Source organism: Erigeron canadensis, chromosome 7 (assembly GCF_010389155.1).
Source record: "Erigeron canadensis isolate Cc75 chromosome 7, C_canadensis_v1, whole genome shotgun sequence".
Taxonomy (NCBI): Eukaryota; Viridiplantae; Streptophyta; class Magnoliopsida; order Asterales; family Asteraceae; genus Erigeron; species Erigeron canadensis.
The window spans coordinates 36,335,509-36,399,804 of record NC_057767.1 but is presented as its reverse complement, the minus strand read 5'-3'; the positions used below and the strand labels follow the sequence as shown (position 1 = coordinate 36,399,804).

The 64,296-nt window shown below is 37.1% G+C and overlaps 3 protein-coding genes and 2 long non-coding RNA genes across 5 annotated transcripts; 4 read left to right on the top strand and 1 right to left on the bottom strand.

Moving 5' to 3' along the window:
* The first annotated feature begins 918 nt into the window (after positions 1 to 918).
* On the top strand, positions 919 to 5,326 carry LOC122607582. Its single transcript, XM_043780589.1, has 3 exons — positions 919 to 1,219; positions 4,621 to 4,721; positions 4,933 to 5,326. Exons 1-3 carry the CDS (start codon positions 1,023 to 1,025, stop codon positions 4,989 to 4,991), a joined length of 357 nt encoding a protein of 118 aa, XP_043636524.1. The 5' UTR covers positions 919 to 1,022; the 3' UTR covers positions 4,992 to 5,326.
* A 39,349-nt stretch (positions 5,327 to 44,675) lies between these two features.
* On the top strand, positions 44,676 to 47,162 carry LOC122606615. Its single transcript, XR_006324962.1, has 4 exons — positions 44,676 to 44,773; positions 44,852 to 44,939; positions 45,176 to 45,403; positions 47,011 to 47,162. It is a non-coding gene; the product is annotated as an uncharacterized LOC122606615 (long non-coding RNA).
* A 6,776-nt stretch (positions 47,163 to 53,938) lies between these two features.
* Positions 53,939 to 54,801, top strand: LOC122609441 (putative F-box protein At1g32420). The gene is made up of 2 exons (XM_043782484.1): positions 53,939 to 54,411; positions 54,531 to 54,801. Exons 1-2 carry the CDS (start codon positions 53,939 to 53,941, stop codon positions 54,799 to 54,801), a joined length of 744 nt encoding a protein of 247 aa, XP_043638419.1.
* Positions 54,802 to 55,457: 656 nt separating this feature from the next.
* Positions 55,458 to 56,549, top strand: LOC122609440 (F-box/kelch-repeat protein At3g06240-like). Its single transcript, XM_043782483.1, has one exon. It carries the CDS (start codon positions 55,458 to 55,460, stop codon positions 56,547 to 56,549), a length of 1,092 nt encoding a protein of 363 aa, XP_043638418.1.
* Positions 56,550 to 60,281: 3,732 nt separating this feature from the next.
* LOC122608685 lies at positions 60,282 to 61,579 on the bottom strand. Its single transcript, XR_006325286.1, has 2 exons — positions 61,308 to 61,579; positions 60,282 to 60,850 (listed from the first exon to the last, which is right to left on the bottom strand). It is a non-coding gene; the product is annotated as an uncharacterized LOC122608685 (long non-coding RNA).
* Positions 61,580 to 64,296: the final 2,717 nt, after the last annotated feature.

Below are 64,296 nucleotides of genomic sequence, written 5' to 3'. Positions count from 1 at the left end.
ATTCGGCTTTGAAATTTAGATTATTCAAGTCATTTTGAATCACCGCTTCTGCATAGGTTTCGTTTTGTATACAGTATAAAGTAAATCTTTGATTCGTTTTGTATACAGTATAAAGTAAATCCTTGATTTTACAATTAAATTAATGAAGAAAATAAGTTTTTGTTTTTCACTTTTGTTATTAAAAACTTGAAAATCAATTTAAGCCATCTATTTTCTAAATTTTTATCGACACATAAATTTCACCAATATTATATTTTCACTCATATCTAAAGCTCTTTTCTAATAGTATGGTTTATACTAAACCTTTTTTTTTTATCTATAATTATATTATAAAAAAATAACATTTTTTAAAGTGTTAAAAAATATGTAATATTTTTACTTAATATCTTCAACAAAAAATTTTCAACACTACCCTTTTAACTATCAATTATTTATCTTTTAAAATATCTTTATTAACCATTTACATCAATTATCTTTACATTAACTATTTACATCACTCGACGCCTTATCTACCCCCAACAGTCGCATCCACCAACAAATTATCGTTGCCAGGACTAACGCCGCATTATGCGGATAACTTGCAAGTAATACATAAAGCGATTAAATGAAAAGTAGTATCATCACCATCATCAATCGGATTTTATTACATATGTAGTAATTTACTAGTAATTTTTACTCGTATTAAGAAGGATTTCTATATTTATAAAACCACGACATTACAAGAATATATGTTTTTCCTACGTTTTCTAAAACATAGTAATAAGGAAACACTTCCTTTTCCTACGTTTTCTAAAACATAGTATTAAGGTAATTCGTAGGCTTAGAATATTATTATTATACTAGGATACGGATATGGGCCCTCCTCTATAGATAAAGGGGAGGCCGATCAATACACACACATCAAAAAAATCGAGTCACTTGGAATAAAACTGTGTTATACTTTTGGGGGTTTCTTCATTTTTATTTATTTTTCTCCGATTTCATCAATTGATTGGATTTTGGAGTTTTGATATTCCAACACGATGAGTAACGGAATTCGACGATCTAATAAAAGACTACCACACAAACATGGTAATATTCATGGTGACGGTGATGGTTTTCAGCAGCAGGTTCGACGATGTAATTATAATAATAATAATTTATTACTACGACTCCCGGAGGAGCTTTTTGCGGATGAGATACTCGTCCGGTTACCGGCCAAACAGCTTGCTCAAATGAGGTGTGTTTCTAAACCCTTGTATGCTCTTTTATCTCAACCTAGTTTTATTAAATCTCATCTTGGTCGTAATTTAGTTCGCAACAACAACAAAGATAATGAAATCCTTTTGGTTGTAAACCCGGGTAGTGTGGTCACAGAACCAGTTCAGGTAACAGCACACCCCTCGCGATCTCCCGATATCCCACTCAACGATTTCATTAAGTTGCCCCCCGATTTCCCAATATCCTCCTCGGTATCCGAATGGGGGGTTATAGGTTCCGTTCACGGCTTAATATGTTTTAAATGCGGATTTAATCATCAATGGTTCGATATTTACCTTTGGAACCCTTCTCTATCGGCTGTAATGTGTCTCCCCAAATTTACTATCCCTTCTAGACCTCATGAGGATCTCAGTATTGATATCAAGTTTGGTTTTGATCCCAAATCTGATGATTACAAAGTTGTTAAGCTTATGACTCGTTGTGAACCCGACATGCAAGTTGAGGTGTACAGCATGAGGAAAGGTACATGGCAGTTCATATCCGAAAGCTTTCCCTCGAAATTTCATCGGATTGCTAGTGGAAGCCAAGCCATAGCTGGTGGTCATGATGGACATGTTTATTGGTTGTGTCGTACCAAAAACCGTGACAACTCCGTAATTGCATTTGATTTGGGTAATGAGACATTTTATGAGATATCTCTTCCCGAGTCTATTTGCAGATCCAAAGGCTGGGATAAGATTTTGTGCTTCTTTGATGGAAAACTTTGTGTAACTTCATATCGACGGGGTATATCTTTTGAATTTGAGATGTGGGTGATGAATGAACCTGAATCTTGGGTGAAACACTCTGTGTTATCACGTTTTACTTGTAATATAGCCCCTATGGGATTCACACTTAATAATGAGTTTCTTTTTAGTGCTAGTCATCATGATCCTTTAGCCTTGTACGATCCGGATACAACCAAGGTTAAATACTTTGAGGGTTGTTATTTTTATTCCGAAACCAATATAGTTCAGTATGTCGATAGTTTGGTTTGGATAACGCCTGCTAAGAAGCATGGTAACTCCTCTTGTGTTGCATCTGGCCGGCCTCGGGTGAGATCTTGAAAAGAGGCATTCGAGGGATGGCAAATACGAATAAAGGTCTTCAAGGGTTAAGGTATTTAACTCTTCACGAAATCAGGATGGTCAATGCCCATAAAGGTTTACAAGTGTCAAAGGCATGCAGTGGTTGTATCTTTTGGTACAACAAAGTACTAGCTATGCTTCTTAGTTAGGCTACTTAGGTAAAGTATTAGTTTTGATGTCATATTTTCAGTTTCTGATACACTCGTGTACTTGACATGCTGCTATATTGTTTTGCGTAATTTTATTTGCAGAAAAACTTTACTTTCAACTTTGGAAATTTGGGTATGTATTTAAATTTAGTCAGTTCAATAGTTTTCATGGTTATCGAATCTATATATGAGAACAACGAATAATCCCAGCATCAAAGCTATAGAGCTTGCGCTGTGTCTTGAAGTTCAGTTGTAAGTTTTCTTAGTTACTAATAATTTTTTAGAATTCAATTGTTCCAGTAGAGTCCAAGTATGCACTTTTCTGCTGCACATATTGTTTCACATATTCCTTATGATAGTATATATTTATTTCTTTTTAAGTAAAAAACCATAATGACGGTTACCCAGTATGAAGTACTGAATCCAGCAAATTGAAGCCTTTGTCTCTTTTTTTCTGGAGTGAACTAAGAATCCAATCATAAAATTTAACCATAACTCCAAGAAAGAAAAAAAAGGAAAACTTTATATTAACCAAGCTACCCGATTAATATGTTGTAATCATTGGGGATAAACTTACCTTTGAAATCCAATCATAACTAACCATCTAGTTGAGCCTTTGGATCTTTTTGAAGTGAACTTAAAAGTCCAATCATAACTTAACCATAACTTCATAAAAGTTAAAAAAATCTTTATATCAACCTACCGATTAATACTGTGTAATCATTGAGGTAAACTTTTCTGGTTAAACTATAAATGTACTTGGATAATAAAAATCCATTAAAAACATCACAAACAGCAGAAGCTGGAAAAAAAACATGATTACATGAGTAAGTCAAGCTCACAAATCCATTTTTTATTGCCTTCATCGATCAATTACTTAATATGCATAAGATTTAACTTCACCCAATCACATTAGTTTACAAGAATACTTGTGTAAAAGGCTCGTGCGTTGCACAGCGGTGAAAATTTTCCGATTGTTTGCTCGCAGTAGTCGAATTTAACCAATATGGGCTACTACATAGTTTCATTAGAGAATACTCTTTTTTATGTACAATTGTGAAAATGATAAGAGTGTGATAATAAAATGAGATTGCAAAAGGATTGTTTGTTGTTTGCGAAACCGTTGTGAAAAGAAGCTGTCCGCCAATTTTACGTTTCAAAAGGATTGTTTGTTGTCGTATATTTGTTGTTGGAAGTGAAGTAAACGCTTTAATTTTAAATCATGCATATAGGCTGTTATATATAGTACCATCCATAGTTTACTACTGATGTATACACCATCAGAATTATATGAGGCAAAATGGGTGGGTCTGGTACATTTATGGAACAGGCTGTGCTGGCCGTCCAAAAACTGTTTTTGTTTAGGTTTTACTATGGATAATGAGTGTGTCGAGCATGGCTAGGGTATTATATTATTGTAATAATAATAGTGTGTATTTTTGAAATTAAATGATTTAGAATGTTTTTTTATTACACATTTGACACGTCGCTGCTTCAGTTATTCTGTTAATTTTCACACTTCGGATACGAATCTTATTGTATGTTATGTTACATATGGCCATCTGCCTTTTAATGTAACTTGATTTTATGTGAACTCAAATGACAGTGGTCTGCACAGCCACGATTGCTAACTTTGTTAAAAGTGCAATAGCAGTGAATGTGGAAAAAAGCTTGAACCACGAACTCTGAACCATCATTGCAATCCTATAATGCTGATTAATACCACCAACGTGGCAGGAAATGTGAATGTGGAAAAAAGCTTGAACCACGAACTCTGAACCATCACTGCAATCCTATAATGCTGATTAATACCACCAATGTGGCAGGAAATGTATCTTTAGCAAATAAAACCTTGTATATCATTATAGTACAGCTCAAGGACTCAGATCCTGGTATACTGTAAATTAAAAGTAGCTTTTAAAATCAGAGGACTGAACACTAATAACTTATATGGTTTTGCAAATTTTACGACTTAATTGGTTAGTCACACCTTCCATGCTATAGCTAACTCGCAATTGCTGACCACTGCTAACAAACCGGACTAATGGCAACAATATATGAAGGTATAAATGACAGTCACATATAGACACCTTTTATTAGTGAGGTTGAATTCCACTGTTCCTACCTGATTTTTTTTTTTGCAGGTTTCCAAACCATCGTCACATAGCCGATGACATCTGCATAGCCAACTTTTTCGAAATCAGAGAACAGACATTCAACCTATATATGCATAGCTTCATTGCAGGTAATTTTCGACCAACACGAATACACACAATACCTACGTTATTTACATGCATCTACTGTCTATTACCTACATTATTTACATGCATCTACTGTCTATTACCTACATTATTTATATGCATCTACTGTCTATATTATGCCGAAATTTAAATACCAAGAAACATGATTTTTTAACACCAACAACCATCAATGATATTTATGTGAATGTATATTAGGCTCAAAGTTTGATAGAAGTGTGTTTATTATTGATGGACTGTCGAAGACATTTTTGTGACAATGGGGCAGATATGTAATTTTCCTTATACAAGTGTATCATTGGATTTGAGGCCTATCATGCTGGAGGAAGGAGTCCGAGGCTGGTACAGGTATGCTTCTTAAGCTGTAGTCTTACAAAATCGTATTTGGCGACTCATGAAACGAAGGGGTTTTATGTCTCTAACAGTCGACTTTTACCTTCTTTTACTGGAATTAGCCATGGTGTCATTCAGTTTCCATCCTATGAATATATAAAGTGTTAGTTGGTGGTGCCGTAGCTGGTTAGCTAGCAATTAATAAACCTAAAAACCTTTTTATTGCTGTGTTTTGCATGTTTCACATCTATAACTATTAACTACCTAAAATGTCTATCCACTCCTGTAATGTATGGATGTACATATATGCGTGTGTGTGTGTGTTGAGGTAATAGTGTTAGAGGTATTAGAGGTGAAAACATGAGCATGCTAGCCTGCTAGGTGGGTGAAAATGGGTTGAAAGTTGCTCAAAGTATATGTTTAACACATAAATAACCTTTACTATATACTGTATCAGTGTATCTAATATAGCCTGTTGCATCTAAGGTAGTTTTAACGAACCGTATACGAGTTACAAGCTTTAGCAGTTAAGCTTAATTTGGTGTTTGAGTAATGTGATCCTTTCATAATGTTGTTCTTTGAAAGAAAAGCGAATGCTTGCTGCTTCACTGTTCTAGAGGATTCATATTATAAGATCTAGCTATACCATTAAAAAAAAATGTTAAAGATGTAGCTCTAGGTGCCAGCAAGGTAACTTGACTGAAGTTCTCCTCTACTGATTACGTAATCTAGACAATGACACTCATTTTAATTTTTGTAGACTTTGCTTCTTTCCAAACTGGCTGCGCTGATCAATTTTTTTTTATATAACCAACAGTTTGGCTATAGACTAGATAGGAGTCATGTATAGGTACTTTGATATGGATGATTTTTTGAACATGGTGGTTAACTTACAATTAGGTGCAATCCAGAAACATTATCAAAAGATTGTTAATTGGTCAAAAGATTGTGAGAGTACATGCTATTTCAAAAGATTTCTACTTAGGGAGTTGGGGGTAAAACTACGAAGAAGCTCGATTCGTTTTATTTTCCTTTCCATTCCCGGTTGTGGACTGCGAATCTATGTGCCCAAGTGAAGATAAATCTTCGTAAATAAAGTAATGTGCTAAGGCTGAAATTTTTTATGTTTCTGAATGATGTTATTTAGTACATCAAGATTGCTGGCTTTGTTTTATAGAGCATTTTTGTGGTATGTTACTTGGGGGATTTGGGATTGATGACTTAAAACCAACTTCATATATTTGATAAATTATGTTGTTAGATGCATCTATTATCTGTTTTAGGGGTAATGGGGAACCCTAGCCCCGGTACCACAATCGGATACCCATCGACCCACCCCGTATGAGGTTATGATGCCGGTAAAATACCTCCATTCTAATCCCCACATGATCTGGGCACCCCGAAGGACCGAACCCGCGTATTTTAACTTCACATATGGGTCTAGGCTTCATTGGTAACGGGTACCTTAAAAGAATTATTTTTTGTGCCCAATGGGGATCGAACCTGAGACCTTAAGGTCACCAAGTGTGTGCCTTACCACTAGGCTAATTCCTTGTTGGTTAGTCTATTATCTGTTTTGTTAGTCATATATTAGAAAATGTTTATGGACAAGACCTGGTCGGGATCAGGTAAAATAGTGACTACTCGACATTACTTTATCTTATCATCTTTTCTTATTAAAGTTATTAAGTTTAACGGTAAGTCATATACGTAACCATGAGATTTCACAGTTAATTATTGATATAAAACCTAAAGGTCCTCGAATGCATTGCTTGTGTTTTAATTAACTAACTTGTAATGTAATTACTAAATAACAAGAATAAAGATGAGCTGTAAAGAACTTTGTTTAGTTATATGAAACTCAAACTAAACGATGAAAACATGGGTGGTTGTTTTACAACAACAATAAACAGAAAATTTATGCTAAGTTTTTGAACACACAAAAACTTAACAAATTACTTAGAGAAAGTAAAGTAAAACTGTGGAACACATCAACCAGTGTTCGTGGCTTTTTCAAGTGATTCCTTTTATAGGCAGATAAGGAATCACATGACTATCCTAGTAGATATTGACACATGAGGGTTGTCAACTATCTATTGGTGGATCATTTAGATCTGCAGAAGCCTCCTTCTTTTGTCTTGTTTGTTTCCAAAAATGGTATGAAAGAGAAACTTCACTGCAACAAAGTAGTACAAGGTCACATGTCTTCATCTTGATCTTTCAACACGTGTCCTTGGGACCATTCTTCTAATCTTCAAATTCCCGCTCATATTTGACTAACAAATACTGGGCGATGAGTCATTGAACATATCCTTTAGACTCTTGAAGATCGATTATGCTTGCAGATGGATGAGCTCGCTGACAGATCGCTGAATGAGCCACTCGCTGAGTCCCTCAGCGAATCCTTGATCCAACAATCTCCCCCTATTCGCTGAGGAGACTTGGCTGAATAGAGGGCTTGCACTAACAAACATTTGACAAGGAATTTTTGATACAATCCTGATTTTATATATGAGAAACAAGTTACAAGTATAGCAAAGTAAACAAGTTACAAGTATAAAACTACTCCCACACAGATTCTTGTTTTGCTTCTATGAACGCCTTGTCTTTTTGTCTCTCGGACTTCATCAGCTCTTCATCAATCAGCTGAATGAATCTTGGATTGTTTGAAGTCCTTGAGCAATATTTCCTTAATTTTACAAGAAATCCAGAGGGAGCAGCAGAGAGTTCACTGGTCCTAAAGAAGAGCTCATGACCATGAACATTTGTGAAGCAAAATCCTCCCAAATCTTCACTGTACAACCCTTCCACAAAAAGAAGTCTTGAAGGCATGCGAAGGTTGAGTGAAGATTCCTCCCCAATGTCAGATTTTGACAAAGTTCTAAGCATGGTGGGGAGTGAGGATGTAACCTGCCCAGAAGCTGTCCTCTTGACACCGCTTATGGGTTGCTGAGAGGGAGGAGAGTATGGATGTCTGGCAGCACTGAGCAAGGAGTCTTCAACTTTGTATTTCTTTTCCATCCTCCTTGTCTGCTTGATTTGATCACCAGCCATCTTTATGAGTGGATCAAAGACCGGTGTTTTGTTGTCTTTGATGAGCTTATAGATCTCGATCCACTTAGTGGGCCCAAGGGTGTCAGATTTGACATTTTTAAGAGTGAATACCCTGGGCACACCTTTCCTCTGAACTTGAAGATTCATTCCTTGTTGAGTAAGAGTGGGCTTGACCCATATGATTTCTTCTTTTCTTTGCCTTACCTCTCTTGAAGTAAGATAGGCTCGGCGTGCTTCTTCACGCTTCTTCTCCTTACTCGCAAAGAATTCAAGCTCTTTCCTCTTGAGAGCTTCCAAACCACTAGACTGCTCAGCTAACCTTTTGGTTTCATCGTCAACACCTTCAAGTTCTTCATTTACAATCAGCTCACTTATCAGTTTCTGAGTTAGTTCTTCTTGAATTCTCTTTTTCTTCAGCTCTTCTTGAACGACTATCTCAGTGGGAGTGAGTTCAGCAGATGTTTCAGAAGAAGACTTGGGAAGAGCTCCAGACATGAGCTTATCTTTTTGTGCAGTTGCTGAGATGGGAACCTTAAGTGGTTTGCCTTGAGTTACTGCTGCTGCTTTTCCCTTTTCAGCATACTTTTTTACAAGGGCAGCATGAAACTCATCTGTTGGTTTGAAAGCTGACACATTTATTGGCCTCGCTGTCGCAACTTCAGCAGGCTTTGCACTCCCTTCTTCAGCATGCTCCCCCTCAACACCTGCTGCCTGTTCACGATCTTTGGCAGTGAGGGGGACATTTTCAGCATTTGGGGTCTCCTCGTTAATTGCAGTTTTCTCCCCCTTGGAAGTAGCTGGAGTGCTTGCTACTTCCACTTTATTCTTGAGGAGACCCATCATTTCTTTCATCATCTGTTTAAGGTCAGAGACCTCTTTTTCAAGTTTGCGCTGGCTGCTGATGGATTCCTCTATCCTGAGTTTATCAGCAGCCGATGAGGAGAAATTTAAGGAAGATTTGAGAGAGGCAATTTCAGAGGTGAGAGTTGACAGGAAATTTTGTTGATTGCGAGAGAAGGAGTTGATGGAGTTTTGAAGATGATTGAGGTGAGCTGTAAAAAGAATGTTCGATTGGGAGAGTTGTTGAAGAGAAGAGAGGAGGGTAGTGTTTTCGGTTGCCGTCGCTGACTTAGCAATTTGTTCTTTAAGTTTATTCAGCGAGGCAGAGATAGAGGAGTTTGAGACACTAACCCGATTCATACTTGCATTGAGAAGGGTTTGATTCTGCTTGAAGAGCCTTTCATTTGATGCAGTATGCTGCTGCTGAGCCTTAATCATTCGAATAATTACATCTTTCTGCTCAGCCAGCCCATCATTAAGATTATCACTGCTCTGCACCAAGTATTGAAAATTTGTATGTGCTTCTAAATGTACTTAGGCAACCTGATCAACCAACCACGCATACAAGTACCCATGCCTATTCCCTTGACTTTGGCACACCTGAATTCTTCTCAGCAGCTCTTGCAATTGATACGTTTCAACATAGTCAAGTCCAGGCAAGTCCACTGCGGTGTATATTCTTTCATCGTCAAGCTCTGGCATCCTTAGAGATCTTAGAGAGACTGGGTACTTGGAGCAAGGAGTGCCAAAGAAATCTGGATGATGCATAAGAAGTACTTCCATTATAACTTCATCATCCAGTTCTTCAACTTCGACATACACTCCTGGTCTAATGCGTTGATTCTTGCACAGCTCTTTTCTTCTTTGCAATTCTTCACTATTTAGCACAGTCTCAAACTCTCTAAAGTGCCCCATAGATTCAAAACTTTCTGTGGGCCTTGGGGAGTAGGAAGGAGGAGGAGGCATATCAGCAAGCATCTCGGGCATCTCTTCATTACTTTGACGCTCCCCAATCATTATGAAGCCCATATCACCTTCAAACATCTCACCCACAACTTCTTTTTCACTCTCTTCGGCGGCAGCGAGTCTAACTTCAGCATGAGAATCTTGTGGATCAAACTCGCTGCCGTATTCATCTTCTATATCGAAGTCTGCAAAAATGTTAGTCTCGGTCCCTGCACAAACAGTTTCCGAGACATTGACAGTGGTTGGGGAAAGGGAACCTGGTGCCTCAACCTCAGTGTGTTGTTCCACCAAGGTATCATCGGCCGTAGAGGGTGTTGACTCTAGCATCACCTGTGACCTGGCTGCTGTCAACGACTCAGAGGGTATTTGAAGAGAAGAGGGAATAATTACTTGGGGTGGATTTGGACTTAGACCTCTAGTGGGCTGGGGTAATCCAATATCTTCACCGACCTCTCCTATAGAAATTTGAGGTGGCTGCTTGCTGCTCCCGTTTAACTCGTCAGCAGCCTGTTGGGAGGCTGCTGATGGGGTGGCTTGGGTACTATCGTCCTTGGGCGTAGAGGACTTCCTAACCTTTGGTTTGCCCTTTGAATCACTCCGCTTTCGTTTTGGGACGACAGCGGAGGGTGAACTTTGTAGATTTATAGTTGGGGACGCTGCCTTAGGAATTAATTTGGTCTTTTTGGAGGCTTTGGAGGTCGCTGGGGGGTTTATCAGCGAACCAGCCTCAGAAGGCATTCCGGCGTCCGCAGCGACCGTATCAGCCACTTCATCAGTAAGAAGTGCTACCTCCCAGTCGCTGCTTTTGAGGTATAAAGAAGAGTTTAAGGAGAAGAGTACCTCTTTTATATGTGAGGTGAGGCGAGCAACCAAGTGTTCAGCTGGTTGCTTATAGATGTTGCTGCCAACCCTTGCAACTTGTATTGTGGCAGCATTTGGCAGATCATACTCATCACCCAGCGCCTCTTTGAAGATAAGGGAGAAAATACTCACAAAGGGCACTGTGTGAGATCTGTTGTTCAGCGATATCTTGTTCATGTCGTTGAAGATCAACAGGGCAAAATCCACAAACCTTCCTTCTGCCAAGGCATGAATAATAGGCATCGAAGTAGAAGACGCCTGATTATATGACCCAGAGTTTCCACCCATGCACTGGATCACATGGGTGAATAGAACCCTCCATATCCCTGGGAGATTTTGTTTAGGAGGATTGCTAGGGATGGCCGGAGGGTTCCTCAAATTGTGATTGTACCCAATGGAAGGCAACCATGCCTTCCACTCATCATCTCCAGCCGCTTCCACAAACACATTTTCATCATCTTCTTGTGGGAAGCGTAGAGTACGGCGTAATGATGCTGGAGTGATAGAAATGGTTTTTGTTCCTTCTCGAACAGTACCCTCTATAGACTGGGTGGACTCATCATAGTTACATGTCCACCAGAATTCACGAAGAAGATGAACATATATCTTCTCCGGATCTGCCATTATACAGTAACTGGCAGGGGAAGCATGAATGAAATCGAGTATTGGCTTATATCCTTTTGTACCTTTCGGTACGTCAGACGAGCCGAGATGGTTGTTAGGTTTAACAACCAACTCAGAGGCATTGAAGGAGATCTTTGAGGATTTAATTACATTTGAAGATGGAGAGAAAGAAGAAGAATTCAGATATGACTTTTGAGTGGCGGCGGAAGCAGATGGAGTTTGAGAAGATGAAGCCATTTTAAAGATTAGAGAAAAAGAACAATGTAAAGATTCAGAGTATTAAGAAAGCAGAGATGATGATTTTGAGAAGATTAAGAGTTTTTGAGAGATTTTTAAGAGAATGAATAGTTGAAAGAAAGCATGAAAAAGGAAGAATGGGTATGAAGTAGTATATATAGGGTATGGTGAAGTAAGGTGATTGGTCAGAAACGAAAAGACAAAAGAGAGTTTTTCTCTCTCCTCATTTTCAACATCTACAGTTGATTAACAACTGTAACCCTATATATTTAAACATATAAAACATTTTGTGAGTAACGTTTTGAAAAGAAAAAAAGATATTTTTCAAAATACTCGAGTATGCGCCGTATTCGTCTGACAGATACAGACCAACAGAGGCATAGTCATGGTCTCAAGTGGACGGATGACGCACTTGAGTAAAAACAAGTGGGTAACTTTTTGTAAACGTGTATAATATGTGGCACAAACGACTGCCACGTCATTCACATAGTTACATCCAAAATAATGAGTTTCAGACCTAGTCCTATGTTTTATTTAATATGTTTTATTTTATTTAATAGAAAATGTCTCAGCGAACGTATCGAAAAGAACATATTTTAAATAAAGTATCAGCGAGTATATGACATACATATGGTCGCTGGAATACAATTTTTGGCAAATTGTCAGCCATCAACGGATTTTAGGAGTCTTTACCAATAACCGTTTGCTATTGGACTAGATGGAAACTTTTGGCTTTCCATTGCCTTTATTTTGCTTTTTCCCAAAGCAACAGGGATCAACGGATTTTATAAGTCTTTACCAATAACCGTTTGCTATTGGACTAGATGGAAACTTTTGGCTTTCCATTGCCTTTATTTTGCTTTTTCCCAAAGCAACAAGGATCAACGGATTTTATAAGTCTTTACCAATAACCGTCTGCTATTGGACTAGATGGAAACTTTTGGCTTTCCATTGCCTTTATTTTGTTTTTACGCAAGTAAGTCAAACTTAAACTTGCTGACTCCAATTAACCTTACACAAGACATGTAAGTTAGATAGATGAGTCACATTCAACATTCCAAGCCTGCTGACAAGATCTTTAAATCTCTTCTCATCGAGAGGTTTTGTGAAGATGTCAGCGAGTTGATCATCAGTGGGGATGAAATAAATTTCTACATCTCCTTTCATGACATGGTCACGTATGAAATGATACTTAATGTCTATGTGTTTGGTTTTGGAATGTTGAACAGGATTATGTGTGATAGCAATCGCACTTGTGTTGTCACACATAATTGGAATCTTAGTGTAATCTAAGTCATAGTCAGCGAGTTGGTGTTTCATCCAAAGGACTTGTGCACAGCAACTCGCTACCGACACATATTCAGCTTCAGCAGTGGAGATGGACACTGTATGCTGTTTCTTACTAGACCAACTAGTTAATCTCCCCCCCAACAGTTGACATCCTCCACTGGTACTCTTACGATCTAACATGCAACCAGCATAGTCAGAGTCAGAGTAAGCGACAAGATCAAAGTTTGATTCCCTAGGATACCAAAGACCTAAGGTCATTGTACCCTTTAGATATTTAAAGATGCGTTTGACAGCAAGAAGATGAGACTCCTGGGAGATGCTTGGTATCTTGCACACAAGCAAGTAGCAAACATGATATCAGGGCGACTCGCTGTAAGATACATTAGCGAGCCAATCATCCCACGATAATGAGTGGGGTTCACATGCTTACCATCAGGATCAGCATGGAGATTATTGGGAGGAGACATGGGGGTTGGTTTTGGAGAAATGTCAGACATACCAAACTTAGCCAACATGTCTCGGATATACTTTTCTTGGTTGATAAAAATACCATCAGTGAGCTGACGTATTTGCAACCCAAGAAAGAAGGTTAACTCTCCCATCATACTCATTTCAAAGTGAGATGACATAAGAGAGCTAAACTTTTTACAGAGTTTGGTGCTTGAGGATCCAAAGATAATGTCATCAACATAAATTTGGACATATAGTATATGAGCACCTTTTCGAAAGATGAAAAGAGTGCTATCAATGGATCCTCGCTGAAAGTTGTTAGAGAGTAGAAATTCAGAGAGAGTGTCATACCAAGCCCTGAGAGCTTGCTTAAGACCGTATAAGGCCTTGTAGAGACGATAGACATGATGTGGCTTGGCTGGATCCTCAAAACCAGGTGGCTGCTCGACATAGACTTCTTCATCGAGTTTTCCGTTTAGGAAGGCACTCTTAACGTCCATTTGATAGACCTTGAAGTCTCGATAAGCAGCATGTGCCAAAAATAAGCGTATAGCTTCTAATCTGGCCACTGGAGCAAAGGTTTCATCAAAGTCGACTCCTTCTTCTTGAAGATAACCTTGTGCAACCAGCCTAGCCTTGTTGCGTACAACAACACCGTCTTCGTCCATTTTGTTTCTATAGAACCATTTGGTGCCAATGGGTTCCTTACCATGTGGTAGAGGAACTAAAAACCAGACGTATTGTCGTTTAAATTGAGTGAGTTCTTCCTGCATGGCAGCAACCCAGGAGGGATCAGCCATTGCTTCACCAATATTTTTGGGAGTGATCATTGACAAGAAATTAACATATAGACATGTGTTTCTAGTCGCTGATCGAGTCACAATTCCCTGCTGAGGATCACCAATAATTTGGTGAGCAGGATGACTGGCTGTCCACTTAAGTGAAGGAACACTTGAAGAGCCAAGATGAGTATCAGCAGAAGATGGGGAGAAGTGAACAGAAGGAAGAGGATTATATGAAGAAAGGTCAATTGTGACAGTGGGTTCAGTATCAGGATGATCAGTTGAGTTATTTAACTGAGTTGAGTTATCATTGATGTTGGAGTTGTCAGCAAACTCCATATCCTCAGTGTTAGCTGAAGCATCATGAAACTCTTCATCAGCAGAGTCATCAACTTGCATATCATCAGCCAGTGATCTAGGTTTGGCTGATGCTGCATGGATTGACCTTAAGATAGGCTCAACTGGCTCAATCGTATAGATATGAGCAGCAACCTGCTCTAGCTCAGTGTCTGCTGAGCTATCCTCAGTGAGTTGCTGATTAAGAGGAGGCGAGCAAGAAGCATCGATATATGAGTTAGCAACCTCCATAGGAGGGTTAATGAACTCATTGAAGATCTCTTCAGTAGAAGATGGTTGGATATCTTTAAGAGCAGAAGAGCTTTCATCAAAAGTGACATGAATTGATTCATCCACCTTTTGAAGACGAGTATTGAATACTCTAAAAGCTTTGCTGATAGAAGAGTATCCAACAAAGTAACCATCATCAGCTTTAGGATCAAATTTTCCTAAATGATCCTTATTATTAAGAATAAAGACAGGACATCCAAATACGTGAAAGTATTTGATTTGAGGTTTCTTTCCTCTTAAAACCTCATAAGCAGTTTTGTCGTGTCTTTTGACAATAAGACATCTATTTTGGGTGTGACAAGCAGTGTTGATTGCTTCAGCCCAAAACCTACCGGGAAGAGAGGACTCACTGAGCATAGTGCGTGCTGCCTCTATAAGAGTTCTATTTCTCCTTTCAGCAACACCATTTTGCTCAGGAGTTCTAGTGGAAGAGAAGTTTTGTGAGATCCCTTGATCAGCACAAAAGGTTTCAAGAGTGTGGTTTCTAAACTCAGTGCCATGATCACTTCTGAGTTCTTTGACCCTTATGCTGTTGAGATTTTCCATTTTCTTAATGAATTTAATGATTTCATCAGCAGCATCACTCTTGGAATTGAGGAAAATTGTCCAAGTATATCGTGAATATTCATCCACAATAACTAAAGTGTATTTGCTACCCTTTAGACTTTGGACATTTACTGGACCAAAAAGGTCCATGTGAAGAAGGTGAAAACAACCCTTAACAGAGTTGGCTTGTTTAGTCTTGAAAGTAGCTCTATGGCATTTGCCTTTTTCACAAGCACCACAGAGTCTATCTTTTTCAAAAGAGAGAGGAGGAAGGCCACGAACAAGGTTCTTTTTGGCCAGTGAGTTTATGGTTTTGAAATTTACATGCGACATACGCTTGTGCCATAACCAATTTAGTTCAGCAGCTGACTTTGCAAAGAAACAAGTCTCACTATCAGTTTTGATAGGAGTGAAGTCAACAAGATATACATCTCGTTTTCTTGGAGCAACCAATACGACTTCCTTATTTATATTTACAACAGTTCCTTGATGTTTATCAAGAATGACTTTGTAGTCAGCGTCACAAAGTTGACTTATGCTTATGAGATTGTGTTTTAATTCATTCACATAGGCAACTTTGGAGAATTTGATTAACCTATTTGAGAGGAGACCATAACCTTCAGTTTGTCCGGTAGAGTTGTCACCAAACACTACAGTAGGGCCAGCAACCTCTACATAGTTATCCAGCAAGGTCTTTGAGCCAGTCATGTGTTTTGAACATCCACTGTCCAAATACCACACACCTTTTCTTAGTGAACCCTGCAAGGATAAAACAGAGGGTTTTAATTTGGTCCATTTTCAGACTCACTGACAGGAATGTCAGTAGAAGTAAAGGTGGGTGCATCAAAGGTAGAAGAAGACTCAGCGGAGAATGTTTCCTCAAGGGAGAAGTGGTTTCCTAAGTCAGGAAGCACATGAATTCTGTCATTTTCTTCAGTGGTCATCATGATATTCTCATTTTCTCGAAGCACCACTGAGTTACTGACAACGTTGGGAGCACTGAGCTCAACCAATATTGCAGGTCGTCCCCATGAATTTGAGATTACATTCTGAGAATGAGGAATCTCAATACGTTGAGACGCAATGTAGTCAGCAAGATTAGATTGATGAGTCCCCATAGACCTAGTGTCAATGAAGAGAGATTCATTTGATGGATTTTCACTAATCATGGGTGATGAGGCAGTGTTGATTAGAGAGTCATAGGCTGAAGTGTGAGCATTTGATTGCACAACAACTTCAGGGGAATCTCTTGAGTTACAACAATCTGTAGCAATGTGACCTCTCATGCCACATATATAGCATTTCCTGTTAGAGGAGTTGCTTTGCTGATTGCTGAGAAGAAATTCTTTGAGTTGAGAAGACAAATCATTGACCTGTTGAGCAAGTTCAACAATTTTTGGGTCAGAGGAGGTTGAAGCCTTAGTCTTTGTCTTGGGCTTAGGCTTTGATTTGTGCTTACGAGAATTCTTTGAGAGAGGAGGGGGACCCAAGAGAGATTTACCAGTGGGGTCATCTAGATGAGGAGTGGAAGAGGAGGCCATTTGTGACCCTCTTAACACACACCAAGCTTGTTTTAGATCAGATTGAGATGAGGAGGTGGTCGATCTAGAAGATTGATTAGGTGTGGAAGACCTCCCTTGCCTATGAGGGAGATATTCCACACAAGGAATAGACGACTGTGACTGATGGGAAGACAACTGTCTTTTATATGCAGTAGAGGATCTCACTTGCTGTCGTGGCACGTGTCCCCTTTGTGGAGTTATACTCCTTGATTGGTGCTGAGAAGCATTTCCTCGCTGAGGAGTAACACTTCTTAGTCGCTGCCGAGAAGTGTGTCCTCGCTGAGGAGTTGTACTCCTCATTTGCAGAGGAGGAATGTTTCCTAGATGAGGAGTGGTTGGTCTGTTGACCGACTGAGACACCTTACTTCTTAGAGGAGTTGGGTGTCTTAGAATGGATCGTGGTGGAGAAGAATGAGAGGCCCGCAGATGGACAGCTGGTTTAGCTTGAGATGAACCCTCATTATGAATTCTAATATCTCCAAACCTTACATGTCTCTCCATGAGACGTTGGTGCTGAGATACATCAGCACTTGAGATTTTACAAGGATAAGAATTTGATGAAATAGACTGAGGTTGCTGCTTAGTATGATCAGCTCGCTGAGGCGTGCTATAGTCATAAGGAGCAGCAACGTTACTTCGTTTGAAGGTCTCAGACTTATTCAAAGAAAGGGGCTGAGGAGCAATGGACTTGTAACCATCACTTGAAATATCTCCATGAAATGTTTCATTTGGAGAATATTGAATTTTGCCTTCGTGTGACATCATGCCAACTATAGGCAAGTGAGAAAATATGTTATTTGAGGATGAGGATGAGGATGAGTTAACTACTTTAGCTTCAGAAGAATTTGAAGGGTCGCTGGAGAGAGATGTGGAGGATCCAACGTCCATTTCAGTGTGGTAATCATTTCCTTTAACGAAATACCACTTTTTCATTTCCTCAGAAAAAGTAATACTAGAAGGAGGAATTGAGATTTCCGGTCTCACATCATCTTTAAACATGTCAGCGATGCAGGCAGCAGATTCAAAATCTCCACCTATCACAGCCTGAACTTGTGCAGGAACTTATTCATTTAGACATTGATGATGAAATTTAGAAGCTTTTGACCAAGAGGTCACAATCTTTTTGAGGTTGAGAACTTCAAGCTTGAGTTTTTCATTTTCAAGCTGAAGTTTTTGAGTCAGCAACTCATGTGACTGAAGTTCAACATGAACATCTGTTGAGTTTATTAGATTTTTCACTCAATTCAGAACTTACTGAAAGGAGTTTTGAGTGTGCTTCAGCACGCAGAGTTTCTACGAACTGAAGATCACAAGACAAGGACTCAAGAATTTTGGTTTTGTCCTCATCAGCAGTTGAAAGAAGAGTATGTACCTTTTTGACAGTGACGTTGACCCACTGACTTGTTGAGACTTGGTCTTTTGTCAGCGCATCACTATCAGCTAGAGCCATGAGACACATGGCGTCAACATACTCCTCATCATCAGAGTCATCTGAATCAGCCTAGTCATGCTTTTCAGCGACCAGACCTTTGCCTGGTGTTTTGGCTTCTTCAGTTTCAGCCATTTTGGCTTTGAGCTGATAATACTTGTTCCTGTATTCATCAGCAGTTTTGGATGAGTTAGTTTTTGGAGCAGCAGGAGTTGGGATAGAAACCTTGCACTCCTTTTGGTAGTGGCCTTTTCTACCACATTTCCAGCATTCCTCCTGTGATTTATCCACAGGAGGCTTATATGGAGCGACCGACCTACGGTTGTTCCATTTCCTGGAGTACTTTCCAGCGATTAAGGCAAATTCTACAAAATCACTGAACATTTCCTGTTTCTCTTCAGCATCAAGCTCTTCAACAAGAGCTTGAAAGGATGCTGGAAGAGAAGAGGTGCTGGCACTATCATTGGGGTAGATAGGCTCAGAAGAGATGAGAGCAAGAGGGTCAGATAAGGGGTTTGCAGAAGAGCTGGTAGCTGAAGAGGAGCCAGCATGCCTCCTTGATTCAGCAGAGGCTCTAATGTTTTGAGCCAAGGCCTTCTCTTCAAATTGAAGAGTGCCAAACAACTCCTCAAGATCCAGTTCTTGAATCTTTTTGGTGGTACGGAGGATTTGTCTAAGATTTCGCCATTTTAGAGGAAGAGAATCGATGAACTTATGGCATACCTCAAAATTGTCATGGGTAATGCCAACGTTTGTCATGTCATTGAGCAACCCTTTAAATCGGGTATATGTGCTCTCGAGACTTTCATCAGGAAGAGAAAAGAAATTTTCATAAGCACGTTTGAGGTCAATTTTCTTGGTTTTAATCAAATCAGCTGACCCTTCATAAGTACTTACTAGTCTTTCCCAGACTTCCTTTGAAGTGGGGAATTTAATGACTAGTTTCATCACCTCAGTAGGAAGGGTGGTGATGATCATGTTTTTCAATCTAGAGTCAAGATTGACGAGCTTACGCTCTTCTTCAGTCCACTGGACTTCAGGCTTGACTAGATCTGTTACAATTTCAGGAGCATCAGGTGTTGCACCTGGTGTTCTTTGAACATACGTAGGAATGTAAGGACCTTCATTTAGAATGGTCATAAGATATGGCTCTACACCCACTATGTGTAGTAACATTCGTTCCTTCCATGAACCAAAGTCCTTTGGCTCAAATTTTGGAGGAATCGAAACGTAACCAAAGTCACGTGTGTTAACAAGAGTGGGTACAGACGACATCTTTTAGAACAGAAAAGAAAAAAATTTAGATTTAAAAGTAAAGAAAAGAAAGAAGATAATGTAAACACAAGAGGCAAACGGATCTTGTTCCAATAATTTAGGAACAGAGGCTCTGATACCACTTAAAGGTCCTCGAATGCATTGCTTGTGTTTTAATTAACTAACTTGTAATGTAATTACTAAATAACAAGAATAAAGATGAGCTGTAAAGAACTTTGTTTAGTTATATGAAACTCAAACTAAACGATGAAAACATGGGTGGTTGTTTTACAACAACAATAAACAATAAACAGAAAATTTATGCTAAGTTTTTGAACACACAAAAACTTAACAAATTACTTAGAGAAAGTAAAGTAAAACTGTGGAACACACCAACCAGTGTTCGTGGCTTTTTCAAGTGATTCCTTTTATAGGCAGATAAGGAATCACATGACTATCCTAGTAGATGTTGACACATGAGGGTTGTCAACTATCTATTGGTGGATCATTTAGATCTGCAGAAGCCTCCTTCTTTTGTCTTGTTTGTTTCCAAAAATGGTATGAAAGAGAAACTTCACTGCAACAAAGTAGTACAAGGTCACATGTCTTCATCTTGATCTTTCAACACGTGTCCTTGGGACCATTCTTCTAATCTTCAAATTCCCGCTCATATTTGACTAACAAATACTGGACGATGAGTCATTGAACATATCCTTTAGACTCTTGAAGATCGATTATGCTTGCAGATGGATGAGCTCGCTGCCAGATCGCTGAATGAGCCACTCGCTGAGTCCCTCAGCGAATCCCTGATCCAACAAAACCATTAACATTTTCTGTTTTGGCAGCCATGTTCATGGCAGATCATTTGCATTAACGATTGATGTTGGATCCGACAATACGATGAATTAGAGAAATACATCGATGTTCCCATGTTGGTCGAGTATTGTTCACATCCCTTGCTGGCTAGCTGAATTATGATATTCAAGTTTGAAAAAACCGTGAAACACATGGCTATTTTCATATGTAAATTACTTGCTCTCTACCGTTAAATTTATTTCATTTCCATAGTCGTTGATTAAGGTATGGCAAGTTCCATTCTACATCTACGAGTTAGTACTACTACCATATAGCATTCTATGTAGACTGCCAGCTTCAACGTCTCCCGAACATACAAAAAAAGTTGCTTTTATTTTTAAGTTATTGCTTCCGCGGTGAAGCGTGGGAAATATTGTGTGATTTAGATCTTTAGGACCAAACTAAAGAATTTAAAACAAATCTTCAGGTCCAAAACGAATCTGCATCCCAATCAAATGACACCCTCCTTTTTATATATATACTACATAATATAATTTTTTTTGGCCCAAAAACAGAATCAAACTACAAATTCCCTATATATCAATTAAAACCTGTGCGTTGTTATTTGTGCACCCCCTCAATCCCTTTTATTTTACTATTTTTAATTTGTTCTTCTTATCTTTACGGCAATTCCTTCAACAGTCTTCTACATCCTCCTTTCTCTTTTCTACATCCTCCTTTCTCTTTTCTCTCAACTTTATCTTTTCTTCTTGCTCTTTTCAACATACACCAAAACAACATCAATTCAACATAACAACTTTGACACGCAACGATACTAGCACCACCAACAAACAAATAGTAATACTATATTAAACCAATTGAAAATTTCTAAAACAACTCAAACTTACCAAACACGTACACGCTCAACATTAGAACAACCAATTGAATCATTACACTTACTTACCACTACACTTCACGACACAAATGACACGTACATTTACCCTTCCACGTACTAAACAATGAGCTAGCTTCCGGTTTGTTACACTCGTTTGCTAAGGGAAGTGTTTTGTATAAGAACACTCAACATCTCAAAAGCGCAACTCTCTAAAGAAAATCATACTCACAAGTACACAACACCTAACAAACTTCAGGAATTCCAACATTGTTCAAGGTAAATTCAACTCCTCGAAATCAAAATAGCATCCACGCTCCTTCGCCTCTTTTACCAACCTTTTCCATATATTCTCTTCACTAGAAAGTGTCTCTTCATTTCCAACTATGATTAGAGAGTGGCGTGCTCTTGTGAGAGCCACATTGGTTCGTTGATGACTTGTCAGAAAACCAAGTTCGCCTTGTTGCATCTAACCGTCGAAATGATTATTATATCCGCTTCTCCCCCTTGGAAAGCGTCCACGGAGTTCACTTCTATCTTCAAAGACTTCTCAAACTTCTTGATTATATCTTCCAATTGCCTTTTCAATAAAGTCACTTGCTCCTTATATGGTGCTATCACTCCTACTGAAACTTTTTTGTCACTTTCATCCCGTCCTATACATGTAATTATATATATATATATATATTAGTAGTGAGTAGTAGTTATAATTTAACAAACGGAAGAAAACACACTATTTAAATAAAAGTTACAAACCTCTTAAACAAAGCTTTTCGACTATTCTCACAATCACGCGGGCCTCCGCCGTATTCTTATAGCTTTTGGTATTGTCTCCTGCTTCTTCTCCGATGTCACTATCAACATTGATGAATGAAAAGGTTCCAATCTTGCTTCCTTCAAAATATGTTTTATGATATGTGTCTGCTCTTACAAGTTCTCCATCACTAATGCGATTATCATAAAAGCGTTTATTTGGGAATTGGCTAATTTCCGGATCCATTCTATATTGTGTAGATAGGAGGTGTTTAGAATACACTTTGAAATGATCCAATCGTTCAAATAGGCTACTCCCAAACTTGCAACCCTATGTAACAAACGTAAGTCATGAGTATACCAGTTGTTAGAATTAGGTACAAGTTAAACAATAATACATCAATAGTTTACTTACTTGGCTATGCACAACAGCTCGTAATTGTTTTTCGTCCCCAACTAATACCACATGAATAATGCCCTTAAGCATGAGCGGAGTCATTGAGTCGACTTCTTTCACTTGTGCAGCTTCATCTATAACGACCAGAGACAAACTTTCTAAATCAACGTTACGTAGGTAGCCTGAGCTTGATGTGGTCGCAAATATTATCATAGAATTGCTGACCAAACATTGCGATAGTGATATCTTTGACTCTTCTGTTGGAAGTCCTTCCAACCCAAACGCAACCAATTCTTCTAGGCTTGTGGTACAAGCAGATATTTGTTCTCGAAGATCCTCTGACGTGCTAGTTTCGAGATTCTTGTCAACCTCATCCAAATTTCTAATGATAGACGAGATGCTTTCATCGTCGACTATGATTTTTGGAAAGTGGGTCCCTACGATTCCTATAAACTTTTGAATTCTCGATGAAAGCCCTTTATATCTTTGTTGGATAACCGAATCATCATTGCACTTTAATCCAAGATCACCCATTTCCCGTATGGTTTGAACAAAACCATTCTCTAAACTCAAAATTTCTTCCAACAACTCTTGCTTATAATCCCAAAAGATATCACCAATAGTATCACGTCCCGCCTTCAACTTCTCATAATTGCCAAAGATAATCGATTGCGACGTAGGATCTAATGCCAACTCATAGACTCTCCTTGCAATTTCTAACAAGGCCACATTTGTGGGCGTACACACCACAGCTCTACGGTTCATTTGGATGAGCATTCCCATCAAGGATGCTAAAGTTGATGTCTTTCTTGTTCCTGGAGGGCCCCAAATTCGTTCCACTTTGGGCTTTCTGAGACATTGTAACTCTAACAAGATAGACTTAACTGCCTCTGATTGACTAGTGTTGAGCTTATTTAAAAGCGGATGTGTGTCGAGGGTTGGGTAGTAATAGAGATGATTGCTCTGGCACTTCTCGTGTTCACAACTATTCACCAGACTTTCCGCCCTGTATAAAATACCGAGTAAATTCTCTATATAAGTATATAAAAATTGAATGGAGGGGGCTTGTTGGGAAAGATAAAGGGTTTAGTCTACGGGTGAAAAATAATTTTATACTTTTATTATTGTATTAATATAACTTATATTTAATGCGTTGTAGAAATAAATTTTCGAAAATTGTTCAAATAATGTAAATTTGTATACGTGGCAAAAGATATGAGCTGTCGCGTGTAAGTTTCTGATTGGTACGTATAAAAATGTATGTTACATTATTTGAACAGTTTTACAAAATTTCTTCCTACAATGCACCAAATATAAGTTTCATTCATACAATAAGAAATGTGTAAAAGTTTCTTACGCTTTCGGATACTAAACCAAAAGATAAAAGACTAAAAAGAGAGAAACAAGGTCAAATTAAAGAAGTGATATGTGGTGTAAAAAGCTAGGAAGGACAACTGTTAAAAGTTGGAAAAGAAATACTCGTACGTGGCACAGTAGCACACACTTTTGTAAATGATTAATCTGTCCACTTTTTTATTTATGAAACTATACATTTTGTTTACTTTTAATTTATATTATTAAAAGTAATGGTACATTAAAGAAAATTTAAACATATACATTTTTAAATATAATAACCAATCTATATTGTCAGAAATCGATGTTCTAAAAAACGTTTTGATACACAAATAACATTTATTTATGTATTATAACTTCTGCTAAAGAAATTAAAGCTACGGTCTTATAAACGTTAAGTATAAAACATATCAAAAAAATCATGGAAGTCGTTAGAGTAGTACCCTTTAGTAATTTGGAAGCAAAACCACAAACACATGTCATGATATAAAATCGATTTGTATGTATATAGCTCTAATATTATTAGAACCTGTATAACGTATACTGTAAGCACTATGTATACTTATGTGTTTCGATCAGATACTTTTTAACTATTACCGCAAACAACAAAGGATATGTTTCATAATCTTGGTCAAAACAAAAAACAATCCCAGACACCTATATGGCCCCAGGAACCCCAAACATCCAGATACACTACCTATAATAATCGCCCCAATTTATACAACTTTGCCAACATAAATTTAGTGAAACGTTTGGTAAAAAAAAAAAATGGATTTAATATATTAAGTTTGGTATATTTAGTGAGTAGAATTTAGAACTAACATTTGTATAAAACTTTTTTTTTTCTTTACATCAAATTTAGTGTGATAATCTGTTGTACTAATAGATTAAAGGCGGATGAAATATATAGATGACCTATATTTACCGACTAGACTATTAAAATATAGAATTAGCATTAGGGTATAAAAGAACAAACTTACTTTGTGGTCTGTGAAAGTGTATCTTATGACTGCCAAATTCCCTGGTTCGAATAATGCATCCCATAAACGTTGGTAGCTCTTGAGGTTCATGACCAATAATACTGACAAGCCGTCTTTGTAGCCGATACACTTCTTTGCACAGATTTCTAACATACTTTGATCAATTCGGTCTTTATCACCCATCAAAACGTTTTGTAACTTATTAATCATTATGAATTTCCCATCATTGATAATATTTGTTGATGAATGGATCTATAAGTAGAAGTATGTCTCTGATGATCAATTCGGTCTTTATCACCCATCATACACATTCGACTGGTACCACCAACGAAGAATCATATGCAACCAATATCGATTTTAATTAAATGAAAAGAATTAAAACCATCAAGATCACGGAACAACGATAATTTAATAAACCCTTTTAAATTAAAAATATAGCAATCACATTATCCGTCTAGTTTCATCAAGGTGGATGATTAAACAGTTAGCCACTGATGATCAATTCACAATAATCAAAGAAACGGAAAAGAAACATGAAGTACCAATTGTTTGAAGAAAATAATTTGCAAGACAATAATGTAGATACGATCTAGATGGGTGCCCGTAATATCTTCAATGAGTCCGCCTAAGTGAAACACTTGATTGGAGAAGGAAGAATCCTGATAGAGCAGCTCCTAGAAAGAGTTTGAATACCTCGAAATTCGTGCCTAGGGTTTATATTTATACCTCTTGAAAAATAAGGCTTTAAGTCGGCCGTTGACTTTTGTTGACCAGCCTCCCACTGCGGCGCAGTGATCATGTGAAGGCCTCCACTGCGTCGCAGCCGAATATCACTGGAATTCCCTTCGTATGCAACATGGATGACTGCGGCGCAGTGGGCTCGTGCATGCCATCCACTGCGGCGCAGCCAAATATCTCTGCCAAATCTTCGCGTGCAAAATGGGTGACTGCGGCGCAGTGGGCTCGTACACACCCACCACTGCGGCGCAGTCGTGCCCTACGACTTGTCTCTGTTGACTTGCTTGATCACTGCGGCGCAGTGATCCTCGATTACGACCACTGCTGCGCAGCCAAATCTCACTGGACAAAAGTCACTCGTGCATGAATAACCACTGCGGCGCAGTGGGCAAATGTGCATTTCCACTGCGTCGCAGTGGACACAAAGACTTCGACAACTTCATTTTCAACTTTCAACTCGCCACTTTCATCGTTTCTTTTGCATAAATCAACTCTCGACTTCATGAATTATTGTATTAGCCAATAGTCTTCCAAATGTGAGCCAAATGACCACGTAACCTGCTAGGCGCCTGAAACTACTAACAAACACCATAAACGCGCCAAATGCACACAAAGTAGACTTAAAACATATAAATAAATGGCCAATAATGATGTGGGTAATGGGTATAAATTAGTCACATCAAATCCCCCCACACTTAAGCATTGCTTGTCCTCAAGCAAATCCAAACTTAAAGTAAACATTCCTTGACAATCAAACTATCAAACAAATGACAAGTTTCTAAAAGAAGCAACACCAAGCATGTCAAATGACAATAAGGTGGGTGAAGCAGTTTTAATCTTAAATGAAAACTCGAAATGTTTGATAATACCTGAACAATCCGTAAGCCACGATAATCAACTAAGCATAAATGAAACAAATGATCCTACCAATATCATTCTACTCCAACAAACTTACATTTGGTGTTGAATATATGAAGAAACCCTCATAGCTTAGTCGTGATGTATACTTTTTTACCATAGGCTTGAACCAGGATCGTCACTTCACCATTACGGCGTAAGGATCGAGTATATCGTCAAGATAGGCATTGAGGATGGGTGTATAGTTAAACTAAAGCTAGTTATATGAATATGTTCAAATGGAATTTATGGATGAACGTTGATGATAATTGTGAAAAATGAAAAAGTATATAATGGATATGGTAAGTGTACAAACTAGTCTAATATAAATTCATACCATTGATTGTCATCAAACCACCAACCCAAACTAGCCAAGCAAAACCCGACACCACTGTGGTGTATCACTTCAAACAACCAAATCCTCCAAAATAATACAACAAACTTCCTAGACATTTGGAAATGAGAAATATTTACTAGTAGCCCGAGTTCTCCTTTTTTTTTTTCTATTATTCCATTCTCTTTATTCTTTTAGAACCATTTTTACTCTACTAGTAAATAACCTCTTACAATGATAACATGTCTATAACTCTTCACTTTCTTTGTTTGAACAACCCAAGATAATCTTCAATAACTTAACCCGTTCACGTATCCTCATAGACAAGAATATTTCACAAATCAAACCATGAAACTCTCCCAAACCATCCAAACAACCATGACAATCAACGGCCCCCCAGATTATAGGTATAGTGAGGTTTAGTTTACAAGTATGAATGGGAATTTACAGTGAAGTTGTTAAGTTACAAGGATATGTGAATGTACAAGGAAAGGTGAAAAAGTTGTATGTATAATTGTATAAGGTTGTATAAGGGTGTGGATATACAAAAGAACATTTGAAAGAAAGAAAGAAAAATGTGTAATCAAACCTAAATGCCAATTCGTCATCCAATGTACTCATCACGATCACCAGGCCAAGTTCTAGAATCAACACATCACCTGCACACTCTTATCAATAGAAAAACCCGGAAATGGCTTAGAAATACCTCAAACACGCACATCCTAGTGCAAGGCATCAAAAATGATTACCCTTACTCTCGAATAAATCCAAGAGCCTAAGAGAGGGACGTATTTACGAGGCAAACAAACCAAAACCGTCATCTGAACAACTATATATGAAATGATGAAATCTCACATTTGGGTGTTTTGGATATATATGAGTATGCAAGTAATGATATCAATCCCGAAGGACTAGCCAAATAACCGTTCAGGACACACTTCGCCAATTAAAAATTTGTCAAGGAAACAGTTTGTAGTAAAATTGCTTATTAAGTAATCAATTAAATGTCAAAAGCAATTTACCACAAGGACAAGTTCAACTCAAGTTTAAAAATCAATATCAGCTTCTATTATCCCGCCAAATTGATAATACCAGTTTCAAACATGCACATCACAGTTAAGAGTTCAAAAGAGAAACTCAAACCCCTGGATAGAATCCAAAGGCCTATGAGAGGGACATATCAACAAAACCGATAGGAATCTCAATGACAAAACAACAAAAGTGATATACCCGGTAGCTTAAACCTATTTGCCACCCCCCCACACTTAAGATGGACAATGCCCTCAATGTCCATATTCGGTCACAAAAGGAAATAGGGGTAAGCGAAATCGAGAAAAAAAATAAAATAAAATAAAATAAAAGCACATACCGGAATAAGGACACATTTCGTGTTGAAACAAGTTATCGACCACGTATAGCAAATGGCACTTCCGAAATAGGAAGGACACTGATGTGTATTTTCTAGTCTTAAATTTATGAACACGAAATACCTAGTTACTGACTACGACACACTTGCGGGCAGTGAACCCGTTCGTATGCAATATAGTTGACTTGGTAAACCGAGGTCGAACACAAGGACTTAATAAGCAATTGTTACAATAAAATGATTCAGATAAAAGGGGGGTTTTGTGACCGAATTGTCACGTTGCAAAGTCAGTGAGAAAGTCAGTAATCCCGTCGGATTAATTGCAAAGAGTATTTGATTGGTTTAATCTTAACACAGATTTAAAAATGAACACCTACTTGGATCAGCTCACATGCCAATCATCGGGTCTAAATATTACTTGCATTTGTTGAACGACTCAAAAAGTAGACAAGATGAACTCCCGTTATACTTGAAACTTTAACTGCTCAAAACATAATTACTGCTCCCGCACTTGACCTTCTTGTGCTTGACGGCGTTCTTCGGCGGTCTGCAAATATACCAATTAAACAAAGAAACATAAGAGAAGTGCACAACACCTAACAAACTTCAGGAATTCCAACATTGTTCAAGGTAAATTCAACTCCTCGAAATCAAAATAGCATCCACGCTCCTTCGCCTCTTTTACCAACCTTTTCCATATATTCTCTTCACTAGAAAGTGTCTCTTCATTTCCAACTATGATTAGAGAGTGGCGTGCTCTTGTGAGAGCCACATTGGTTCGTTGATGACTTGTCAGAAAACCAAGTTCGCCTTCCTTGTTGCATCTAACCGTCGAAATGATTATTATATCCGCTTCTCCCCCTTGGAAAGCGTCCACGGAGTTCACTTCTATCTTCAAAGACTTCTCAAACTTCTTGATTATATCTTCCAATTGCCTTTTCAATAAAGTCACTTGCTCCTTATATGGTGCTATCACTCCTACTGAAACTTTTTTGTCACCTTCATCCCGTCCTATACATGTAATTATATATATATATATTAGTAGTGAGTAGTAGTTATAATTTAACAAACGGAAGAAAACACACTATTTAAATAAAAGTTACAAACCTCTTAAACAAAGCTTTTCGACTATTCTCACAATCACGCGGGCCTCCGCCGTATTCTTATAGCTTTTGGTATTGTCTCCTGCTTCTTCTCCGATGTCACTATCAACATTGATGAATGAAAAGGTTCCAATCTTGCTTCCTTCAAACTATGTTTTATGATATGTGTCTGCTCTTACAAGTTCTCCATCACTAATGCGATTATCATAAAAGCGTTTATTTGGGAATTGGCTAATTTCCGGATCCATTCTATATTGTGTAGATAGGAGGTGTTTAGAATACACTTTGAAATGATCCAATCGTTCAAATAGGCTACTCCCAAACTTGCAACCCTATGTAACAAACGTAAGTCATGAGTATACCAGTTGTTAGAATTAGGTACAAGTTAAACAATAATACATCAATAGTTTACTTACCTGGCTATGCACAACAGCTCGTAATTGTTTTTCGTCCCCAACTAATACCACATGAATAATGCCCTTAAGCATGAGCGGAGTCATTGAGTCGACTTCTTTCACTTGTGCAGCTTCATCTATAACGACCAGAGACAAACTTTCTAAATCAACGTTACGTAGGTAGCCTGAGCTTGATGTGGTCGCAAATATTATCATAGAATTGCTGACCAAACATTGCGATAGTGATATCTTTGACTCTTCTGTTGGAAGTCCTTCCAACCCAAACGCAACCAATTCTTCTAGGCTTGTGGTACAAGCAGATATTTGTTCTCGAAGATCCTCTGACGTGCTAGTTTCGAGATTCTTGTCAACCTCATCCAAATTTCTAATGATAGACGAGATGCTTTCATCGTCGACTATGATTTTTGGAAAGTGGGTCCCTACGATTCCTATAAACTTTTGAATTCTCGATGAAAGCCCTTTATATCTTTGTTGGATAACCGAATCATCATTGCACTCTAATCCAAGATCACCCATTTCCCGTATGGTTTGAACAAAACCATTCTCTAAACTCAAAATTTCTTCCAACAACTCTTGCTTATAATCCCAAAAGATATCACCAATAGTATCACGTCCCGCCTTCGACTTCTCATAATTGCCAAAGATAATCGATTGCGACGTAGGATCTAATGCCAACTCATAGACTCTCCTTGCAATTTCTAACAAGGCCACATTTGTGGGCGTACACACCACAGCTCTACGGTTCATTTGGATGAGCATTCCCATCAAGGATGCTAAAGTTGATGTCTTTCTTGTTCCTGGAGGGCCCCAAATTCGTTCCACTTTGGGCTTTTTGAGACATTGTAACTCTAACAAGATCGACTTAACTGCCTCTGATTGACTAGTGTTGAGCTTATTTAAAAGCGGATGTGTGTCGAGGGTTGGGTAGTAATAGAGATGATTGCTCTGGCACTTCTCGTGTTCACAACTATTCACCAGACTTTCCGCCCTGTATAAAATACCGAGTAAATTCTCTATATAAGTATATAAAAATTGAATGGAGGGGGTTTGTTGGGAAAGATAAAGGGTTTAGTCTACGGGTGAAAAATAATTTTATACTTTTATTATTGTATTAATATAACTTATATTTAATGCGTTGTAGAAATAAATTTTCGAAAATTGTTCAAATAATGTAAATTTGTATACGTGGCAAAAGATATGAGCTGCCGCGTGTAAGTTTCTGATTGGTACGTATAAAAATGTATGTTACATTATTGAACAGTTTTACAAAATTTCTTCCTACAATGCACCAAATATAAGTTTCATTCATACAATAAGAAATGTGTAAAAGTTTCTTACGCTTTCGGATACTAAACCAAAAGATAAAAGACTAAAAAGAGAGAAACAAGGTCAAATTAAAGAAGTGATATGTGGTGTAAAAAAGCTAGGAAGGACAACTGTTAAAAGTTGGAAAAGAAATACTCGTACGTGGCACAGTAGCACACACTTTTGTAAATGATTAATCTGTCCACTTTTTTATTTATGAAACTATACATTTTGTTTACTTTTAATTTATATTATTAAAAGTAATGGTACATTAAAGAAAATTTAAACATATACATTTTTAAATATAATAACCAATCTATATTGTCAGAAATCGATGTTCTAAAAAACGTTTTGATACACAAATAACATTTATTTATGTATTATAACTTCTGCTAAAGAAATTAAAGCTACGGTCTTATAAACGTTAAGTATAAAACATATCAAAAAAATCATGGAAGTCGTTAGAGTAGTACCCTTTAGTAATTTGGAAGCAAAACCACAAACACATGTCATGATATAAAATCGATTTGTATGTATATAGCTCTAATATTATTAGAACCTGTATAACGTATACTGTAAGCACTATGTATACTTATGTGTTTCGATCAGATACTTTTTAACTATTACCGCAAACAACAAAGGATATGTTTCATAATCTTGGTCAAAACAAAAAAACAATCCCAGACACCTATATGGCCCCAGGAACCCCAAACATCCAGATACACTACCTATAATAATCGCCCCAATTTATACAACTTTGCCAACATAAATTTAGTGAAACGTTTGGTAAAAAAAAAAAATGGATTTAATATATTAAGTTTGGTATATTTAGTGAGTAGAATTTAGAACTAACATTTGTATAAAACTTTTTTTTTTCTTTACATCAAATTTAGTGTGATAATCTGTTGTACTAATAGATTAAAGGCGGATGAAATATATAGATGACCTATATTTACCGACTAGACTATTAAAATATAGAATTAGCATTAGGGTATAAAAGAACAAACTTACTTTGTGGTCTGTGAAAGTGTATCTTATGACTGCCAAATTCCCTGGTTCGAATAATGCATCCCATAAACGTTGGTAGCTCTTGAGGTTCATGACCAATAATACTGACAAGCCGTCTTTGTAGCCGATACACTTCTTTGCACAGATTTCTAACATACTTTGATCAATTCGGTCTTTATCACCCATCAAAACGTTTTGTAACTTATTAATCATTATGAATTTCCCATCATTGATAATATTTGTTGATGAATGATCTATAAGCAGAAGTATGTCTCTGATGATCAATTCGGTCTTTATCACCCATCATACACATTCGACTGGTACCACCAACGAAGAATCATATGCAACCAATATCGATTTTAATTAAATGAAAAGAATTAAAACCATCAAGATCACGGAACAACGATAATTTAATAAACCCTTTTAAATTAAAAATATAGCAATCACATTATCCGTCTAGTTTCATCAAGGTGGATGATTAAACAGTTAGCCACTGATGATCAATTCACAATAATCAAAGAAACGGAAAAGAAACATGAAGTACCAATTGTTTGAAGAAAATAATTTGCAAGACAATAATGTAGATACGATCTAGATGGGTGCCCGTAATATCTTCAATGAGTCCGCCTAAGTGAAACACTTGATTGGAGAAGGAAGAATCCTGATAGAGCAGCTCCTAGAAAGAGTTTGAATACCTCGAAATTCGTGCCTAGGGTTTATATTTATACCTCTTGAAAAATAAGGCTTTAAGTCGGCCGTTGACTTTTGTTGACCAGCCTCCCACTGCGGCGCAGTGATCATGTGAAGGCCTCCACTGCGTCGCAGCCGAATATCACTGGAATTCCCTTCGTATGCAACATGGATGACTGCGGCGCAGTGGGCTCGTGCATGCCATCCACTGCGGCGCAGCCAAATATCTCTGCCAAATCTTCGCGTGCAAAATGGGTGACTGCGGCGCAGTGGGCTCGTACACACCCACCACTGCGGCGCAGTCGTGCCCTACGACTTGTCTCTGTTGACTTGCTTGATCACTGCGGCGCAGTGATCCTCGATTACGACCACTGCTGCGCAGCCAAATCTCACTGGACAAAAGTCACTCGTGCATGAATAACCACTGCGGCGCAGTGGGCAAATGTGCATTTCCACTGCGTCGCAGTGGACACAAAGACTTCGACAACTTCATTTTCAACTTTCAACTCGCCACTTTCATCGTTTCTTTTGCATAAATCAACTCTCGACTTCATGAATTATTGTATTAGCCAATAGTCTTCCAAATGTGAGCCAAATGACCACGTAACCTGCTAGGCGCCTGAAACTACTAACAAACACCATAAACGCGCCAAATGCACACAAAGTAGACTTAAAACATATAAATAAATGGCCAATAATGATGTGGGTAATGGGTATAAATTAGTCACATCAAATCCCCCCACACTTAAGCATTGCTTGTCCTCAAGCAAATCCAAACTTAAAGTAAACATTCCTTGACAATCAAACTATCAAACAAATGACAAGTTTCAAAAAGAAGCAACACCAAGCATGTCAAATGACAATAAGGTGGGTGAAGCAGTTTTAATCTTAAATGAAAACTCGAAATGTTTGATAATACCTGAACAATCCGTAAGCCACGATAATCAACTAAGCATAAATGAAACAAATGATCCTACCAATATCATTCTACTCCAACAAACTTACATTTGGTGTTGAATATATGAAGAAACCCTCATAGCTTAGTCGTGATGTATACTTTTTTACCATAGGCTTGAACCAGGATCGTCACTTCACCATTACGGCGTAAGGATCGAGTATATCGTCAAGATAGGCATTGAGGATGGGTGTATAGTTAAACTAAAGCTAGTTATATGAATATGTTCAAATGGAATTTATGGATGAACGTTGATGATAATTGTGAAAAATGAAAAAGTATATAATGGATATGGTAAGTGTACAAACTAGTCTAATATAAATTCATACCATTGATTGTCATCAAACCACCAACCCAAACTAGCCAAGCAAAACCCGACACCACTGTGGTGTATCACTTCAAACAACCAAATCCTCCAAAATAATACAACAAACTTCCTAGACATTTGGAAATGAGAAATATTTACTAGTAGCCCGAGTTCTCCTTTTTTTTTTCTATTATTCCATTCTCTTTATTCTTTTAGAACCATTTTTACTCTACTAGTAAATAACCTCTTACAATGATAACATGTCTATAACTCTTCACTTTCTTTGTTTGAACAACCCAAGATAATCTTCAATAACTTAACCCGTTCACGTATCCTCATAGACAAGAATATTTCACAAATCAAACCATGAAACTCTCCCAAACCATCCAAACAACCATGACAATCAACGGCCCCCCAGATTATAGGTATAGTGAGGTTTAGTTTACAAGTATGAATGGGAATTTACAGTGAAGTTGTTAAGTTACAAGGATATGTGAATGTACAAGGAAAGGTGAAAAAGTTGTATGTATAATTGTATAAGGTTGTATAAGGGTGTGGATATACAAAAGAACATTTGAAAGAAAGAAAGAAAAATGTGTAATCAAACCTAAATGCCAATTCGTCATCCAATGTACTCATCACGATCACCAGGCCAAGTTCTAGAATCAACACATCACCTGCACACTCTTATCAATAGAAAAACCCGGAAATGGCTTAGAAATACCTCAAACACGCACATCCTAGTGCAAGGCATCAAAATGATTACCCTTACTCTCGAATAAATCCAAGAGCCTAAGAGAGGGACGTATTTACGAGGCAAACAAACCAAAACCGTCATCTGAACAACTATATATGAAATGATGAAATCTCACATTTGGGTGTTTTGGATATATATGAGTATGCAAGTAATGATATCAATCCCGAAGGACTAGCCAAATAACCGTTCAGGACACACTTCGCCAATTAAAAATTTGTCAAGGAAACAGTTTGTAGTAAAATTGCTTATTAAGTAATCAATTAAATGTCAAAAGCAATTTACCACAAGGACAAGTTCAACTCAAGTTTAAAAATCAATATCAGCTTCTATTATCCCGCCAATTGATAATACCAGTTTCAAACATGCACATCACAGTTAAGAGTTCAAAAGAGAAACTCAAACCCCTGGATAGAATCCAAAGGCCTATGAGAGGGACATATCAACAAAACCGATAGGAATCTCAATGACAAAACAACAAAAGTGATATACCCGGTAGCTTAAACCTATTTGCCACCCCCCCACACTTAAGATGGACAATGCCCTCAATGTCCATATTCGGACACAAAAGGAAATAGGGGTAAGCGAAATCGAGAAAAAAAAAAAAAAAATAAAATAAAAGCACATACCGGAATAAGGACACATTTCGTGTTGAAACAAGTTATCGACCACGTATAGCAAATGGCACTTCCGAAATAGGAAGGACACTGATGTGTATTTTCTAGTCTTAAATTTATGAACACGAAATACCTAGTTACTGACTACGACACACTTGCGGGCAGTGAACCCGTTCGTATGCAATATAGTTGACTTGGTAAACCGAGGTCGAACACAAGGACTTAATAAGCAATTGTTACAATAAAATGATTCAGATAAAAGGGGGGTTTTGTGACCGAATTGTCACGTTGCAAAGTCAGTGAGAAAGTCAGTAATCCCGTCGGATTAATCGCAAAGAGTATTTGATTGGTTTAATCTTAACACAGATTTAAAAATGAACACCTACTTGGATCAGCTCACATGCCAATCATCGGGTCTAAATATTACTTGCATTTGTTGAACGACTCAAAAAGTAGACAAGATGAACTCCCGTTATACTTGAAACTTTAACTGCTCAAAACATAATTACTGCTCCCGCACTTAACTTCTACTCTAAACAGTTAAGCATTAAATACCTGAGTTGATTTTATGATTTAATCTTTTGAAAGCTTTCTCCCGAACTGCTTATTCGCCTAATCAGATCCCTCTAGCATAGATGTTTACACATTCAAAATGAATTTAATTGTTTTTAATCTTTATCGTTGATTTCTCCCGAACTCCAACGATTTCAGGCTAATTATAGACCGATTAACCATTATCATAAATCAATTGACAATGACATAGATTTCTCCCGAACATTTAATTACAATTATCAATCAATTAATATAAAAGTTGAAAACAATATTTAAATCCAAATAAATGTGGATCTTCGATTAAACATATAAACCTTGTTCAACTTTCACAAGCAACATCAATTCGACCCTATGACATGCTTACTACCCAAGCGGGTGCTAAATATTTAGCTATTCATATTAAAAACACAAGAACAAACAAATAGAGAGGAAATCATATTATACCAAATGAATGATGATAATCCGGTAGCAATGATGATTACAATCCAAAGCTGAAAATAGGTGAAACCCTAATCACTTGTTTGCTCCAAAAATATTCCTAAGTATATGAAAACTCTCCAAATTGTGTTATGAATTCGTCCCCCAAAGCAGAACCCTAATCGTCTATATATACAAAATTCGCGTGTAACTGCCGTTAGTGGAGTAATGGCCGTTACCTTTGAACTTCCCTTGTAACTGCCGTTACTCCAGTAACTGCCGTTACACTCCTTTGAAAAACTAACTGCCGTTACTCCAGTAACTGCAAGTTACAGGAGTTTCATGATTTTCCTTTGTAATGGCCATTACTCCAGTAACGGGAGTTACAAACTCCAGGATTCGTTTCCTTCGTCTTTCGCTCGATTTCAACCAAATCTTCCTCCCGTTTCTTCTATATATCATCGAACTCAACCAATTCATTCTTCTAATCAATTTCCAACCTGAAAACACTTAACACACCTTCAAAGCATCGAAAGTTGGATATAAAACTATCAAAATGACGAATAATTGGTTCTAAAATCACGTGGGAAATGGTATAAAATATGACACATCAGACACTTTGGTGAGCGGGATAAACAACTTGTGCCAAAACGGAATGTGCGAAAGTCGAATACATCAAACATACCAAACACAATGCGGCGCTGAACTTACTGCCAGCATATGCATGTCATCACACAATCAAGGGGTCCCCCCCCCCCACACTTGGGCGAAACTACAACCATCCACACCTGCTGCATAACACATCAACAAAGAAGTCATAATAATAAGCCCATAACAACCTATTGTTCTTGCAACCAACATACAATCCTAAGAAAAGAAAAGAAAACAAGTTCAACGTCTCATCACCCCGTAGGGTGGATACTACAGAAATAAAGAGGAAAGGGAGAAATAGTGTCAAGTACATTCATCCAAAACACCAACATGAATGAATACCAATTAACCATCACATGACCCCATCCCACGGATCCGGACGGAAGTCATCACACGCTAGCATCATCAATCATAACGGCCGGGACGCGTGAAACTGGGCGGTGCAAAAAGATCTGTCACCCAGTTGCGGTCCTCTTCCTGTCCCGATCCACTACCTCCATAACCTGTAGCTAGCTGATCACCAACATGTCCAGAACCAGTAGCAGCATCAGCAAATCCCGAACCAGTACCTGCAAAGAAAGAAGGCATAGAAGTAGAAATGCCACCATCCCCACCCGTGTAACGCCCAAACTGGACCGGCCCCCTAGGAGAGCCTCCCAAATCATGGGGCTGAGAAAAGAAATCCATCTGAGCAGGTGTAGAAAAATAAGATCCGCCATCCTGTCTATAAGGTGGCATACGGACGGGTGGTGGGTCAAAAGCAGGAATCTCCGCTGGTGGCACATACTGTCTCCCCTCGAACTGGGTCTGCCACATCGGCTGATAATATCCAAGTGTATAGTCAATGCGGGCATTCTGTGAACCCAACCATGAGACCTCCATATCCATACGGCGCTGATAATCAGCAAAAGCTCGAGCACTAGACTGCTGACCCTCGTATATGTCCTGCAACTGCGTGGTCAAAGATGTCAAATCAATATCAGTATGACCACGCCTCCTCGGTGGCTGTGGCGGTGGCTGAGGCTGAGGCTCCTGCGGAGCATCTTCCATATCCTCATCATCCTCGTCCTCCGAGGGCGGTGATCCGATCTCTCATACATCTTCAGCCAATCTATCAGGAATATTCCCTTCCTTCTTCCTGAGAATCCTCGCCCTAAGTAAATCCTGACGAGTAAACTCAACCTGATACACTGGAATGGACAAATAAGTCTGACAATCCTCCGAATCGAAGATCCCCATATACTTGTAGATCCGAGTAATAAAGTGCCCCAACACAAGATCGGAATCAGAATGATTACACATCCGATCCAACAAAACCATAGGGGGAAGAGCAAACTTCCGGGGGGAACCTTCCGTGAACAACTTCATCAACCATAAATCTAACATGTACGCCTTATCCCAATGTGACGACCTCTGAATGAATGAGGTCACCAAGATCCGATGCAACAAGCGCAATCTTACGCTTTGAATCTTATTCACACTAACATAACCTCCCGAAACCCATTGATCACCACCCGAGATCCGAGACCAATACGCTGGAATAGACTCACCATCTTCCAAATCCGCTTTTACACGATACCCCTTCCTCAACAATTCCCTAAAAGCTGGGGTACCAAGCTCCTGCATAGTATACATGCCCATATATGCTCCAAACTCGGCTATTGAAGCCTTCCTTTGAACTCCCCCGCACATGAACATAACGATCCTTTCCTCGAAAATATCTCTCACTTTACTTAACTCCTTAGTCAATCTCAACGTGGAATAAAACTCCAAGCAAAGTTCCCGATAAACCGGCTCGCGATTCAAGAAAACGTTATCCCAAATATTACAGTTGACAACTCTATTGCTCACTCGCATTCCAAGCGAAAACCACTCCTTAAAATCATCCGCAAGCCAAAAGTACTGAATGTAAAATTGAGACAAAAACTTTGGTGGGCACACCTTGTGCCTAAAGATCCTGTACAACTTGTTCAAATAATTGTTCTTGTGGGGCTGAGGTATCTCCTCGAAATTCAAGTATGCATGCCTTTCATTTATCTCGTCAAAACAAAGCAAAGCCGGCGTTTGAACTTGCTTTCGAGATCTCTTAGGAGCGGGACGGCTCCCTTGACCTTCTTGTGCTTGACGGCGTTCTTCGGCGGTCTGCAAATATACCAATTAAACAAAGAAACATAAGAGAAGTGCACAACACCTAACAAACTTCAGGAATTCCAACATTGTTCAAGGTAAATTCAACTCCTCGAAATCAAAATAGCATCCACGCTCCTTCGCCTCTTTTACCAACCTTTTCCATATATTCTCTTCACTAGAAAGTGTCTCTTCATTTCCAACTATGATTAGAGAGTGGCGTGCTCTTGTGAGAGCCACATTGGTTCGTTGATGACTTGTCAGAAAACCAAGTTCGCCTTCCTTGTTGCATCTAACCGTCGAAATGATTATTATATCCGCTTCTCCCCCTTGGAAAGCGTCCACGGAGTTCACTTCTATCTTCAAAGACTTCTCAAACTTCTTGATTATATCTTCCAATTGCCTTTTCAATAAAGTCACTTGCTCCTTATATGGTGCTATCACTCCTACTGAAACTTTTTTGTCACCTTCATCCCGTCCTATACATGTAATTATATATATATATATATATTAGTAGTGAGTAGTAGTTATAATTTAACAAACGGAAGAAAACACACTATTTAAATAAAAGTTACAAACCTCTTAAACAAAGCTTTTCGACTATTCTCACAATCACGCGGGCCTCCGCCGTATTCTTATAGCTTTTGGTATTGTCTCCTGCTTCTTCTCCGATGTCACTATCAACATTGATGAATGAAAAGGTTCCAATCTTGCTTCCTTCAAACTATGTTTTATGATATGTGTCTGCTCTTACAAGTTCTCCATCACTAATGCGATTATCATAAAAGCGTTTATTTGGGAATTGGCTAATTTCCGGATCCATTCTATATTGTGTAGATAGGAGGTGTTTAGAATACACTTTGAAATGATCCAATCGTTCAAATAGGCTACTCCCAAACTTGCAACCCTATGTAACAAACGTAAGTCATGAGTATACCAGTTGTTAGAATTAGGTACAAGTTAAACAATAATACATCAATAGTTTACTTACCTGGCTATGCACAACAGCTCGTAATTGTTTTTCGTCCCCAACTAATACCACATGAATAATGCCCTTAAGCATGAGCGGAGTCATTGAGTCGACTTCTTTCACTTGTGCAGCTTCATCTATAACGACCAGAGACAAACTTTCTAAATCAACGTTACGTAGGTAGCCTGAGCTTGATGTGGTCGCAAATATTATCATAGAATTGCTGACCAAACATTGCGATAGTGATATCTTTGACTCTTCTGTTGGAAGTCCTTCCAACCCAAACGCAACCAATTCTTCTAGGCTTGTGGTACAAGCAGATATTTGTTCTCGAAGATCCTCTGACGTGCTAGTTTCGAGATTCTTGTCAACCTCATCCAAATTTCTAATGATAGACGAGATGCTTTCATCGTCGACTATGATTTTTGGAAAGTGGGTCCCTACGATTCCTATAAACTTTTGAATTCTCGATGAAAGCCCTTTATATCTTTGTTGGATAACCGAATCATCATTGCACTCTAATCCAAGATCACCCATTTTCCGTATGGTTTGAACAAAACCATTCTCTAAACTCAAAATTTCTTCCAACAACTCTTGCTTATAATCCCAAAAGATATCACCAATAGTATCACGTCCCGCCTTCGACTTCTCATAATTGCCAAAGATAATCGATTGCGACGTAGGATCTAATGCCAACTCATAGACTCTCCTTGCAATTTCTAACAAGGCCACATTTGTGGGCGTACACACCACAGCTCTACGGTTCATTTGGATGAGCATTCCCATCAAGGATGCTAAAGTTGATGTCTTTCTTGTTCCTGGAGGGCCCCAAATTCGTTCCACTTTGGGCTTTTTGAGACATTGTAACTCTAACAAGATCGACTTAACTGCCTCTGATTGACTAGTGTTGAGCTTATTTAAAAGCGGATGTGTGTCGAGGGTTGGGTAGTAATAGAGATGATTGCTCTGGCACTTCTCGTGTTCACAACTATTCACCAGACTTTCCGCCCTGTATAAAATACCGAGTAAATTCTCTATATAAGTATATAAAAATTGAATGGAGGGGGTTTGTTGGGAAAGATAAAGGGTTTAGTCTACGGGTGAAAAATAATTTTATACTTTTATTATTGTATTAATATAACTTATATTTAATGCGTTGTAGAAATAAATTTTCGAAAATTGTTCAAATAATGTAAATTTGTATACGTGGCAAAAGATATGAGCTGCCGCGTGTAAGTTTCTGATTGGTACGTATAAAAATGTATGTTACATTATTTGAACAGTTTTACAAAATTTCTTCCTACAATGCACCAAATATAAGTTTCATTCATACAATAAGAAATGTGTAAAAGTTTCTTACGCTTTCGGATACTAAACCAAAAGATAAAAGACTAAAAAGAGAGAAACAAGGTCAAATTAAAGAAGTGATATGTGGTGTAAAAAAGCTAGGAAGGACAACTGTTAAAAGTTGGAAAAGAAATACTCGTACGTGGCACAGTAGCACACACTTTTGTAAATGATTAATCTGTCCACTTTTTTATTTATGAAACTATACATTTTGTTTACTTTTAATTTATATTATTAAAAGTAATGGTACATTAAAGAAAATTTAAACATATACATTTTTAAATATAATAACCAATCTATATTGTCAGAAATCGATGTTCTAAAAAACGTTTTGATACACAAATAACATTTATTTATGTATTATAACTTCTGCTAAAGAAATTAAAGCTACGGTCTTATAAACGTTAAGTATAAACATATCAAAAAAATCATGGAAGTCGTTAGAGTAGTACCCTTTAGTAATTTGGAAGCAAAACCACAAACACATGTCATGATATAAAATCGATTTGTATGTATATAGCTCTAATATTATTAGAACCTGTCTAACGTATACTGTAAGCACTATGTATACTTATGTGTTTCGATCAGATACTTTTTAACTATTACCGCAAACAACAAAGGATATGTTTCATAATCTTGGTCAAAACAAAAAAACAATCCCAGACACCTATATGGCCCCAGGAACCCCAAACATCCAGATACACTACCTATAATAATCGCCCCAATTTATACAACTTTGCCAACATAAATTTAGTGAAACGTTTGGTAAAAAAAAAAAAATCGATTTAATATATTAAGTTTGGTATATTTAGTGAGTAGAATTTAGAACTAACATTTGTATAAAACTTTTTTTTTTCTTTACATCAAATTTAGTGTGATAATATGTTGTACTAATAGATTAAAGGCGGATGAAATATATAGATGACCTATATTTACCAACTAGACTATTAAAATATAGAATTAGCATTAGGGTATAAAAGAACAAACTTACTTTGTGGTCTGTGAAAGTGTATCTTATGACTGCCAAATTCCCTGGTTCGAATAATGCATCCCATAAACGTTGGTAGCTCTTGAGGTTCATGACCAATAATACTGACAAGCCGTCTTTGTAGCCGATACACTTCTTTGCACAGATTTCTAACATACTTTGATCAATTCGGTCTTTATCACCCATCAAAACGTTTTGTAACTTATTAATCATTATGAATTTCCCATCATTGATAATATTTGTTGATGAATGATCTATAAGCAGAAGTAAGTCTCCCTCACGAGGTGTGTCACTAAATGTAGAATCTTCTTTTTGATGTTCTTCATGGATATTTTCAGCTTTTACCCATGGACCTATCCTCATTTCATAGACCGTGGATGCTTTATAAATTCCCAACACATTAGCCATTATTCGAGCTGTCTCTAAATCATTTGGTATCTTTGACGCACACTCGGCGCGTAGCTCTTCCATAAGGGGGTACACAAATGCATTGAGATAGTGATCATTGTCTTCGAATGACGTGGGAATAGGAGCCACCAACCCCTATTAAACAAAGAAATAGAGATAACATTAACTTAAAAAGAAAAATATTATAACCCTTCCTAGCTCTAAATAATGTAGCTTAAATTCATTATCTAAAATTACTAGTATGACATAACCATAATTGCTACCAATATAATGGAATGTTATAATTGCTACCAAATTACTAGCATGACTTAGCCATAATTGCTACCAGTGGTGAGTGGTCAGTGTGAGTTAATGTTGTAGAAAGCCCAACATAGAAAACAATTATTTAAGCCCAAAATATGGCGCCTTGTAACTTGTGGGGTTTTAGGCAACACCCTAGCCCAACAAAATTATTGGGCCGATCCTGTACATATATACTAATAATACTAATATACATATTACCTATTTTTTAAAAACCGGACCGACATTAAACCGGGTCTAGTGACGGGTCAACCAGTCGGACCGGTCCGGAAAACCGGTTGTTTATACTTAAACATTTTTAAAATGTACAAATTAAACCTTATATATATTTTTTTGACAATTAACAATATTAAACCAAAGTGTAGTAATACTAATGTGAAAAATAATCATGGCTATATGGGTGATAAGATTAGAAACTAGCTCGATCCTATCCTAAGATGCTTTATTTATAAGATGTCAGCACGCATATCAATTAAATATACAATTTGGAAAGAATTTTAACACCAATTTATTCGTAGACCAGTTGTCAAGGAGTGTTAATGTTAAATGACACATAATGTGTTCAGTTCCCTCCGTTTTCACTTTGCACTCCTATTTTAATTATTTCTATAACTTTAAACTTTTAAATAATTAAATATGCCAAAGTTTTTAAACAAGGTTAATTAGTTTCCCAGCCCAATAATCTCAGAGGCCCACATGCAAATTGGTAGCTCATATATGGTTATATTTTCCATAATTCTTCGGCCCTCCAGTCTTATTCTCTAGACGAATTTTTAACTTGTAACACAAAGTCACAAACATTACTTGGTTTTTATACCATGCATAAAGGTGACTCAGTTCCCACGTACAATATATATTTGACTACTAGTATGCACAATCTTAATTTATATATATAATTGCACATAATTGATTAGTAACTTGAACTTTCATAATCAGACGTGTACCTTGTACAAGTGCGTGTTAGACACATCCTCGACTGTCCATTCAAGAATATTTTTCGAGAAATCATTAAAGAGTAAATCATCGTAGAATTCACTTCTCTTTTTGCTTTTCCCCATCGTAAGAACCTGCAAATAATAAATAAATATTTAGATTTTGTTAATGTTACTTAAATTAAATAAGTAAAAATTCTACTTACATCACTTAACTACAAATTCATACAAACACAAAATACTTTGATCACAGGACGATTAGCCTGATAGATATCCACACACACACATATATATATATATATATATATTTTCATCACCTAACTATAATTTAAAAACTTATAAGTACGAGAACTCAAACACTTTAGCATGAGGTGTGGCCTCAAACACTATTGAATGCTGAACATCATGATTATGCCTTTGCCCATCTGCTAATGAATGGGTCAGATATGTTATTGCTTAGTCTCAAACTGGTCAAATGGGTTGAAAATGTTTAAAGTCAATATTTTTTACATGTTTCATCATTTGAGGTTGATCCATTAGGAGAGGGTGAGGAAGGGATACTTCTTTAATATGTTATATATTTTAGTTAACTTTGGGACCTCGGTCTCTTACAAGAAAACAAGGGATGGGCTTATGGTTTGCAATCCCTGCATTCTTTGTGTCCTTTGCTATCTTCAGGGTCTTTGTAGGAACACCTCTTTATTGGTTTCAGAAGCCCCGGGGAAGGCCTCTTACAAGAATGTATCGGGTTTTGGTTGCATCAGCTCTCTCCAGTTTGAACCTGCTGAAAAGGTCTCTGCAGTTGGTGGGAGTAGGATCATCATTCATACTGGTGAGTTTAAGTAATTTCTTGACTTGGGTGTTTCCCGAGATTTCCCAATTGATTGTACACTAAAGTTTTCTGTTTCAGGTGCCTTGATAAAGCTGCGGTGGTGTCATCTATGAAACACGGAAATGAAACTCACTCAGATTCTTGGAGGGTATGCACAATAACACAGGTAGAAGAACTTAAAATCTTGATCTGACAATGGGATTTGTGTTCTCTAGTATTTATGCGCAAATGTCAACACTAATTGTATACCTTGAAGAACTTCCATGGATTTTTTTATATTGTCTCCCAAAACTAAGGTATACTAAACGAGTAAACGAAACAAAAGGTTTTCTTTAGTATATGTTTTTAGTGAACAAATTCTGCAACTTTTAATCTTGCTTATCGAAGTATTTTTTATATTAGACCAAAAGATAGCGAAACAATCTGAACAACTGACCAACATATAAAGTAGATATGAAGGCCAAGCTGCGGGCACGGATTTGCAATTGGACATATTAATTGAAGGAAAACTGCTATCTCTTCGATTTCAACAATGAAGGTACTCAATTTCCAAAAGACACTCAAGCTATTGAAGGTATCCAAGCTCCTGAAGTTACCCAAGTTTCCAAAGACACTCTGAGCCTCCTGAGAGTAAGTGACAGTAAATTCTAAAAAGTACATGGTATGATTAAATATATGTCTTTTTATTGCATTAGGAAGGTCGGGTCCGTTGGGTAATTTTTTAACATGTCAGGTTAACCCAAAACAAATCTTCTCGAGTTGTATTATAAAGTCTATTCATCCATTGTGTTTAAGAAAATTACAGATTTTTGTGACGTGATTTTAAAAGAGGCTTATTAAACTAAGCTGTTCATTTTTTAGAATCAACTTGAGTGTGGTGTCTTTTTCTTTTATGCTATCATATTCTTATGATAAATTAGTGAATTTATTAGAATATATGATACACACTAGAAGTTTATTCCTGTCTTTATCAGTTCATGTAAGATTAGTTACTATGTGATTGCATAGTATGACTGTTGTTTGTATATGCATTATACAGAGGTACATGCAAACAAAGTTCGTATACTTGGTTTTTCAAAATACAAATTCCTATAACTTTTCATTTGTGGTGAATAATGTGTGGATAGTCAACGAAAAGGTGTTGACAGAACGGAAGTCGTGAAATAGCCTATCTCGGTATGACCCAACCTTTAGGACCCATTTGCTTAAATTACTTACTTTAGCATTTTAAATAATTCGTGTTGCTAGAAACATATATTACATGCTTTCAGTACATAATAATGAAAGGTAAACACAATTTTTTCCACATGCTTATCATAAATTTACTAATTAAACATTTTTTTATCCTTGTAAACACACAAGATCTATATTTTTAACCGCATCTTTTATATGATTCTTTCTTCATTTTTATTAAATACATTTAATAAAAACGTTTGGAGTCGGGAGATAGGAATGCCTCTAAATATCTAATTACTCATATGTGTTTGCGATATGTCATTTTTTCCATTTGGGATATGTTTGTAATTGAATGCCTTGAGAAACTTCCATGGGATGTTTTGAACATCTATTATGGCTTTGAGTAGGTTACTAATAGAAATGGCATCGACAGGTCATATGGGCTGGGTAACGAACTGGATAAACTTTATGTGTGTGAAACGAGATGGGTTTAACCAAACACTTATTGGCAAATCTTTCCTTTTGGATATCAAAGTCTTTAATGTGTTGAATATGATTAAGATACCATATTATAACAATATTAATCCTACTTAAAAAGTGATTTAGGAGTTTTAAAAGTTTCACTTTGGGCGATTTGCGACCATTTTTCTATTTATCTCATGTCCACTGTACCTAATTATATGAACTCCATCTGTTTGCCCCATGTCAATTTTAGCTATTAGTTGAACTCTATCTGTTTGACCCAGTCCATCGTTCACAATTATTTTAATTTTATCCATTTGACCCGTTAGAGAGAGTATAGCCCAATTTGATCGATTTACCTATAAATGGGTTCAAATTTCAGCTTATAAAAAAATTGTTGTCTCAGAGTGTGTCATGAAACTTAGTGTATAATAAAGTACTATTGGAATATTAGAGGGTACATTTAGGTTCTCATTCATATTGTAATAATTGGCGACAACATAGACTCTAGGTGTAAAAGATTTTATATACTTCCTTTGAGCTTCAAGTGTTGCTTTTACACATGTCAGGCTTAAATAAAGTTCTTTCGTTTTATTCAGGAATCTGACGAGCAATAAGGTAATTGGTGTATCCAAGGGAGTTGAGAAGAAACTTCAGTTGGTTGGTGTGTAGTATCTTGCAATTGTTGAAGGGAAGGAGTTGATACTGAATCTTGGATTTTCTCATCCAGTCTACAATCCCAGATGATCTGAACGGCAAAGTTGAAGAAAACACTTGAATAACTGTAACAGTTGGATCTTAATTTTGGTTCTGTAGTTTACATGTTCAGTCCTAAAATTTAGCCATTCTAAATTTCTAATGGGTGAAAGTAAAACGTGTTTGCATTACTCCATTTATTCAATTTTGAATTATGTTTGTAAGTGTATAATTTCAAATGGGTGACCAGTAAAACGTGTTTGCAGTACGTCATTTATTTCAATTGTATGCCTTGAGGAACTTCCATGGATTTTTTTTATAAGGTATCAAAGGTTGCTTGATTACCTGCTGCTAATATTTGATAAGAGGGATATTGCTGAATATCTTTCACAATCTGTGTATTAATCCTGCCCAATTTGGTCTGCTTGATCTCTGTAAATTTCATGCCTTGGTGTGGAAAAACTTTTAATGTTTGGGTTGGATCAGTGGTTGGAGCTCATGCCTCTGGAAACAGAGGGCATGGGTTCGATCCTCATGCCCAGCAAGGCTGGAGGTCCTTTTCTACCTATGGTAGAACCTGGAAGCAGCCTCTCTACCTTTGGTAGGGGTAAGGTTGTCTACATATCAACCTCCCCCATACACCGTCGAAGACGGTATTGGGATCCAAAACCCGTAGAAGACGGCATTGGGAGTTACTTACTTACTATATAGAGTAAGAAAAGTAATGCAAAGTTTTATTTATATGTAAAATTTACTTATTGTTGTACATGTTACCAAGAATACTGGTCCACGTAGTTTTTCAAGATATTTAGTGTTGGTGTTAACCTTTTATTGTCATCAATAGGTTGTAAGGAGCTTATATGGATCATTTCGACTCAATTTTGCGAAAAGAAAAAGTACAACTAACTCAACTTTACCAAAATTAGTTGGTCGATACATTTATAAAACAACAATAATATGGTCGAGAACCATATGATAAATTACGAGAATATAGCATTATCGAAAGGTTGCATAAGTTGTTTAAATAAACAAAAATGAATTGTATTAATTAACCTCTATGGAAATCGATGATCAGTGTTTCGGCGGTACGTTTTCCCTCATCGTAACAGCTTCTGACACCTGCCCATATTATACCAAACTTCCATGGTTTTACACTCTTGACCAATCTCTGCCTAGCATTTATTTCAGTTTTCAACATTTTTATCTCAATGTATATAATTTTACTAGAGGGATACCCGCGTGTTGCAGCGGCACCTCTAAAAAAAAAAAAGCGGTTAAATGTAGGGTATCATGAACAAAAAACAATGGGCTGTATTGAATAGAAATACACGTGATGCGGCTAATAATTTTAATCGAATATAGAAAATTAAACTAAGGTCTTGTCTTCTACATCAACTAACCTTTATTAAACCAGCGTTATAAAGATTAAATATAATTTTTAAAAAAAAATACTACTTTCAATCTACATGACTATACATAGTGAACAACCTGCAGACATCAACATACCAATATCCATTACCTAAACGCACAAACATCTCTATTCCAAAAAATGAATGATAGATACGTAGATGCATAAGATTTTTCTAAGGGTATTTTAGGAAGTTCAGGAATTAAGTGTTTGGGAAAGTGTAAATTATAAGGGTAAAATAGGGAATTTAAAGGTAAAGTGTTTAATTTGGGGAGGGGGTACGTAGTTTGTTTATATAGGGAGTATAGATATATTTACCTTTACTTCTTTATATAAAATTTTTTCGAAATAATTCAAAAAATAATTACATTGAACATGACTCAATTGCTTTTAATGAATTTCTTCTAACAAAAATAGTTATTAAAAATTATCCAAATTACTCTCAATGAACTAATTTACACCATAAATCGTATCTTACCACTTACACTCTAATATTTATCTTTTAAAGTATTTCAACCTACACCACTATCCTAGTTGTCAAAACATTCTACCAAAATACAGGTATTTTAGAAAGAAAAGAAAAAAACAAAAGTCGTATTAAAATATAAAAATACACTCTATCCTGGTAATTGAAGTAAGATATACCCAAACGATGTCAAGTTTTAGGTTCAAGTCCTACATGTAGGGAAAAAAAATATGAGTTTCATGTTGAGTCGGAAATTTTCTTTCAAACTATGTTGAATTTTCTCTTTTTAGAATTTGAAATGATAGGATCAGCAATTGATCTTAATTAATAATTCAAATTTACATTTCAAAAAAAAAAAAAAAGGGAGGGGGGGGGGGGGGGGGGGGGGGGGGGGGCATATTTTGACCAACTTCAAGTCTTCAACTAATAAAGGTTCAACCACATCATGTGATTCATGTCGAATAAGTTCAAATCTAGAGTTTCCAAAATGATGCATCACGTTTTCTTTTTTTCCCAGTAATTACAGAAATTATCAACAACAACGCTCTATCTTCACATTCTATTAGTCTATCCAAGATGGCTTCCAACGAACCCTGCGCCCCCAGTGACCAAAATCCTTAGCCCTTTTCGTGATAGACCCAACAGGATTTTCCTCCCCTGAATTGAGCTTATTGGTTAAGCCGAAAATTGGTCGTTGAGGCTGTTGAGTTACGTGATGATGAGATAAATCGTAAGTAGTGTAGGCAGCAGAAGGAAAGCATGAAAGGTGGTGGTGGACGACGACCATAGAATAAAGGTGAAAATGAGGGTGGAAATGACAATGCCAACGAGCACGAATTGGTGGGATGACGACGGACCTGGCTTGTTCGGTTTGGGTGAATATGAATTTGAAGCGTGTTGGGGTTCATGGCCTCTGAATATCAGCTCACATCCCATTCTTTTCTTTTTTTTTCTTATTCGTGTGTAGTTGCGCTAATAATGTTATATATATATATATATATATACACGAAGGTTGTAAGTTGGGGCATTTGTGTAGGACAAAAGGGTCAATGTGTTGCTCTGAAACTGTCTGGACTAGGGACTAATAAGGCTAAAAGGAGTGAGGCATATTTAGGGGTGGGGTTATCTGCCGTGTGACGCCATGTAAGCAAGAGGATTTTTATAGGAAAATGGAGGAGTGAGACATATTTGTGGGTGGGGGATACCACATGTGCCATCCATGTTTCTCCCAACTTTTTTTTTTTTTTTTACTTTTTACTTCTTTTTTTTACCTTTTTTACTCTAAAACTATATATACATAAAACACATCTAAATAAAACATAATAAATCCCACATAAATTATAAATAAAGTCCATTACATAATTTAAGCTAACCAAATTAAACATAAGTCCAACACACAAATACTTAAACAACTTAAACAAACTAAATTAAACATAAAACACATTAAAAAAAAAAACTACGACTAACGATACTTCTCCATATATTCTTCTTTCGCCTTCTCCATGATTGATGTATCTTCTTCACTAAGATAACTGTAGTCGGTGCTCAACATTTTCAACTGTGCTAGTTTGAGTTGAGTATTCTTTGATTCAAGTCTCTTTCGTCCCATCTCCACCTTTTGCTTGCCCAAATTGATCCGCTTCGCACTCGCCTCAAACAAACTATCCAACTTCTTTGAAAGATTATCAAATGTCTCCGAGTACCTAGCCACTGCTTTTCCCTTGCCGGACGAACTCAACGACCCCCCTTGAGTGGCTTTCTTAGCCGTGTCTCTCCCGGACGGGCGCTCCGGGAACATCGACTCATCCTCGGTAATGTCATTAAGATCAAAGTTCACTCGTGCATCCGAACCTTTTTATATGAAACAACAAACATAAAACATAAAAAAAGGACCGAAAATTATAAAATTTTGTTTAAAAAAAATTCGAATTAAATAAGAAAAAGGAACGAAATTTATACCTTGACTTTGTGGTTCGTTGGATGATGACGTTTTCGACCTTTTTGTGGTCAATTCTCCATGAATTGACTTAACATTTGTGTCGGTCACATAATGAAACTTCGACGACCATCTAATCTTATCCCAAATATCCAAAAACTTGAAAGGCATCTTGTAAGTCCCGTGATACTCGGCGAGAGCTCTCTTAATCAAATCCGCATCATTTGCACCACTTAGATGATTGTTCGCGTTGGTGAGACGAGTGTAGATTGAATTGAAGTTTTGGATTAATGGACGCATATTCCTCCATTTTGCACCAACACCTTCCGCGTCTCGATAATCTTTCGGCTTCTTTAAAAGTGTTCTCAAACCATCCGTTATCCTTGACCAACACGTCTTCTCCCTTTGATAGTTAGCTAATAAAACAAAACCAAAAAATGCGTTTTTGTTTACGTATACATATATATATATATATATATATAGTTGCCTAATAAAACAAAACAAAACATATAGTTGCCTAATAAAAAAATATACACACAAATATATATATATATATAGATAACCGAATTATATATACATATATGTACCTTCCTCCTGGTCTTCGATAACCGATAGCCAAGCCGTGCATAAGGCCATTTCTTCCTCCTTTGTCCATGGCATCGACGGTGCTCTCAACCTTACTTTGCCGGGGGCTTTCTTTTTGTGAGACCGCTTCTTGGGCTTTGAGCCGCCGGCTATGTTTTCGGGTTGAGTTTCTTGTACAATTTTAACATTGGGGGAAACGGGGCTTGGTGATGGTGGTCTTGACGATGTTTGTCTTGGCGATAGAGTGTCCACAACTTGTTGTCGATCTAAAAAAAAAGAAAGACATAATATTATATATATACAAATATATAATTAAAAAGTATATAAACTAGACAAAATATATATATATATATATATATATACAAAAAGTATATAAAAAATATACATATATAAAAAACTTACCAAAAAATGAACCTGGCGTGTTTTGTGGTGGCGTAATCCCATCGAAACCGTATAAACCTTCTTGATGTGGCGCATAATAAGGTATAAAGCCCGACGTTTGTGGTTGTGTAACACCCATTTGTTGAATCAATTGAAACAAAGCCGCGTTTGGTAACATATTAGGATCGTTGACATCTTGTTGATTTTGATTATTAGGACGGATAAAACGATTATTATTAAAAGGGTTAAAGTTATTATTAGGAAACATTGTAAAAAAAAAAAAAGAAGAAGAAAGTGTAAAGAAAAGAGAAAAAGAAATAATATGAATTGTGTAAAAAGTTGGAGTGTATATATATGTAGATGGTAAAACTAATTTAAAAGGTAAAAAATCTTTTTTTTTTTAATAAAATTAAATGCTGTTACCAACGGCTAAATTTCTTGGAGGAAGGAAATTTTTGGGCAAGAGGATTTTTCCGCTCGTTTGGGTTTGGCGGCGCAAATGGCGACACGGGGTGGTGTGGGGGGAGAAAATTGGGCGAAAAAAAGGGGTATCCGCCCCATACCGGTCAATCTAATAAACTAAACGTTACAATTTTTTTTTTCTCTTGGTTTTCAATGAATCAAAAATCGCACGAAGAAAGTTTTGATGCCTTGGGCTAAAACTTAGAAGTTTTACCTTGTTAGTATTTATGATGGTGTATGTTTTCTTAAAGATTCATAAAAAAAAAAGTAAAAAGGGAGGGTTAAGTTTACATACATATGAACTAGAGGATTAGTTCCGAATCGTTATACACACACATATGTATAGAAATATTTATAAAAGTTGCTAAAACATACAGTAACTCAAATCAATAAACTCATAAAAGGGTGGTTAAGTTATGATTGGATTTCATAGGTAAGTTTAATTATCATCACTGATTACACAGTATTAATTGGTGAATTTTTTTTTGAAACAGTCGTTTTTTAAAGGTGTTTTATTAAACAAGTTTTCGGAAAAAAAATGTTATACAAGTGGGTAACTCGGTTTTTCAAATATCGGGTTCAGATTTTTGCCTCGAAAGTGGTATTTCAATTACCGGGTTCAAAAAGTGGAGCTTGAAACTGGCATTTCAATTACCGGTTTCAGACATTGCAGACGAACAGTGGCGGGGACAGTAGGCATGCAGGGACTGGACGTTGATGTGACTATACACCTTGAAGCCGGCTTTTGAAATACCGGTTTCGCATGTCAAGACAAAACTGGTACCATGCAAAAATAATTCAATTTACGCAGATAGTAGTATATATACAGATACATGTTTGACATAGCATTTCACGCAAACATATATTTTCATAAGCAAAACAGCAAATATCTCACTTTCAATCACTAACAAAAGCAGTATTTTCAAAATAAAAATGACATCCATTAATGTTAGTTGTGTTCCTAGAAACCCAGAATTGTTGTGGTTACAAGCGTCAGATCAAGATTAGGAAAAAAGTTAGTGGAATTCATGTGTCAAATTCTTAAGATTTTAAGTTGATTTTTAAACATATTAATTAGGTTGATTAATTTTTATTTTTCTTATAATAATAATAATACAACAATATAATATTACAACCTATTTAATTTTTAATTTTTTTTGCGTGCAGTGAAGTTAGCAGGCAGGCAGCTGCCTACTTTTTTTTTTTACTTTCAATTTTAGTGTTTAAGTTAACGTGTTGTGTAGATATTACTTTAACTTCCTGAGTTTTTTATTTTTCTTTTTATTTTGGGTGGTAATATATTAGTCCTTCACATTTTAACCATTAATTTTTAATTTTTTATTTATCGAAGGAAGTGGACCCGCTTTGACAGCCCTTAACCCACCTCATCATTTTTGGTCCACACCTGAGGTCCAAGACCGAACCCCATGGAGTTTTTTTTTTTTTTCCATATAGGAATCGGGTTTCATCTCATATAAGGTAAAGTTAGGAAAACCCTCGATATCCTATATTATTATTTCGCTATAATTTTTTTGGATTTCTTTTTCCCGATCGATTAATTGATTGAATTGTGTTCGTTTTGCTTCCAAGACGATGAGTAACGGAGTTCGTCGAATTAAAAGGCTACAACACAAACATCGTAATAATAATAATAATAATTCATTACCACCACACAAACATGGTAAATGCGATGGTTTTCAGCGGCAGGTTCGACGATGTAAAGGACGAGGGCTACGGAATGATAATTTATTACTACAACTCCCGGAGGAGGTTTTAACCGATGAGATACTCATCCGGTTACCGGCCAAACAGCTTGCTCGAATGAGGTGTGTTTCTAAACCCTTTAATGGCTATATATCTCAACCTCGCTTTATTAAGTCTCATCTTGATCGTAATTTAGTCCGTAACAACAGCAAAGATAATGAAATCCTTTTGGTCATAAACCCCAATACTGTGTTCACAAAACGAGTTCAGGTAACAGCACACCCCTCTCGATCCCCTGATATCCAACTCAATGATCTTATTAAGCTGCCCCCGATTTCCCATGTCCTAACTCCGAATGGAAGGTTTTAGGTTCTGTTCACGGCTTAATATGTTTTACATGCGGATTTGATTATCAATGTTTCGATATATACATCTGGAACCCTTCTCTATTGGCTTTAATGCGTCTCCCAAACTTTACTAGCCCCTCTAGAACTCATGAGGATCTCTCGTATAAAATCCAGTTTGGTTATGATCCCAAATCTGATGATTACAAAGTTGTTAAGCTTATGGACCATTGTGAACCCGAAATGCAAGTTGAGGTGTACAGTATGAGAAAAGGGACATGGCAATTCATATCCGAACGCTTTCCCTCTAGAGCTCATCCGGTTGATTGTGGAAACAAAGTCATAGCTGGTTGTCATGATGGACATGTTTATCGATGGGGTATATCTTTGAATTTGAGATGTGGGTAATCAATGAGCCTGAATCTTGGGTGAAAGTGAAACACTCTGCGTTATCACACTTTACTTGTAATATAAAACCTATGGGATTCACACCTAATAATGAATTTTTTTTACAGTGCTGGTAATTGTGATCCTTTAGCTTGTATGATCCGGATACATCCAAGGTTAAAAACTTTGAGGGTTGTCGTTTTTTTTTGAAAACCAATATAGTTCAGTATGTTGATAGTCTGGTTTGGATAACGCCCGCTATGAAGCATGGTAACACCTCTTGTGTTGCATCTGGCCGGCTTCGGGTGAGATCTTGAATAGAGGCGTAAGAGGGATGGCGAATGTCGATACAGGAGTCTAGGTATTCAACTCTTCATGAAGTACTCGACTAAGAAATACTCGAAGAAGCACAATGTTAGTGATAAATTTCTGATAATAACTTATGAATCAACAAACAACAACACAAACTTATATCGATGAAACTCCACTTTCAATTTATTCAATGAACAATCATAATATTCTCAAAGACAAACATAGTTTCTTATGAAAAATAGCTAAACTGATAACATTATATTGCAATCATATGAAAAATAGCTATAATTTCATGTCTTTGTTAATTTTTGTGGGTTTTTTTTTTTCTTCCGGATTCAGTTTCTTGATAAGGTTTTGATTCCAAGATGATGAATAATGGTAATGGTTTTCAGCAGCATCATGTTCGACGATCTAAAAGACTACAACAAAAACATCGTAATGATAATAAATTATTACTACAACTCCCGGAGGAGGTTTTAACCGATGAGATACTCATCCGGTTACCGGCCAAACAGCTTGCTCGAATGAGGTGTGTTTCTAAACCCTTTAATGGCTATATATCTCAACCTCGCTTTATTAAGTCTCATCTTGATCGTAATTTAGTCCGTAACAACAGCAAAGATAATGAAATCCTTTTGGTCATAAACCCCAATACTGTGTTCACAAAACGAGTTCAGGTAACAGCACACCCCTCTCGATCCCCTGATATCCAACTCAATGATCTTATTAAGCTGCCCCCCGATTTCCCATGTCCTAACTCCGAATGGAAGGTTTTAGGTTCTGTTCACGGCTTAATATGTTTTACATGCGGATTTGATTATCAATGTTTCGATATATACATCTGGAACCCTTCTCTATTGGCTTTAATGCGTCTCCCAAACTTTACTAGCCCCTCTAGAACTCATGAGGATCTCTCGTATAAAATCCAGTTTGGTTATGATCCCAAATCTGATGATTACAAAGTTGTTAAGCTTATGGACCATTGTGAACCCGAAATGCAAGTTGAGGTGTACAGTATGAGAAAAGGGACATGGCAATTCATATCCGAACGCTTTCCCTCTAGAGCTCATCCGGTTGATTGTGGAAACAAAGTCATAGCTGGTTGTCATGATGGACATGTTTATCGATGGGGTATATCTTTTGAATTTGAGATGTGGGTAATCAATGAGCCTGAATCTTGGGTGAAAGTGAAACACTCTGCGTTATCACACTTTACTTGTAATATAAAACCTATGGGATTCACACCTAATAATGAATTTATTTACAGTGCTGGTAATTGTGATCCTTTAGCCTTGTATGATCCGGATACATCCAAGGTTAAAAACTTTGAGGTTTGTCGCTTTTTTTGGGAAACCAATATAGTTCAGTATGTGGATAGTCTGGTTTGGATAAGGCCCCCTAAGAAGCATGGTAACACCTCTTGTGTTGCATCTGGCCGGCTTCGGGTGAGATCTTGAAAAGAGGCGTCAGAGGGATGGCGAATGCCGATACAGGAGTCGAGGTATTCAACTCTTCATGAAGTACTCGACTAAGAAATACTTGAAGAAGCACAATGTTAGAGACTGGCTTCGTGCATTTGCTTTTAAACAGCAATGGTCAGTTCTTGGTGTTATGTAGTTTCGTTGGCATGGGATTTTTAGACTTGTTATATCAGTTTCATTTTGCTTCAGACTTCCAAATATTGTTTTGCAGTAAAGTTCTGGTTCAATGTGATTTTTCTATATTCCTTTCGCCAAGATATCTGATTTGTTATTGTTTGACTATATTTTTTCAATTAATTAAGAGACACCTGCATGCATGGAGAATTTGGCCACAAACGATCCATCAGTTTTACTCAATGTAGGAAAAATTTCTTGAAGCAGTAGTATTTTATTTTTGTTTCCTCAAACGAGTTTCGAGCCAAATAATTTTGTGGAACAAGGTGTTCCAGCAATGCCACTGCCGGTCTCGCAAATCTTAAGCGAAGCCGGTAGTGGCAACGCCGGTTTCAACATTCAAGAACGAGTCCGTCTTTTCCAATGTCGGTCTCGCGAGTCCGTCTTTTCTAATGCCGGTCTCACTTGTAGCACTTGTGAGGAACAGAGTAGCAGGTGGTTGGAGTTGACCAGGCACAGGCTCAATTATATTGCTCGTGTATATATATCTCAAAGCATATGTGTTACTTTAGATAAAATCCACATATAAATACAAGTCGAGTTATCATTTTTCTAAAATAGATAATGGATTCTTCATCATCATCTGATCCTTCATCACCTCGTATGGTAACATTTCATGCATTGAAAGCGCAATGTAAAGAGGATATAGACGACGGATATGAACTTTTGTACAAAATTAATGATTGTAAGCTTCTTATGGAACAAAGGAAACTGGAACATAAGAAGAAAATCAAAGAAATAAGGAAAAGGGGTAACGAAATCATTATAAGTGAAAAAATGCATAGCAATTATCTTGAAACAACGTTACCAGGTTTCGAAGAAATAACTTCTCAACTTGAGAAACTGCTAAAGTTGATTGACAGAAAAATCGACTTGGCGACATATTATAAATTGCAAGCTGAAGACGGTTTCAGTTAATATCGTATAATAAAGTGTATGATTTTTTTACTTTAGTCATGTAACTTTTTATCAGTTAATGTGATGTTGATTTAATATGTATTATTTTCATATTAATTTTTGATCCATTATTATGTATTATGTAAGTGAGTAGTCATTTCTCTGCCTCCCTCTACTCCCTCTGTGAAAGCCACTCGCGCATTGGAAAGGCGAGACCAGCATTGGGAACGATGGACTCGTTCTTGAATGTTCAAACCGGCGTTGCCACTACCGGCAGTGGCATTGCCGGAACACCTTGTTTCACAAAATTATTTGGCTCGAAACTCTTTTTTACAAAACAAAAATAAAATACTACTAATTCAAGAAATTTTTCATACTTTCCTCAATGTAGTACGTACACTAGATGCAAAGTTATATGTAAAAAGAGTTAATTTAAAATTCAATTGCAAATTTAGTGGTTTGACTTACATTAATGCATGCAAAAAAGACAAAAATAATAAAAATAATAAAAAATCAAGACTATTAATTAGTTGAAAGGGTTTATTTCGACTTGTAACTAGCACGGTACCCGTACAATGCGGCGGTAGTAGTCGTACGACGATCTGGTGACGACAGGTAGTGATGGCCCGAGTCGCAACTATTGGTGGTGGATGTAAATGTAATTGATGTAAAGATAATTGATCCAAAAAGGGTAGTGGATATATTTTAGAAGATAAGAGACTAATGGTATAAATTAGTTAATTAAGGGTATAATGGTCATTTTGCAACTCTTCTTTTTTTAACTTTTCAACAATGTTGCATAATTTTTATATAATAATATAGATATCGATAGACTTTAAAAATTTGAATTATCCTCACGAATAATGGAGGGTTAATTTTGACTTGCAATGCATGCCAAAAAATCAAGACAGCCGTTGAAAGGGTTTCGACTTTAAAAATATGAATAATTATCCTTTACGAACGAACTAATTAAAAAGGGTTTTTTTCTACTTACCGAAAAAGACGAAAATAGTTAAGACAATGCGTTGAAAGGGTTTTTTTTTTTCTTACCGAAAAAGACGAATATAATTAAGACAATGATTTTAGTTGAAAGGGTTTCGACCTAAATAACGAATGATTTTAGTTGAAAGGATTTAGTTACCCCTTTATATATAGGTAAATCAGATGGAGCTTTTAATATGAAAGGTACAAGTTGTTTTATGCACGTTAAATACAGCCCTAAGGGCAAACGAGTATATATCTATATTTTAAAAGATTATTAGTATCGTCTATTTGCATGCAAATAATAATTCGACACATATCTACGCATTTTAAAATGCATAGAATTATATCCTTCGCACTTCATCGAGACTTGAAGAAAACGGCCGCGACACACCGTTAAGTGTGTGAAAATTGATCAAGTCCACACATCTTTGATTGCGGAAAGAATGCTAAAGTGTACGCATCTCTTTGTGCGAAAACTTCTAAAAATTCTGCACACTTAAAAGTACGAAAACTTTTTAAATTCTACACACTTAAAAGTGCTAAAACTTTTTAAATTTAACAAACTTGAAAGTGCGAAAACTTTCTAAAATTAACAAGCATGATATGTGCAAACAAATGGTTAAATTAATCTCCACACAATTGAGTGAATTACATTAATACATATACACACCAACATACTATGCAGGCCCGGTCTTGGGCACGTGCGAAAAGCTCAATTGAGCAGGGCACCAAAAAGTAAGGGGCACTAAATTTTGTATACAATACGTTACTGAGTCACTCTATATGTTGATATATTAAATTAATTTTGCTGCTAAAGATATATCTATAGGCAAAAGATGTTGTTGTTATCTTATATATTAAAGTCCACTAGTCCATCAATATCTTATGAATTATATTATTGTTTTATTATCATACTATACATAATAATCTCATCCTATATTTTTTGACGTTAATATATGCAGATAGTTGCAAAGAGTAAATACGTAAACTGGAAGTGTTCATTGTTCAAACATATATATTGATTTATATACTTTGATTAATTTTTTTATGTGAGACAAAAACAACTTGTTGTATTAATTATCAAAACTTAACTTTTGATGCATTTAAAAATAAGTTAGAAAACTTTGCTATAGTTATTTTATATTTTCGAACGACATTATTGTTATGGTTGTTTTGATACCTTTTTATATATACTTACTATACTTCAGCCGTTAATGACAAATTTTGACGTTTAATGGGCACCATTAATATATTATTGAGCTGGGCACCCAAAAATCATGGCACGGGCCTGATATTATGGCAACAAATAGCCTGAAAATATGAAATCAATTTTCCTCCGATACAATAATAACATTTCGAGTATTTAGAGGTGGCAAAATGTACGGGTCGGATTAGGTTGGTGACGGATCAAAACGGATCCGGGTCAAAACGGGTCATTTAAAAAATGAGCTTAATTATATGTTTCTTAATCATTGTTATTGCTTATTAAAAGCAATATTAATATTTTTATAAAATAACAGTGTATATTAAACATAAATGAATTTATCAAAAATTGTTAATTTAACATTTTAAATTATGTACGCATTTTTAGCTCTTATTTTTAAATCCTAAGGTAACTAGCAGTGTAGCAATATACGAAGTCTACTTCTATCCTTTCATCAAATTCTTGTCCATTCCAACTTTCTATTCGTATTCTTTTTTCTTCATTTCAGTCTGGCTTGTAATATATTTCTTTCACCAAATTAATGTACAGATTTATTTTCACAATGTACAATTTACTGTAGTACACTTTTCCTAAACTTGACAATTTTAAATCTGGAAATAGCAAATGTTTTAAATATCCACACAGCTGTTTCAACTTTCACCACCACCATATCCATATACCTGACTTTGGGATTGAAATCATCCTTCTAAAATTCTTTTTTCATTCAACCGTATTTTGCCCATTCTAACCCGTCCAGGCTAAGATCTTTACCCAATTAGATCCAGAGTTTTTATGAATATATTTTCAAATCACCCATTCCAATATAATCACTACCACCCATTCACACCCAAAATGAATGGAAAATGATCCAAAATCACCCAATCAATTGTTTTTGGGCAACTATTGCCACCTCTACGAGTATTCATCGATAACAGTAACAACCAAATGAGAATTCTATACTAAAGCATCAATTACAAGCAAAGCCGTTTTTTGTCCTCTAATCCATGTCTCTGCTGCTCTGCAAGACAAAAAATAAAGCATCTGTTAGTAAACGGTTCCATCCGGATGATTATTGGGTCAACTGGACAAGAAAGGTATATGCAAAAGAAAATTAGAAGTTTTGAAATTTTATTAGCTGAACAAGAAAGCATACAATAAAACTTGACTACAACTTACCAAATGACCTGTTTGCCAGTTAAATAACCTGATTTGGTAAACAGGGTTTACTAAAATGACCTGTTTCGGCCTAAACCCATTACCCTACCCAACCCAATCCAACTATATTGTTTCAGCTTTGCAACTTGCAAAATATCACAATGACATCTAGCATGCGAATGTACAATTGATACCTTATATCATTTGGATTTCTTATTTGGTCAACCTTCCCGAATCCTAGTATTAGCTATGAATCCGTACAAAACTTGAACGAGAATTAAATCATCTTATTCCATATGTAAAATACAGATTGTGCTTACGTGGTAAAGGCGTCGTCGAAATAGAAACAGCAAAGATGGATTTCACTCCTGTCACCGATGTATAATTGCAGGCTTTCATGCATCTCAGTACGCCTTTTACACTCAGGGATGTGTGCTTCACTCTTCACAGCCACTTGTCAATGTAGTAAAAACCCATCGACCAGAACCTGCTCCTGGTTTGTCCAAACTCGCTGCTTCATAACCAAAAAGTTGTTGATATCAGAGACAGTAAGAGATAAAAGAGAATAAGGCCAAAGCTTTTTATGTTTTTATTGATTACATAAAGAAGTGTACATCACAATGATAAACTAGCCACCTTTAAATAGGCAAATACTCTAACGTCTATCAACCTAAAAGTCGCAGATGATAACGACTTGACTCAACAACTTTATTCAAATACTAGACCATAAAAATAGGAACTACTCAACAAATAAAAGATAGCTTCAGCAAGACTAAGTAAACCCACGTGCATAAGGCTGACCAAGTAAACCCATGTGCGTAAGACTGAATCACATTTCATCACCCCTCCTTGATTCAGACTCCTTAACTCCCAACTGGAATCGAAGATGAACAAACTTCTCTTTAGCAAGTGCCTTTGTCATAACATCTGCAACTTGCTCATTTGTATTGCAATACTCCAATTTCACCAGCTCCTGACCCACCATTTCTCTGATAAAGTGATACTTGAGCTCAATATGCTTTGACCTACTATGCATTACCGGATTTTTTGATAAACTGATAGCTGATTTGCTGTCACAATAAAGGACAGTTGGCTTCCTTTGTTTGACTCCAAGATCTTTGAGAATCCTACGCATCCAGATGGCTTGACATGTGGCTGTGGTCGCTGAGATGTACTCGGCTTCAGTGCTTGACAAAGCAACCGTATTTTGTTTTTTAAGAGCTCCAAGCCACTGCACCTCCATTACCAAGTGATGATATACCCCTCCGGAGGTAAATCTGCCAGGATTACGGAGCTCACCTCTGTCAGAACGAAGCTCACGGAGCTCACCTCCGTCAGAACGGAGGTCACCTTAGGAAAACGGAGCTCACCTCCATCAGGAACGGAGCTCATCCGTCGGAACGGAGCTCATCCGTCAGAACGGAGCTCCGGAAATCTCTTATTTTCTTCTTCCTAAAGAAAAGATAAGTTTCCTTATCGTTTATTATTATAATATATTTATTATATTGCATGTAAATCCCATAAACATGTCTACCATATCTTGTACCCAAATAATTAGGGTATCCCCCTAAAACCTAACTTATCCCCCAAGATGAGTTTTCCCTATAAATAGAGGTCATCCCCTCACGAATAGGCATAAGTTCTTTCTACGAGATACTAAGCCATCACCCGAACACCAAAGGTGGTCGTCTTCTCTACGGAGTCGTCCATCGCCAACACAAACACACCCGATCTTGTGGCATTAAGCTTCACAAAGCTTTACATCGATAGGGAATCGCCAACGAATCGGTCAAAACCCTCACCTTGTTTCGATTGGAGAACCGTGCGGTTCTTTGATCAAACAAATTGGCGCCATCCGTGGGACCATGTTCTACACGTCCTACCTCTACCGCTGGGTTAAATCTCCGAAAATTAACGCCCATAAAATCCAACGGTGTCGATTAAGATAAACCCTAGTATATATGCCACCGGTGAAGCCTCGTCCATGGCGAAATCTTGTGTAGGTTATCACAGACGATTCTTTGCGACCCAAAGATCAACAAGGCATGTGCTGTGATAGTTATCATGAACAAATTAACCTCCGATCTTGTGGCGTTAAGCTTCACAAAGCCTTACACCGATAGGGAAGCGCCAACGAATCGGTAAACCTTGGCGACAGAAGGATCAATAAGAACACGTCTTGTGCTAATTTTCACAGACAAAGTCTCGGCGACAAGGCGGAACTTGTGCATATTTTGGGATAGTCTTGCAAAGGGAAAAACAACCTCAACATCCGCAAATTCGAGGACAGTTTCTAATCTTCGAAAGTAAGCTTTTATTTGTTTATTTTTAGTAGTCTAATGCGATCTTCTGCAGATAGAATCTCCCATCAGACTGGGGGCTTGATGATATACCCCTCCGGAGCTCTATCTCCGGAGGTAAATCTGCCAAAATTACGGAGCTCACCTCCTTCAGAACGAAGCTCACGGAGATCACCTCCGTCAGGAATGGAACTCATCCGTCAGAACGGAGCTCCGCCAAATATGGATGAATTCTCTTATTTTCTTCCTCTTAAAGAAAAAGTAAGTTTCCTTATCTTTTATTATTATAATATATTTATTATATGGCATGTAAATCCCATAAACATGTCTACCATATCTTGTACCCAAATAATTAGGGTATCCCCTAAAACCCTAACTTATCCCCCAAGATAAGTTTTCCCTATAAATAGAGGTCATCCCCTCACGAATAGGCATAAGTTCTTTGTACGAGATACTAAGCCATTCACCCGAACACCAAAGGTGGTCGTCTTCTCTATGGAGTCGTCCATCGCCAACACAAACACACCCGATCTTGTGGCGTTAAGCTTCACAAAGCTTTACACCGATAGGGAATCGCCAACGAATCGGTCAAAACCCTCACCTTGTTTCGATCGGAGGACCGTGCGGTTCTTTGATCAAACAAATTGGCGCCATCCGTGGGACCATATTCTACACGTCCTACCTCTACCGCCGGGTTAGATCTCCGACAATTAACGCCCATAAAATCCAACGGTGTCTATTAAGATAAACCCTAGTATATATGTCACCGGTGAAGCCTCGTCCATGGCGAAATCTTGTGTAGGTTATCACAGACGATTCTTTGCGACCCAAAGATCAACAAGGCATGTGCTGTGATAGTTATCATGAACAAATTAACCTCCGATCTTGTGGCGTTAAGCTTCACAAAGCTTTACACCGATAGGGAATCGCCAACGAATCGGTAAACCTTGGTGACAGAAGGATCAATAAGAACACGTCTTGTGCTAATTTTAACGGACGGAGTCTCGGC

Coding starts and splice junctions, on each gene's coding strand:
- LOC122607582 (XM_043780589.1), top strand. CDS start 1,023: ATGAGTAACGGAATTCGACGATCTAATAAAAGACTACCACACAAACAT. Junction 1,220..4,620: donor AAACAGCTTGCTCAAATGAG/GTGTGTTTCTAA, acceptor TTTTTTTTGCAG/GTTTCCAAACCATCGTCACA. Junction 4,722..4,932: donor TATGCATAGCTTCATTGCAG/GTAATTTTCGAC, acceptor AATGTATATTAG/GCTCAAAGTTTGATAGAAGT.
- LOC122609441 (XM_043782484.1), top strand. CDS start 53,939: ATGAGTAACGGAGTTCGTCGAATTAAAAGGCTACAACACAAACATCGT. Junction 54,412..54,530: donor GTCCTAACTCCGAATGGAAG/GTTTTAGGTTCT, acceptor AAACTTTACTAG/CCCCTCTAGAACTCATGAGG.
- LOC122609440 (XM_043782483.1), top strand. CDS start 55,458: ATGATGAATAATGGTAATGGTTTTCAGCAGCATCATGTTCGACGATCT.